Source organism: Nycticebus coucang, chromosome 6 (genome assembly GCF_027406575.1).
Source record: "Nycticebus coucang isolate mNycCou1 chromosome 6, mNycCou1.pri, whole genome shotgun sequence".
Classification (NCBI taxonomy): domain Eukaryota; kingdom Metazoa; phylum Chordata; class Mammalia; order Primates; family Lorisidae; genus Nycticebus; species Nycticebus coucang.
This window is the reverse complement of record NC_069785.1, coordinates 31,025,163-31,095,137: the sequence shown is the minus strand read 5'-3', so window position 1 is coordinate 31,095,137 and position 69,975 is coordinate 31,025,163. Positions and strand designations below refer to the sequence as shown.

At 46.1% G+C, this 69,975-nt stretch overlaps 3 protein-coding genes across 7 annotated transcripts; all 3 read right to left on the bottom strand.

Annotated features, from left to right (window-relative positions):
* Positions 1 to 157: 157 nt before the first annotated feature.
* Positions 158 to 10,374, bottom strand: AJUBA (ajuba LIM protein). The gene is made up of 8 exons (XM_053594763.1): positions 9,035 to 10,374; positions 5,998 to 6,099; positions 4,843 to 4,910; positions 4,650 to 4,712; positions 3,436 to 3,566; positions 3,301 to 3,352; positions 2,502 to 2,570; positions 158 to 2,034 (listed from the first exon to the last, which is right to left on the bottom strand). Exons 1-8 carry the CDS (start codon positions 10,038 to 10,040, stop codon positions 1,909 to 1,911), a joined length of 1,617 nt encoding a protein of 538 aa, XP_053450738.1. The 5' UTR covers positions 10,041 to 10,374; the 3' UTR covers positions 158 to 1,908.
* A 5,602-nt stretch (positions 10,375 to 15,976) lies between these two features.
* C6H14orf93 (chromosome 6 C14orf93 homolog) lies at positions 15,977 to 40,388 on the bottom strand. 5 transcript variants are annotated; one of them, XM_053594761.1, is made up of 7 exons: positions 40,371 to 40,388; positions 27,026 to 27,842; positions 24,670 to 24,990; positions 18,475 to 18,536; positions 18,134 to 18,237; positions 16,969 to 17,081; positions 15,977 to 16,415 (listed from the first exon to the last, which is right to left on the bottom strand). In XM_053594761.1, exons 2-7 carry the CDS (start codon positions 27,623 to 27,625, stop codon positions 15,996 to 15,998), a joined length of 1,620 nt encoding a protein of 539 aa, XP_053450736.1. In that variant the 5' UTR covers positions 27,626 to 27,842; positions 40,371 to 40,388; the 3' UTR covers positions 15,977 to 15,995. The 5 variants fall into 5 exon arrangements, with proteins under 5 accessions (XP_053450736.1, XP_053450735.1, XP_053450734.1 ...); XM_053594760.1 differs by having other exon boundaries at positions 27,026 to 27,847; positions 40,287 to 40,385; XM_053594759.1 differs by lacking the exon at positions 40,371 to 40,388 and adding an exon at positions 33,278 to 33,552 and having other exon boundaries at positions 27,026 to 27,847.
* An 18,514-nt stretch (positions 40,389 to 58,902) lies between these two features.
* PSMB5 (proteasome 20S subunit beta 5) lies at positions 58,903 to 65,755 on the bottom strand. The gene is made up of 3 exons (XM_053594769.1): positions 65,297 to 65,755; positions 64,330 to 64,636; positions 58,903 to 59,412 (listed from the first exon to the last, which is right to left on the bottom strand). The coding sequence occupies exons 1-3, from the start codon at positions 65,492 to 65,494 to the stop codon at positions 59,126 to 59,128; spliced, it is 792 nt and encodes a 263-aa protein (XP_053450744.1). The 5' UTR covers positions 65,495 to 65,755; the 3' UTR covers positions 58,903 to 59,125.
* Positions 65,756 to 69,975: the final 4,220 nt, after the last annotated feature.

Below are 69,975 nucleotides of genomic sequence, written 5' to 3'. Positions count from 1 at the left end.
TGCCTATTCATTTTTTTAAGAGATACTGACATTTTAACAGGACTATGGAAGTTAGACCAAAGCATCAAAATCATATTGAGCTCTGTTATATTTTTCAAGTCATCTAATTTGTAAAGGAATATTGGATTAAGAAGCACAAAAAATGATACACAAAGTGTCTGTATCAATTATATTTATTGCTAAAAACTTTAATTTTTTAAAAAATGTTTGAAAAGTAAATAACATAGAAAAAGACATCCATAAAGGTAGGAAGCAATCTCATCATTTACAAAGTGCTGCAAATTTGATAAATTTATGTTGCTTATAATAACTCTGAAGTACTCTTGGATGGATATGCATCCTTGAAATACCCTAAGCATGACAAAAAAAGGACACCTACACAGATATAAAAACACCGAAAAGGGAATTGAGCTTTTGGCAAATTGGTCATTATGTGAACTGAACTTCAAGGAAACACGTTTTCTGTGAATTGGTTTTAAAAGATTTAGCTTTAGGTGAACTAGTTTCAGCCCAACTGACTGGAACTAAATCTAAGTGTTCTGCTCCCTCCAGCTACCCCAAACGCTGGAATTTTGTAGTAGTTGATGTAATCTGGGATCCCTCGGAGGGGTACCAGGTTTGGAGTAGTGAGCTACTTACTGCTAGGGAACCAAATGTAAGCTCTTCAGTCTTTTGTGCCCTACACAATGGTGTCAGATTTGTGGTGAGCCAGGTGCTTACCATAGTATCCTATCTCTTTGTCTAGATAAAGAGGTAGAAACTCTGGACCTTATGGTTTTTTTGAGACAGTCTCACTATGTCTTGGTAGAGTGCTGTGGCGTTAACAGCTCACAGCAACCTCAAACTCTTGGGTTTAAGCAATTCTCCTGCCTCAGCCTCCTGAGTAACTGGGACTACAAGTGCCCACCACAACGCCCAGCTATTTTTGTTGTTGTTGTTGCAGTTGTCATTGTTTTAGCTGGTCCAAGCTGGGTTTGAACCCCACCCCCCTCTGTGTATGTGGCTGGCGCCCTGCTGACTGAGCTATGGGCACTGCCTGGACCTTATTACCGAGTTGTTTCTTGGTGTTCTTCTAAGAACTAGGAGAGCTCCTCATCTCTCTGCCAGGAATGGGGTCCAGCTGTGGATAAGCCTGCTGCCTATACTGTCTGGTTGCCAGGAACTCACATAGGCCTGAGAGGCTGGGTGGGTGCCTGTATTTGGTTTATCTTCTTCTCAGCTGGGAGAAGTAGTAAGTGGGTATGGAACTTACTAGGTAGGATGTTTAGGAAGCTTCAGGCTGGCCACATTCACAAGTTAGGTACACTGAGCCCTAGAGTCCTGTGTATGCACACAAGTGCATTCAAAAACACACACACACGCTCTCTCTCTCACTTTCTTTTCAGGTCACTCTTACACTTGGTTCCCTGGCAGTAGTTCAACACTGCCACCTCTCAGAGAGATCCCAGGTTATATCAACCCAAACTGTAAAACTCTGGAACTTGGGGTAGCTGGAGGGAGCAAAACACTCTGATTTAGTTCTAGTCAGTTTGGCTGAAACCAGTTCACCTAAAGGTAGGTCATTTCCTCTGGTAATCTAAAACATTGCTTAACTTATGCACAAACATACACTGAAGATATAAACCAGAATCAGATGTTCAGAAAGTATTGAAATTGGCCTGTGTGTGCCTGAGCACAGGCTGCATACAAAGAAAGAACTCCAGTTACCCCACCCTGGCAATTAGACAGTTCCTTCTCTGGAATCCATTTGGAATGTCATGATCTTTGGATCTCTGGACCTTGGGGCCCTCCCCAGAGAACTCTTCTGCCAGGCCTGTAGAGTGCATCCTTTGCCTCTGCTGGCCTCAGGGGGCCCACTGGCCAGAGAAGTTTGTCAATGGTTGTGATGGCAGCAGCTGTGACTGCAGTTCAGATATAGTTGGCAGGAGGCTGTCGGGCATTGAGCCGCTGCATGTGGCAGCCGTGGCAGAGCAAGTGCCCATCCAGAGGGAAGCAGCAGCAGCCTTCTTCATCACTCAGCTGCATCCGGCAGTCCTAGGGAAGAAGACACCTACTTCACCTCAGCCCAGGCACCTTGGACATTGAGGACATCTTGGGAGTCTGCCCTGCTTAATACCAGACTCCTAATAACTGGAAGAAAAGGTTGTGGGGGAAGGAGGGATGGAAGGGATGGACAAGAATCCTGAAAAAATATCTCAGCTGGACACCAGGTGTCGCTGCTGCAGTAGAAATAAGGAGACAAGCTGTATTTCCAACAGTTACCAGGAATCCCTACTTTCTTTAGTCTTGACTCTGGGGAGGTCAGATTCAGAAAGGACTAAACTTCTAGGACCAGAGAGAGTGGCTGGAGGAAAAGAAAGAGACTGGAGAGAGGTTATAGCACCTTTCTGGTTTCCCATGCCCTATACCTCTCCCATAGACACCTAGCTGTTCTAGGACTTCATTCCTCCCCTTTCCCTGGTTCTATTCCTTTTCTAGCAGCTCTATACCCCAGTACTTACCTCACAGTGGTAGCACTCAAAGTGATAATCCCGGTCCATGGATATTACCCTTACGATGTCCTCACAGCCCTGAAACATGCATACCCCCATGGGGATGAGAGAAGTACAATGCCCCCAAATTCCATCCTCCCTCAATACAGGAACCCTCTGGCCCCTAGGGGAAGATCACACAAAATCTCCAGAGCTCTGGAGATCATCTTATCATCTGTAGCTTTGAAATGCCTTTGTAAATCAGAACTCTCCTCATGTTCTGTCATGGGCTGCCCCAGGAGGCATGTCCCACATGGAACACTCCTTCTGAGGGGGTCCCATAGATCCTTCACTCACCAGAAGCAGAGAGAAGGGAAAAGGGCAGATGGCAAAAAAAAGTAGGCTAGGCTGGGGGATAGGAGATCCAACAGGGTCTTCTTCCTCATTGGCTTTTGGCTTCTCTCCTCAGGCGTACCCTCTGTACACACAACTTAAATCATTTCTGACTCCTTCCTACCAGCCCTGAGGATTCTCCCCACCTTCTTCCAGGCCCTATATCTGAAATCTAGTGAGCTTGACCTCAAAGAAAGTCTCCTCCTCTAGACTGGGACAGCAGAGATAGAGCCTGGGCCCAGTGAGGCTGTCAAACATGTCCAGGCCCGGATGTTAGGGTCAGGGTAGTGACCCCAAGAGCAGAGTCACACGGGAATCTTTGCAAAGTACATTCCTCAGCACTACCACTTCCCACAGGAGACCAAGCAGCATGTCTCCATCCCTTCCCCAGAGGCAGCGGCACTGGTGGCCCTGCATACCACCCAGACATACTGACCTCTGAAGGGAGGATGGGTTGACCACAGGCTGCACACTTAGGGGCATAATTTCTGAAAGACAGAGGGAAGAGATAAGTTGAGGTTGGAGAATCCATAGGCCCAGTTCCATACCACATTCCAAAGGAAGGACTCACTTGTGGTAGTCAGTAACACAGTACACTTGGTTGGAGAAGTCCACTGTGAAGGGGATGCCATCTAGGCACTTGTTGCAAACAATGCATCGGAAGCAGCCTGGGTGATAGGACTTCCCCATTGCCTGTAGGATCTGGCTCAGGGTGGGAAGAGAATCAGTTACCATCCAGTTGCAGCTCTCTAGCTACCCATTATGTTCCCTGCTACTCCCATTAACCTCATCCAACCCCCTGCAAAACTATTAGAATAATGCTATATAATTTGAGAAAACCAAAGTCTTAAAATGGAGGCAGAAACCATGAAAAAGGCCTTTAGACAACATTCAGGCCAATGGTTTTCAATCCTGGCTACATATTAGGATCACCTAGGGAGCTTTTTTTTTTTTTTTTGAGATAAGAGTCTTGCTATGTCAGCCTGGTTAGAGTGCTATGGTGTCACAGCTCACAGTAACCTCAAACTCTTGGGCTTAAGCAATTCTCTTGCCTCAGCCTCCCAAGTAGCTGAGACTACAGGCACCCGCCACAACACCTGGCTATTTTTTGTTGTCATTGTTGCAGTTGTCATTGTTGTTTTAGCTGGCCTGGGTGGAGTTTAAACCTGCCAGCCTTGGTGTATGTGGCTGGTGCCCTACCCACTGAGCTATGGACGCCACCATCTAGGGAGTTTTTAAAAAACATTAATGCCTGTGTAGTCCCAGCTACTTGGGACACCACTGCACTCTACCCAGGGAGACAGGTTGAGACTCTGTCTCAAAAACAAAACAAAACAAAACATTAATGCCTGGATCCCACCCAAGACTTATTATCACAATCTCTGGTTCTTTCCTAGTGATCTGTTATGCTGCTAGGATTGAGAATCACAGATTTAATTAAATCTCTCTTTTTTATAAGAAAGAAAATTGAGCTCTAACCAGTACCAGAAAGGGGATTATGACCCAGAACCCCACACTCCTAGCCCAGGCTAGAGGGCCTACAGAATTTAGGAGGGGCTGGGTCACAGAAGCCCAGGCTTAGGAGCCCACTCTTGATCCCAAAGGCAGAGGGAAGCCACTGTCAATAGTTCTTCCGGGGAAGAATAGGATTAAAATGATTCATCTGGTAATAGGTTCTTTTCCCTGACCTTCTACCAGTGTCCATTATTCCACTCCTCAGAGACTCTAATTCCACCCCTCAGCTTGAATCTCTCAGAGAGTCTCAGCCAAAGCCACTTTTGTTACCTTCTCCAAAATCAAGTGACCACAGACACAGCACTTCTCAGCTGCCTCCTGAAACCCTGAAAACTAGGGAGAAAGGAAAGACAAAGGGAGGATAATATTAAGCTGAGAATGATGGGTAGAACCCCAATGGGCCACCAAGAAAGGGGGTCCCAATGTAGGTGCCAACTCCAGGTGTAGGGGACCCCTCACTCACCAGATAATCTTCCTCACAGTACACAGAGCCATTGACGCTGTAGAAAGCTTTGCAACGCAAAGTTCGCCCTAGAAGCAGCAGAGAAGAGGCTGGAATTTATCCCACAGCCCAGGCACATGACTTCTCCTATTCTGGGATCCCTGCTCCCCAATGTTGCAAGATATATTTAAACCTGGACTTTAATGCTTTTCCTCCTAATTGCTGTCTATCCTCCCTCCCCACACTAAAATCCCACCTAATGTAATTCCAATTTGCTTTGGCCTTTTTCCAGCCAACTTCCCCTCTCCTCTGCTCACTGCTCTTCTAGTTCCTGCCTCCTTAACAGTTTAGAAACACTGGCTTAGAAACTCATGAGATGCAGGGGAGGAAAGAGAGAAAGAGAGACATAGCCAGAAAGGGCCTATAAACAGGACAGATAGACAGACAGATGACCTTAAAGAGAACTAGGCAGAAACTGGGGGAGTGAGAAAAAAAGCTAAGAGTACTAGAGTCAGATAGGCAGAGATAGATTAAAGGTTTAGCAAAGGAATCAGAATGGGTAAGCAGTGGGGAGAGGTAATGAGGGAGGTAAGGGGGGAAGTTAAGGCCGTGAGCACCCTCCCCCCAAAGCGGGCCTCCTGAGCTAACAGCAGCGGGCATTCCTGAAGCATGATGTCATCAGCTTGGCATGGCCTGGTGGCCTGCACTCTAGGGAGGTGGCTGAACTCTGACCAGCCAAGAGAAAACCCCCCTCTCTACCTCCCAAAGCTCCCCCCTCCTCGAGCCCACCCCCACCCTTCCCACATTCCAGTCTTTCACTATCACCCTGGGCAACTGGGCTGCCCAAGACCAAGCCCCACCAAGGAGAGGCTAGAGGGCTGGGCGGGAGTCCAGGCTGGGCAAGCAGGGAGGCATAAGAAAGAGGGAGGAACAGAGGAGAGGAAAGAGTTCTAAACAGAGGAAGGGAAGATGGTCTCCAAAAAGCAGATCTACCTCAGGGGAAGGAGAGCCAGGTAGAGCAAAGAGGGGAAGCAAGAGAGAAGGTGGGCCTCCAGATACTTGTGGGGTCCCAACAGATGCTCTGTGAGCAAGTGAAGACACAGAAGATCTCCTCCTGTCCCCCACAGCACTTTTAAGTGTGTATGGGGGGTGCTTACGTGGCACCGCTGCACTCACCACAGGAGCAGCAGACAAAGCACTGGGTGTGGTAAAGGCTGTCCAGGGCCTGGCAGGCATTGCTCTGCCCATAGATGCCTTTGTTGCACTTGATACAGGTGCCTGAGAAAAGAGAAAGATTGTTGGTGTCACACTCCACTCCCCTAGCTCAAATCAAGGATTCCCAAGCTTTTCTGATTGCTCCTTTCTGAGGTACCAGAGGACAAAGCCTCCTTCTGATGGGCTTCCTTCTGAGGATAACAAGCAATGGGATGCAGCAAGATCTTGCAGCACAGTACCCACTACTAAAGAAAATCGAAGAAAGTCAAAAATATGGTCCCATGCCTTCAGATGCCTTGGTTTTCTTAGGGAGAAAAGACTATAAGAGCAAGGTATGACCCCATTTGTCACAGCATGTAGGACAAATGGTCAGAGATGCTGATCCACAGAAGCTCAGGAGCATATAAAAAAACTTCCTAGAATTTTCAGTACTTTGGGAGGCCAAGGTGGGCGGATTGCCTAAGCTCACAAGTTCAAGACCAGCCTGAGCTAGAGCGAGACCCCACCTGTAGAAATAGCTGGGTGTTGTGGCAGGCGCCTGAAGTCCCTGCTACTTAGGAGTCTGAGGCCAGAGAATTGCTTGAGCCCAAGAGTTAGAGGTTGCTGTGAGCTATGATGCCAAAGCACTCTACTGGGGACAACAAAGTGAGACTCTGCTTCAAAAAAAAAACTTTTAGAGTAAGAAAGCCAGGCCCAGAAAACCTCTCTGGGACTTCAGTTTTTCTATCAGTAAAACAAGCTACTGTTCAGCTATAACATGATTTCTCTCTGCTGCAGGCTTCAAGGATGTAGAGAAGAATCTGGCTCAGCAGAGGGTCCTGTGCAGTGGGGACCATGTGAGCATGACTCCTGCAGGGAGGTGGCTGCTAAAAATGTAGGGTGTGTTCCAGGAATCAGAGTTGCATGGGGGGTGGGGGGACAGGGCATCAGAACCCCTAAACCCTCTATCATGTGAGGGACACAAAACTGAACTGCTCCTCCCCAACACATACCACCCTCCCACCCCCCACTAAGATACATACACCTGGGTCTGGCACCAGCCTTTCTTGGGTGTGTTCTTCCTCCCTCCACTCCCCAATTCCAGGCCTATGAGTGAGGGCTAGGGCCTGTCTTTGGGGAGCAGATCCCAACGGGCCTGCCCCACCTCTTCCCCTCGGCAGGCTGCCACACTCCCTGCCTGTTGGGGCCCATCCCAGGCTTTGCCCAGGGGCTTGGGAGCCTGTGCAGCAGCTGCAGCAACTGATGGGCCCAGGCCTGTCCTGCTCCCACCCTCTGGCAGCTGGGCAAGGCTGAAGCCAAAGAAGAGGGCCCCTAGTAGGGGCAGGAGTAGGAGAGTACAGTCAGGCTAGGGCTGGGGGTAGAAGGCATTTGTAGGGGTGCTGTCAAGGGGGGTAACTGGGGGTCCTGGCAGAGCCATTCTTGGGGAAACCTTGGACATTATGGGAAGACTGAGAGGAAAACTGCTTAGGCATGTCTTCCTCACCTCCTCTAACCCAGCATATTCACACCAATGTTCTTCCTGCCATTTTATTGCACTGTCTGAGTTCCTTTCTTCCTTTCAGTTTGCATAGTTCAGCCTAAGATTCCCAACCATGTCTCCTGGGCCTTAAAAGGAAACTGCTAACTGGGCCCTGTCACTCAGGCTCCCTTGATTAAAGTGGTTTAGTATCATATGCTCTGGGCTTTCCTCTCTCAGGGTGGGTTTGAGGGTGGGGAAACAGAATGGGGAGGAGTTGGGGTTGAACTATGAAGGGTCCTTCCAGCTTGCTACCTAACCCTGAACCTCCTCCCCAATCATCCCTCTCTGGCTATGAATGTGAATGTGAATAGGACCTCTCCTATTCAAATTTCTAGCCATAGAGTTCTACAGCATGGGGTCCAGGGCAGGAACATTGGTACTGAGAAAATGGGAAGGAGATGCTTAGAAAACTGAACAGGCCCAAAGCCCTGGGGGGGTGACCCTGCCACTTCTTCTCAGTCTCAGTCATAACAGTATTTCTTTATATAGTAAACATGCCTATGAGTTTCAGCAAAAAGAGCGTTCAAAACCTCAATAGCGCTATAACTGAAAGGTATAATCAATAATTTCTTGAATAGAGGGGGGTAGGGAAACATTGACCAGGTACCTTAACAGTAGCAAGAAGTAAGGGGCTACTTCTACCCTGAATTCTGAGCAAGTATTGCCAGAACTAAAGGCCAAGTTATTTGGGGTAGTTACCATCCATCCAGGAGTGATGGTGTTCCAATGGTCATGGCTTTTGCCCTAACTTCCGGAGGATGGGGAGAACAGAGGTTGGTACTACCCGGTCTCTGCCCAAATGCCCAGGCATGTACCTAGTGAGCAAGGACTGAGACAGCAGTTGAGTCCCTGATTTCCATCCCTGGACGTTCCATCCTCCCCCCTCGACTCCATTACCCCGACAGCGGCCACTGCACTGCGCACACTAGGAAGCACCCCTCCACCCCTGTACTCCACCCCTCGGTAGCGCGGCTGAGGCCGGCCCCGCCCGCGGGCACCTGGAGCGCCTGGGCAGGAGTCGGCACGCACGCGGCCCGCCTGCCCCGCCCCCCCACCCGCGCATTCCCCGAATTCCTGCGGGCGGAGCCTGAGCCCGGGTGGGGAGAGGCGCGCACAATCTTGCAGGGACACTGCGGTGAAGGGGGTAACAAATGGGGGGATACCCTTACTGCTCCACTTGGTCCCTTCCCTACGAGGCTTCGTCTGCAGAAAAGCGAGACTCAAATGCTCGAGAAACTGGGACTCATGAGACAATCGGGGGGGATTTGAAGTTACCAGGAATGAAGAGCCCCGGTTCATTTGAAACGCATTAGGAAGGAGAGAAAGCTCTGTAGTCCGCCCCCATCCCATCCCTCTTGTTTCTTTTCTACTCCCACATCTCTGTCTCGGACCCCGGGACACCGGCACTTTGGCTGTCGGGGTGTGTTGAACCGAATGCAATGACTGGTCCCTTCCCGTCCCTAAACAGTTCTCACTCACCGAAGTAGTCCTCTCTGGCCTCTGGCTCCCGTATCCGGGCCCGGGCAGCCTCCGGAACGAAAGGACCTGGCGGCTCCTCGAGACCCGACGGCTCAATCCCCAAGGGTTCCCCGCGGGCACCTGCTTCTCGCCCACCGGTGCCCACGGTCAGGCGCAGTAATGCTGTTAGCTCATCCTGGTATCGGGCGCCCGCGGCGCAGTCCCCGTAGCCGGTCACCGAGTGTCGTCCGGGTTGCGCCCCCCGTCTCTCCAGAGGCCCGGCCGCTCCCCCTCCGGCCCCGGCTAGAGCTCCAGGACTGCCCAGGGCTGGGGGATATGAATGGCGACTTTCCTGACAGCCGAACCCCGAGGGCCGATGAGCGCACAGTCGGTCCAGGGCGGCATGGAGCTCGGGGTAGGCGGACGGGACCCCTCCGGGGGAATAGCCTGCCGGTACCCCAGCCAGGGGTGGGCCAAACAGACACGGTCCCGCGGGCAAGGGGCTCCCGTGGCGCTGGTCGTAGCCCATGCTGATGCCGCTGGTACGATTGCTGCAGGGCCGGCTACCTCCGGCTCCGCCAGCCCCTGCCCCGTCCAGCAGCAGGCTGCCCCGGGGGCTGGACGGCTTGCTTGCGTCGCTGGCTGAGCTACTGGCGAAGCTGGAGCGGGGACTTAAGGTCGGGACCGTGGTCTCCAGCCGAAAATCGGGGGGCAGTGACTGAGGTAGAGGCAGGGCCCGGGTGGGCGGCGGCCCCCCGGGAAAGGACCCTTCGTAGCGCTGCGCCTCAAAGGAGCCGCGCGGATTCCGCTCAGCGTCCAGGGAGCCTTGCTCCCGGGCCGGCTCCAGTGGCTCATCCCCGGGTCCCCCATTTGCTCCTCGGGGCCCTGATTTTCTAGGTACCCCCAACCCACTCAGGCGCCCCTTGCCCGGCCCGGGGGTCCCATCAGTCCCAGAACGGCTAGATTCACCCTTTCTGCGGCCGAACTTCTCCAGCAGTCGACTGGCTTTCTCCCCTAACCGCTCCATGTCCTCGGGCCTGCGGCCTCCAGCCCCCTCCCCGCCCGGCACCCGGCAGCGTCTCGGCCACTTCTCTTTCCCTGCGGCTGGACTCCTGTTCCCCAGGGGCACAGGGTAGGCACAGAGGCTTAGCGGGCGGCCCGGATGCCCGGCGCCAGGAATCCCACAGCATCCCCCAGCGGGAGAGGCTGCTTCCCCCCGCGCATCTGGGATTAAGCGGGTCTAGAAGAGCCTGCAGCCGTGGCTGTCCCGTCCGCAGGTCTATGTGTTCACGCGTCGACTCTCCAGACAGTCCCACTCTCCCCGGCCCCCGCCCCCCTCGCTCTCACGCTCGCCTCAGACCGAACTTCTCTCCCAAACTTTTGTCTGCCTGGCCGGATCTACTTTCCTGGAGGGGCGGAGCGCGGTGTGGAAGAGAGCGACTGGGGTGTCTGCGCAGGGATCTCTGGTGCGTGCGTGTTGTGGGGCGGAGGGGTCACCAGTGCTAACTGCTCTGGAGGTGGAAATCCGCTAACTGGACGTGAGAGGAGGGCCAGGGGCAGTTGGGCAGCTGGCAGGAAGACACGCAAGAATTGGAACAGGCAAACATGGAGAGAAAGGGGGGGAACTCTTTGCAGTTGGAATGCGCGGAGGAGCACGGTGGAATGTCACGATCACGGACGGGGCGACCCGAGGCATGTTCTGCGCAATCACCGTGACTTTGTTCCTAGTGTGGAACTGTGGGAGAGATGGAGAGAGACGGGTGAAAAAGTGGTGAGGTAGGGAGAAACCCATAAAGAGGAAGACAGAAGGAAGAAAGGGAGGTTTGTAAAGAAGTTCAGAGACACGTACGTAAAGGTAGCGATGAAAGGGCAAGGAAGCCCACAGAGAGGTGGAAGACAGGTAGGGAAAGCAAGGGAGAGCCATAGCAAAGGAGAGTGTGGGTGGTGCAGAGACCAAAGGACACATAGACAGTGGGAACTGCAAGTTTGTCCGGAGAGCATATAAGCATATAGACTGAAAAGGAAAGACACCACTTTCTGGACCCAAAGTTTTGTGATGGTGGAGAGGGAGGGTAAGAGGAAGGGAGATATTGTATGTTAGTAAAAGCAGTGAAAAAGAGTGAGGAAAAGGTTTGGGACTAATCTCTACTTTTACAGGGAGGTATGTAACAGCAGCGAAAAAGAATGAGAAAAAGGTTTGGAACTAACTTCTACCTTAAGGGTAGGACTGATAGGATAGACAGACACCCCCTGGTGTTGGAAAATGAGTTAGCAAATATAATACTTCAGGTAACTAAGGGGATTGAAGACTTGGTTTCAAGGCTAGCGAATACCTTCCCCTGTTGGTTGGCCCACAGAGGACTGGTGATAAAGTTCTAACTTAAGAGGCAGAAATATCATTGAGAGGAACGTTAAATATTATTATAGCAATTGAAAATGGTAAAGCTGTGAGCGGCACCTGTGGCTCAGTCAGTAAGGCGCCGGCCCCATATACCGACGGTGGGGGTTCAAACCCGGTCCCGGCCGAACTGCAACAACAACAAAAATAGCCGGGTGTTGTGGTGGGTGCCTGTAGTCCCAGCTACTAGGGAGGCTGAGGCAAGAGAATCGCTTAAGCCCAGGAGTTGGAGGTTGCTGTGAGCTGTGTGATGCCACGGCACTCTACCGAGGGCCATAAAGTGAAACTATGTCTCTACAAAAAAAAAAAAAAAAGAAAGAAAATGGTAAAGCTGTAAAAGGAAGAGAAACTGATATTGACCATTATAGAATGATCAAGAATAAGGAAAAGAGGCTGGGCACGTGACTCAGGTCTAAAATCCCAGAAGGATTGCTTGAGCTCAGGAGTTGAAGACTAGCCTAAGCAAGAGTGAGACCCCATCTCTACTAAAAATAGGAAAACTAGCCAGGTGTTGAGGGGGCACCTGCAGCTACTGAGGAGGCTGAGGGAGGACCCCAGGTGTTTGAAGTTGCTGAGGCCATGGTACTCTAGCCAGGGCAACAGAATGAGACTCTGTCTCAAAAACAACAACAAAAAACTGGCTGAAGCTAAACATACCTAATTAAATACCAGCCAACTGATTTTTTTTTTTTTATTTTTGCCCAGACTAGCCCTTCAGGGGCAGGGGTGTAGGAAGTAGAATGGAGAAGGAAAGTGACTCCTTTGTATTTATTTAGATGGTAAAAGAGAATGAAAATTATATGCAAATAAGGTCTGGCAAGGTGAATCATGCCTGTAATCCTAGTACTTTGGGAGACAGAGGAGGGTGGATAGCTGGAGAGTTCCAGACCAGTCTGAGCAAGAACAAGACCCCATCTCTACAAAACAACCAGGCCTTTTGGGCTCCTGCAGTCCCAGTTACTTGGGGGAGGCTGTGGCAAGAGCATCTCTTGAGTCCAAGAGTTTTAAGTTGCTGTGAGCTACGATGCAACAGCACTCTACCCAGGGCAACAAAGTGAGACTCTGTCTCAAAAAAAAAGAAAAATTATATGCGAATAAATTATGTATATTATTTTCATCGCAACATTTTTGGATAACTTTTTTTTTTTGGCAGTTTTTGGCCAGGGCTGGGTTTGAACCCACCACCTCTGGCATATGGGGCTGGCGCCCTACTCCTTTGAGCCACAGGCGCTGCCCCATTTTTGAATGCCTTGTATAGTCTTAGTGTAGCTTTAGGCAATGGGGAAGGAAAGGAGATTAATATCTTTTGGGAAATTAAGGTGTGGCACAAACTATTTGGCTTCTTTGTCCTACCTGCATTGTCTCCTTGTCCTTCTCTCTCCTAAGAATCAGCCTCTCTGATTGCCTAGTCAAGCCTACAGCTTTTCTTTCTTTCTTTTTTGTTTTTGAGACTGAATCTTCCTATGTTGCCCTCAGTAGAGTACTGTGGCATCACAGCTCACAGCAACCTCAAACTTTTGGGCTTAAGTGATCCTCTTGCCTCAGCCTTCCAAGTAGCTGGGACAAGCACCCACTACAACGCCTGGTTATTTTTTGCTGTTGTTGCAGTTATCATTGTTTAGCAGGCCCTGGCTGGGTTCGAAACCCACCTGCCTTGGTGTATGTGGCCGGTGCCCTAACCACTGGGCAATGGGCGCCAAGCCAAGCCTACAGCTTTTCTCTGATCTTGAGGAGAGTTTATTATCCTAGTGGAAGCAGGGAGAACTGAAAGCACTCATAACAGAGGGACCTGTCAGGTTGCATTTAGAATCTACTATGACCAGCATCTTCAGAAGTAACCGTAATACCTTCCCTCCTTCCCTGTTACCAGATGGGAAAGAACCTAGATTCTGTCTTTCCATTACTCACATCCAGAATATCCACACAGCCCCTAATATTTGGAAACTTTGACTCTTTGGAGTGAGGATGAGAGAGTAAATCTTGAGAAAAGTTAAGAAGCCATTAAAGGAAGCCCATCCAAGAGTCAGTGATTGGCAATAAGTGACCTGGTTGGAATGAAGAGCCTGTGTTTTCAGGCCAAAACAGGAAGTAGGGAAGAATGAAGGGGAGGAGGTGTACAGTGACAGGGTGTACTCCAGCAGTGCTCACAACCCAAGGTAGCCACTCCACAATCTGAACTGTAGCTAGGAGCTCCACAGGCCCTCTTCATCCCCAATACTTTTAACAGATGACTGCCTAATCCATATCTCTAGCCCAGACTTTCTTGGACCTAAAAACTCAGCTGACTACCAGCATCTCCAGTTGGTTGGCTCAGAGGCACCCAACACTCTAAACTGATCTCATATTCTCTGCCTCCTGAAAATGGCTCCTCTAGCATTCTCCAAGTAAATGGTATCACTAACCACTTAACTGCTTAAACCAGAAACTTGAGTGTATCAACCCCGTCCTTCTCCCTTAACCTTAAATCCAACCAAGTGCTATCAATCAGCAAATTCTGTCAATTCTCCTTCCTAAATATCTTTCAAATCTGTTCCTTCGCCCTGCCCCTATCATCACAATATATGTCTTTTCTCTCCTAAACCAATGCAAAAGTCTCCCAGCCATTGCTTACTTCCTTCAATCCATCTTAAAACCTGAGGCTGTGTGATTCTTCTAATACAGATACTTCTCAAGTTATGATGGGATTACATCTGGATAAAGTTTATCTGATAAACTCATCATAAGTTGAAAATAGGGTAAGGTGAAAGTGCATTTTCAACTTAGAATATTTTTATTTTATTTTTTATTTATTTTTTGAGACAGAGTCTTACTATGTCACCCTCGGTAGTGCTATGCTGGCAAAGCTCACAGCAACCTCAAACTCTTGGGCTTAAGCTATTCTCTTGCCTCAGCCTCCCAATTAGCTGGGACTACAGGCACCTGCCACAACACCCGGCTTTTTTTTGTTGTTGTTTTTGGTCATTGTTGCTTAGCAGGCGTGGGCCAGGTTCAAACCTGCCAGCCCCGGTGTATGTGCCTGTTGCCTTAACCCCTGAGCTACGGACTCTGAGCCAGCTTAGAATATTTTTAATTTACAATGGGTTTATCTGGATGTAACCTAATAGTAAAACAAGGAGCATACTGGGTGCACATCACTTCTGCACCATCATAAAGTTGAGAAATCATTAAGTTGAACCATGCCGAGTGGAGACTGTCCAATATCCACAAAACTGATCATTTCATTTCCAAGCTTAAAACCTTTCAATGATTTCTCACTGCTCTTGAGCTAAAGTCTATTTTATAAGATGTTTTAGCACATCTCTACCTATCCAGCCTCTCCTCTCAGCATTATCCCTTCCCCAAACTGGCCCGCAGTCGAATCAGACCTTGGCTATAATCTCTTGCCTCTGGACTTTTGTACTTGCTATTTCCTGTGTTTGGAACACTTTCAGCCTCTCCCTTCTCCTGGTTAAAATTCCTCCCATCTTAGGTATCAGTTTAAACATTTCTTCCTCTGAGAAGCCTTTCTAGACTGCAAGAGTAGGTTAGGTACCCTTGCTGTATACTGCCATAGCACCCTGAATGGCCCCATAATCACCCTTCCCATCGTTCATTTCATTGCCTATTCAATTGCCTGGCTTCCTGACTAGCTAACAGAACCTCTGATCAGTATGTAACCTTTATCAACAGTGTATCCACAGCACCTAGCACAGTACCTCGACATTAGAAAGCAATCAATATTTGTTGCATGACTGAATAAACGAATATAAAGTCATTTTTACTTCTCAATCCACTCAAAATGCACATACGAGTGTGCGCATGCAAGCACACGCACACACACACACACCTCTTCCCTAAAATGCAGCCTGGATAAGAAATAGCTACAAAGAAGACTAAGAAATAGCTACAAGGCTATATATTCACCTTGGTTAGAGTGTGAAAGAAGTTGCCAGTGAGATATGAAAATTCCTTAAGCCGTAATTTGCTCATTTGTAAGATAGAAATAGTAAAATCTTCCTTATATAATTTAATAAAGAATAGCTATTATGTTTAGATCCCAGTTCCCCAACAGTGAACCCAGGTTCTCTTGCTCAGAGCAATAATCAATCCCGTGATTGAAACTGCCCACCAGGTGGCAGTATTTCCCTGGACTGGTCCGGTTCTGCTTCCACTGCAGAGCAAAACCAGTAGTCCTGGAGAAGCAAAAGGCACAACCTGGGCTGCTTCCCCATAGCTTTTAGCTGGAACTGGGCAGGAGCAGAAACAACTCAGAGACAGAACATATGTTAAGAAGGCCTCATGTTTCTTAGACTCATCCTCCTTTTCTCATCTCAGGCTCTGCCGAGACACTGTTTTATGCTAAGTAATAAGCATTTTCCAGCTTTCCATTCACAGTGGGGGGAGTTTCTCCCCTTCTAAATAAATTATTTTATCCCACAGGAGCTTCCTTCTCGCTTCCACTGCCAATGGAGACTGTGTTAAGAAGAGAGGCAAAACTGCTTTCTCAGACCGCAGAGGATATCTCTTACTCTGGGAAGCCCCGTGGCTGCCCATTTCTGGGATACTTGGAGCGGCAGAAGCCAAAGTTATTTGCTGCAACAGATTTCATTCATCCTTTTCCACCTTGATTTCAATGAAGGAGTTCAAGTCAGGACAACAGGTTTTGTGGGGTTGGTCAAAAGATGGGGACACAGGTGCATTCTCCTCACCTCCCTCATCTTCCTCTTCTTGGAAATTAGGATTGTAAAGTTCTGGTGGAAGGAGCTGGACTTCAGCAGAAGGTAGTCTGTCTGAGGGAGGCCCATACACACGGTTGGCTTTGGTGCCATGCTTAGAGTTAGCATCCAGGTGGTAGCAGAGCTCTGTGAGGCGCTGGGCCCGAAATCGGGGAGGGCGGGCCACCCAAACACCTGGCTCGTTAAGGCTGTCCTCTTCATCTGACATCAGCTCTTCTGTCACATCCTTCCACAGGTGTTGGTCCTCAGGTCCAAAATGCCTCATGATGCTGGATCGGTTGGCAAAAAGCTAAGGGAGCAAGCCAGAACAGAAATTAGGAAGAGAAACAGACTATGGATTAGAGTTGGAGAAAGGGTTTGAGAGAAGAAGGCTGTATAAGATCTGTGCCTAAGAGAACCTAGTCCCCAAGTCATATCTCAGAATTGGCTCATCCTTCTCCCCTATCTGCTTATATGCCTCACTCTCAACACTATTTGCAGATGCCATGTCATCTGGCCCTTCCCACTGTGATTTATGAGGATTTAGAGTTTAGCATCTTTTTTTTTTTTTTTTGAGGCAGAGTCTCACTGTTGCCCTGGGTAGACTGCCATGGCGTCACAACTCACAGCAACCTCAAACTCTTGGGCTTAAGCGATTCTCTTGCCTCAGCTTCCCGAGTAGCTGGGACTACAGGTGCCCGCCACAAGGCCCAGCTATTTTTTTGTTGTAGTTGTTGTTGTTTGGCAGGCCCGGACTGGGTTTGAACCTACCAGCCCCAGTGAATGTGTCTGGCGCCCTAGCCACTGAGCTACAGATGCAGAGCCTAGAATTTAGCATCTTGAAAGAAGGCCTAGAAACCTACCCGGTATCGGCGACTTCGAAGTTTCTTCTCCTCTTTTTCCTTCAGGCCTTTAAAGGGGTTCAGGGAGTTGCGGTACTCACGCCTCTTAGTAAGGAAGTATGCCACACAGGCTCCTGAGGGGAGGAGAAGAAGAAGCAAGAAGCAGGGTCTTCTAGAGCAGTGGTCTTCAGCCTGTTTTTCTGCCTTAACACTACTGAATGGGATGTTGGGAACCACCATTTAGACGACAAGCTTTCTTGGCATACGTGTCAGCATCTGTTCACTCCTCTTTGTCTGGATTTTTTTTTTTTTTTTGTAGAGACAGAGTCTCACTTTATGGCCCTCGGTAGAGTGCCTTGGCCTCACACAGCTCACAGCAACCTCAAACTCCTGGGCCTAAGCGATTCTCTTGCCTCAGCCTCCCGAGTAGCTGGGACTACAGGCGCCCGCCACAACACCCGGCCATTTTTTGGTTGCAGTTTGGCCGGGGCCGGGCTTGAACCCATCACCCTTGGTATATGGGGTCGGTGCCCCACCAACTGAGCCACAGGCGCCGCCCTGTTCACTCCTCTTTGGTTTAGCTCTCCTTATCCACCCCATCTCCAGCATTAACTCCTCTAGAATATCACCCACTGGAAAAAGGCAACTCCTATTGCTCCCCCACCCGCTACCAAGTAAACCTACACCTATTGCTCCTCTAATAGCAGATTACAAGTACTTTTTTAGTAGAACCTTTCATAATACTTAAGGTTAGCTCTCTTCAGTTATTATTTTTCTCTTTTTTTCTGATGGAAACCTTTCCAGAGATCTCTTCAGTTATTTTAACAGAGAGAGGAAAGAAAATAGAAAGCCAAGGATGTAATATTTAAGGACAAAAGGGCAGGCCTGGCTTCTGACTTGTTCATAACACCTGAGATTCAGGCCTCGCATAAACAGAATGCATGATGGTATTCTAGCCCTTCCTTCTCATTTTCATTTCAGACTGAGTAGGTGAATAAACAAGCAATTTGAAGTAATCCTGTGAATATATTATAGATGAGAAGAATAGCCCCCAAAAGTTTGTAAATTCACTGTTCTCACAACCACCCAAATCATCTCTATTATGCTCTTCCCCTCTGACCAAGATATGGGAGTATGAGGGGAGGAGGAGAAAGGACCAGCTGGGATTTAAATCCATTTTTCTCACCTTTAAGTTCCTTATCAGTGTAATTGTGGGGACTGGTGACCAGCTCCTGCTTGAGCTTTTCCAGAAGGAACTTTACTACTGAAATATTCCAAGAGGACTTGATGCTGCCACAAAAAAGAAGAGTGTGAATAAGGCAGTCAGCTTTTAAAGAACCAGACAACAGAAATATTGAGCCCTAACCAACTTTGTGGCTTATCCCTCCATGGCCTGAGATAGAGGAAAAGGGACGATAGTGAGGTCAAAGCCTTAGTACATATATCATTGTTGTTTGGAGCATCCCCCTCTACCTCTCTCTCCTTCACAAAGGACCTTGTGGTTCTTTTTCCTCAAGGGGACCATACCTTTCGGACCCATTGAATCTCTTGTCATTGGTGATGTGGTTATGCACATTGTGGACCAATTTCTAGGGGGGAAAAAAAACAACAGAATCAAGCCAGGAGTGGATATTATGAAAACTCTCCCCTGGTCCCTAGAGTAAAAAGGCATTGTCCCTCTGGGGTTCTCTCTCTGAATACTTTCCATAGTCTAGGTACCATTTTTGTAGATGGCCTTTCTAAGCCAGAGAGCCTATCCAAGTTAGCATTTCTAATATTCTAATGGAGAATCTTATAATTTGTGTCAAAGTTCCAGGATCATCTCTGGTCTTACTTCTGAGTACATGAGTAATGTTATCACTGAAGCACAGGGTCTCAAACATTTCTGTGAACATACCTCTAATGGCAACAGAGACCGGATATACACCAAAACTACTGCAAATGGACATTTCTTTTTTTTTTGTAGAGACAAGAGTCTCACTGTACCGCCCTCGGGTAGAGTGCCGTGGCGTCACACGACTCACAGCAACCTCTAACTCTTGGGCTTACGCGATTCTCTTGCTTCAGCCTCCCGAGCAGCTGGGACTACAGGTGCCCACCACAGTGCCTGGCTATTTTTTGCAGTTTGGCTGGGGCTGGGTTTGAACCCTCCACCCTTGGCATATGGGGCCGGCGCCCTACTCACTGAGCCACAGGCACCGCCCACAAATGGACATTTCTTCAAGTCCTCTACCATGGCAAATTTCAAATTTGTGTCAAAATAATCTGTATTATTTTCATATAAATTTTAATATCTGAAATATTCTAGTAAAACTGATGACTCAAGCTGGGCACAGTGGCTCAGACATCTGTAATCCTAGCACTCTGGGAGGCTGAGGCGAGTAGATTGCCTGAGCTCAGGAGTTTGAGAACACTCTGAGCAAGAGTGAAAGCCAATCTCTAAAAAATAGCCAGGCATTGTGGTGGGTGCCCATAGTCCCAGTCACTTGGGAAACTGAATCAGGAGGATCACCTGAGCCCAAGAGTTGGAGGCTGCTATGAGCTATGAAGCCACAGCACTCTGCCAAGGGCAAATGAGACTCTGTCTAAATAAATAAATAAAAAATAGGCCAGGCATGGTGGCTCACGCCTGTAATCCTAGCACTCTGGGAGGCCAAGGCAGGTGGTCTGCTTGAGCTCACGAGTTCAAAACCAACCTGAGTAAGAGTGAGACCCCTGTCTCTCCTAAAAATAGAAAAACTGAGACAAAAGGATTACTTGAGCCCACGTTGAAGGTTGCTGTGAGTTATAACACCATGGCACTCTACCCAGGGTGGCAGCTTGAGACTCTATCTCAAAAAATAATAATAATAATAATAAATAAAATAGGGGAGCACATGGAGCTCAGTGAGTAGGGTGCTGGCCCCATATACTGAGGGTGGTGAGTTTGAACTCAGCCCTGGCCAAACTGCAACAAAAAAAACAGCTGGGTGTTGGGCAGCACCTATGGCTCAAAGGAGTGGGCGCCGGCCCCATATACCAGAGGTGGCAGGTTCAAACCCAGCCCTGGCCAAAAACTGCAAAAAAAAAAAAAATAGCCGGACGTTGTGGCAAGCGCCTGTAGTCCCAGCTACTCGGGAGACTGAGGCAAGAGAATCGATCGCCTAAGCCCAGGAGATAGAGGTTGTTGTGAGCTGTGATGCCATAGGACTCTACCGAGGGCGACAAAGTGAGACTCTGTTTCTAAAAAAAAGGAAAACATAGGGCGGCGCCTATGGCTCAATGAGTAGGGCACTGGCCCCATATACCAAGTGTGGTGGGTTCAAACCTGGCCCAGGCCAAACTGCAACAAAAAAATAGCCAGGCATTGTGGCAGGCGCCTGTAGTCCCAGGTACTCAGGAGGCTGAGGCAAGAGAATTGCGTAAGCCCAGGAGCTGAAGGTTGCTGTGAGCTGTGATGCTACAGCACTCTACCGAGGGTGACAAAGTGAAACTCTGTTTCAAAAAGAAAAAAAATAATAATAATAATAAATAAATAAAATAAGGCTCAGTACCTGTAGCTCAAGCGGCTAGTGCGCAAGCCACATATACCAGAGCTGGTGTGTTCAAATCCAGCCGGGGCCAGCCAAAACAACAATGACGACTACAACCAAAAAATAGCCGGGCGTTGTGGTGGGCTACTTGGGAGGCTGAGGCAAGAGAATCCCTTGAGCCCAGGAGCTGGAGGTTGCCGTGAGCTGTGATGCCATGGCACTCTACCCAGGGCAACAGCCTGAGGCTCTATCTCAAAAAAAATAAAAAAAAAATATGGCTCTGTGCCTGTAGCTCAAGCAGCTAGAGCGCCAGCCACATACACCAGAGCTGGCAGGTTCAAATCTGCCCAGGCCTGCCAAACAATGACAACTACAACCAAAAAACAGCCGGGTGTTGTGGTGGGTTCCTGTAGTCCCAGCTACTCGGGAGGCTGAGGCAAGAGAATTGCTTAAGCCCAAGAGTCGGAGGTTGCTGACAGCTGTGACGCCACGGCACTCTACCCAGGGCAATAGCTTGAGGCTTTGTCTCAAAAATAAAAAATTAAAAAAAAACTCCTGTGGCTCAAGGAGTAGGGCGTGGGTCCAATATGCCAGAGGTGGCAGGTTCAAACCTAGCCCGAGCCAAAAAAAAAAAAAACAAACAAAAAAATAAAAATAAAAAATAAATAAAATAGATGACCCAGTAAAATGCCCCAGGTTTGTCCATAGCTTTATATATCCCTTTGCACATTACCACCAATCTCAGGGCTAAACATACCATGGTCTGAAAAGCAGAAATCTAAAATAACAGAAATGGGAATTAGAAAAGACTTAGGGAGGCTGTATTACCCAATCTCCCTTTCACATCATAAAATAGGCTATCTTTCGGCTAATGTCTTTCTCCTTTTTGAGTCAGCTTATTCTATTGTTGAACATTTCTATCATAACTGTTAAAAAGTTTGCCTTAGATACTTCAAAAATCTAAACCCAGTTTTGCCCATAATAGCACCTGAAATATTTGCATTTTTTTTATTAGCAAGAAAAAATGTTATTAACTCTACACAACTTTGAATCTTGTGGTGGGCGCCTGTAGTCCCAGGTACTCAGGAGGCTGAGGCAAGAGAATCACCTAAGGGTACCAGCTGTTTCAAGGCAGCTACCTCTCCTAAAATGTTGGGGTTACAAACAGCTGCCTTGGACCTTGGTTCTTGGAGTACTCTTGGTCAGAAAATGACCTGACACCCTAAAATAAGGCAAGCATGAAGCAAAGTTTATGGAGAAAGATAGGTTTACAGAGCAAGAGTAAGGTATAGGCTTACAGAGCCAGATGCATCTGCCATAAATAGCGAACAGCCCCCATTGTCACGACAAAGGCCTGAAATATTTGACTATAGCTTTCGTGCACTTCTCAAGTCTTCTCTTATCTGGCCTAAATACCCACAAGTCCTCAGGCATTCCTAACGACATAGTTTCCAGACAGACTCCTCATCAAACTATGAAGCTCTCTCATTTTCCAGTCTCCCTCTTACTAAGTGGCACCTGGAGCTGAATCCAATTCATCAGCTGAGGTCTGGCTAAAGGGAGCATTACTTCCCGAAGTGGCACTCTATATTTTGAAGAGTGAAACCTAAGATGGTGCTACCTTTCTCAGCAATATCGCCCCCACTCACAGTGCCACAGGGTTCGTTCATGGTGAGCTGACAGTCAACTCGAGTCCATGTTTCACATGGATACTTGTCTCCACCATTCTGCAGCTGGATTTTTGAACTCCAGTGCATTTTATCTTTCCTTCTATTTAATTTATTTTTGTTGTTTTTATTTATATTTTCTTTTCTTTATTTATTTTTATTATTATTTTTTTTTCTTTGCAGTTTCTGGCCGGGGCTGGGCTCAAACTCGCCACCTCCGGCATATGGGGCTGGCACCCTACCCCTTTGAGCCACAGGCGCGGCCCTCTTTATTTATTTATTTATTTATTTATTTATTTATTTATTTATTTTGAGACAGGGTCTTACTATGTCGCCCCTTGGTAGAGTGCTGTGGTGTCACAGCTCACAGCAACCTCAAACTCTTGGGCTTAAGCAATTCTCTTCCCTCAGTCTCCCAAGTAGCCGGGACTACAGGCACCTGCCACAATGTCTGGCTATTTTTTTGTTGCAGTTGTCATTGTTTAGCTGGCCGGGGCCGGGTTTAAACCTGCCAGCCTCGGTATATGTGGCCCACTGAGCTGTGAGCGCTGCCCAGAGAATATAAACTCATTACAGACAATACGAATATTATTTGGCTGAAAAAAGCTTTGGGGCACAGAGTTGATCCAAAAGGTTTCTCAAAAGTAACATATTGAGGTGAATACCTGTTTGTTATGGAGGTTGGTGTGTGTACCGTAGGGTGTTTAGCAGAAGACTTTTGGCCTCTACCAATTAGATGCCAGTAGTATTCTCATTCCCTCACTCCCACCTTCCCATAAGTAGTAACCAGAAATGTCTTCAGATGGGTCCAAATGTTCCCTGGGGGAAAAATCACCCCAGGTTGAGAACTACAGCCCTAGATTGCTAGTTCTGTGTCAACTGCCAGATGGGGGTTCCAGCTCAGCAGTGTGTTCCTAGGGCTCCCAGCCACTCCAGTGAAGTTTTAGTCAGGCCAGTCCCTTCCCTGCCAAGAGCTTTTGGAATGACTAGAATCTCTAAACCTTTATAACTGAGCTGTCCAGTGGCCCCCTTGCATCTTCAAGGTTTGGGAAGCACCTCAGGACAGCTTGGCTTTTCCACCCAAGGGGCCCTTTGCCACTTAACCCTGCACACTCGCTAAATTTGCAGGCAGTTCCCAGTGTTACCTTTTGGTGATCAGTCTTTTCAATCCCATAAAGGTCTTCCCATCAGGACTATTAGAACACTGGGAGATGTGATATACTTCCCTTTTATTTAAAAGGAAGATAGAGGCTTGGAGCCTGTAGCACAGTGGTTACGGTGCCAGCCACATTAACACTAAGGTCTGCGGGTTCAAACCCGGCATGGGCCAGCTAAACAATGACAACTGCAACAAAAAATAGCTGGGCATTGTGTCGGGTGCCTGTAGCCCCAGCTACTTGGGAGGCTGAGGCAAGAGAATCGCTTAAGCCCAAGAGTTTGAGGTTACTATGAACTGTGACGCCACGGCACTCTACCAAGGGCAGCATAGTGAGACTGTCTTAAAATTAACAAAAGGGCGGCGCCTGTGGCTCAGTGAGTAGGGCCCCGGCCCCATATACCGAGGGTGGTGGGTTCAAGCCCAGCCCCAGCCAAACTGCAACAAAAAAATAGCCGGGCATTGTGGCGGGTGCCTGTAGTCCCAGCTGCTCGGGAGGCTGAGGCAAGAGAATCACGTAAGCCCAAGAGTTAGAGGTTGCTGTGAGCTGTGTGACGCCACAGCACTCTACCCGAGGGCGGTACAGTGAGACTCTGTCTCTACAAAAAAAAAATAATAATAAATAAATAAATAAATAAAATAAAAGGCAGATAGAATTTTTTTTTTTTGTAGAGACAGAGTTTCACTTTATCGCCCGTGGTAGCGTGCCGTGGCGTCACACAGCTCACAGCAACCTCCAACTCCTGGGTTTAGGCAATTCTCCTGCCTCAGCCTCCCGAGCAGCTGGGACTACAGGCGCCCGCCACAACGCCCGGCTATTTTTTTGTTGCAGTTTGGCTGGGGCTGGGCTTGAACCCACCACCCTCGGTATATGGGGCCGGCGCCCTACTCACTGAGCCACAGGCGCCGCCCAGAATTTTTTTTTTTTTTTTTTGAAACACAGTCTCAAGCTGTCGCCCTGGGTAGAGTGCGGTGGCGTCATCATAGCTCACAGCAGCCTCCAACTCTTGGGCTCAGGTGAGCCTCTTGCCTCAGTTTTTTTCTATTTTTCTATTTTTAGTAGAAACAGGGTCTTGCTCTTGCTCAGGCTGGGCTTTAACCCCATGAGCTCAAGCAATCCACCTGCCTCAGCCTCCCAGAGTGCTACGACTACAGGTGTGAGCCACTGCACCCTGCCTAAGAGGAGGACATAATTTTTATCTGGAAAAGCTCAAAAGCACTTGTAGCAGGGGAACTGCCTATCCCGGATGTCTCTTCTTGTTCCTCCCACTCCAGTAAGATTCAGTATACCATTCATTCAATATGGAAAGGTTAAATCAACCCACCCTTCATTCTTCACCTATCTCTCAAGACTGATGAAGAATTTATAGGAATTGAGCTTACTCACAGAGAGTACCAGATCCCGCTTGCGCCTGGAATTCTTCTGCCCGCTCCCTTTGGTCCTGCATGGGGAAGCAGTAAATGCTAGAGAGTGTCTTAACTCCCCGGTGCTCCCAGGACCTGATTCTTCCAAGGCACCATCCAATGCAGCAGCAACATTGAGCATGTCCTCAGGGCGGGGTGGTGGCAGTTTGGTTCCATTTTCTGGCCCTGTCTCTGAGGTTGCCCGCTGGATAGCCAGTTGTGTGGCTGGTGAGAGCTGCTTGGCATAAGCAGGGACTAGCACTCGCTGTACTGTACCCTCAGAGGCCACAAAGTCATCCACCAGCTAAGAGTATAAAAAGGAATAGCCTATTAGCCAGCCAGGCTTAGCGGAACATGGTCAACCATCATTCTCTGGCCAAGACTAGTGAACAAAAGAGTGGAAAGAAGTGGGGAATCTAGCACGGTCTTTAATGGCTTGTTTCTCTGGGACTCCTATGGGAGTGTTGGGCAAATATTTCTTATGTGTATAGGGTCTCTCATGTCGGGTCATTACCACAGGACTGTTCAAATGTTTCTGACGCTCTATTTATGAGTAGTCATTTATGGTTTGCTGTTGGGTATAAGAAATGTAGCTAGCTAAGTTTTGTCTAAAAGGGATTGTGGGAGGAAGTGATGACAAGAAAGGGAAAGCAAGCAAGAGAAAGAACAAGAAAATAAAATAATAAAGAGGCAAAATAAAAGAAAAAGAGCAAAGGAGGGGATATAAAGTCAGAAATCCCTAGAGTTCCCTTCACCTACCTGCCAGCCGAAGGCCTATCTATGTCCTCGCCTTCATCCTGCCCCTGAACTGCCTGTGACCTCACTCAAGGACATACAGGGCAGGGAAAGGAAGGCAGGAGCAAGGGAGAGAGGGGAGAAAGGATGGAGGGGGATCTCTGCAGCCAAGAAAACAAAACAGTGAAAGTGGGGAAAAAAACTCACACAGACAGAAAGAAGTGGGGGAGGAGACTGAGATTTATAGACCTGTGAGCTGCTTTCTGCGCTGTGAAATCTAATTCCATCCTGTCAGCTTGGAAGCCTTCCCTACCTCAAAGAACCCACAGCTCAGAGCAATGCCTGGTGGGGTACCCTCCTGCCTCCTACCTCCAAGTTCCTCCTCCCTCAGGCCCAAACTACTCAGAGATCTAACCAGGCCCAAACTGGGCTAAACAGTACTGACCATTTCCCACATGGGATGCCTTCAGGAGAACAGTGACCAGTTGCAGTGTTACACTGGAGGGAGAGAGGGGAGCTTATGTATTCATTTCTCAGATCTAGCAGATGGGCTGGGAGTTTCATCGCTCCCATCTACCCTGTGTGTTCTGCTCCTTTACTCTTTATGGGGTATCTATGCCTTGTTGTAGGGGGAGGCAAGAGAGAGGGCAGATGGAGAGTAAGGTGGGAGAGAATGACAGACCTCCTGCCAGCTCTCAAGTGGCGCCACATCTGTTTCCCACCTCCATGGTCTCTATAGTTGCTCTATTTCCCTTTCATACTTCCATGTGTGACATTCTGCAGTTCTTACGCTACTCAGCCAGAATTTTCCTGCTCATATGGCCCTTGAGCAGTATAGAAAATGAAAAAGTACAACGTACTTATGTCTTTTCCTGCTCACAAAATATGCTCACTTGCGTCTTTCTTTTCTGTTACTCTCTTACTATTAACTCTCAATGTCCAGTTCTTTTTTGCATTTTATTTCATTTCCTCTACCTCCTTCCCACCTTACCTCATAAGTCTCTCTCCTATAAAGTCTCTTCTTTTCACATAGACTCACCTTTCTTCTATGCTCTTCCCTGACTCCCCTCCACTTCTCCTTCCTCAACTCTCCATCTCCATTTGTGCTGGGTTCCTTTCCTCCCTAAACCTGTCTTCTGTGATCTTTACCTTTGCCCTTGCACTTTTCCTCCTATCTCTCCGCCTCTGCCTCTCTTTCCTCATTCCCAATCTCTCTTTGAACTGAACTCCTCTTGGCAAGCAGAGGGCCCATGATAAAATATGAATGAGCCGTCTGTGCACGGCAGGCATTCTCGCCAGGAGAGGCAGAGCCCACGGAGTAGCCAAGACAGCTGTGGAGGAGAAGGTGCCATGAAGAGCAACAGAGAGGGAGGGACAGCTCCCCCCACCCCCGTTCCCCACACACCAAAAAATGACCTTCTGCCAAAGAGTCTCACGGTTCAGAAGAAAATAGGGTTGCTATCTGGGCAAAGGAAAATTGGTACTGTTTTGTTTTACCACAAAGAAAGGTTCAAAGATGGGGAAAAAGTACAAAGGAGAAAGGAAAAAAAAGAGGAAGAGGCTAAGAAAAGTACTAAGGAACAACAACCCTCTGCCGTACTCACGGGATTGAGCAGAGAGGCCCCCTCGCTGGCTGCCAGCGCACATCCCGGGAGCCGCACGTCTCTCTGAGTGGCTGGGAAGCCCAAAGGCCCAGGCCCCACGGCAGAGGCTGCTCCCAGCTGCCGCAGCTCCTCAATCACCACCTGCACACCGCTGCCCACGCTGTCACACTCTTCCTCCACAGCAGACAGAGCCTTGCAGACTTCCCCAGGACTCTCCTTGAGATGCCCAGGTTCCTCAGGTGGGGAACTATGTGCCCGGCTTTCCCCATCTTCATCATGGGTGGACACTTTCCCTTGCCTTAGCTCACCCACTTCCTCCTGGAGACGTTTTAACAACTCATTGTTGGCCCTGGCCAGACCCAGAGCAGCTTCAGCCAGACCTACTGCCTTATCCACCCGCTGGTAGATAATATGCAGGAGCTGCTCTGAGCTCTGAACGGCCAGGCCGTGTCCTGTCACTGTGATGGGGGTGCTGGGAGGAGGATTCCCGCCCTGAGAGCCTGCGGTGCCCCCACTAGTCTCACTCTTACAGGCACAGCAGCAGCATCTGGCCTCACTGCCACCGGGAGGGGAGAAGAGAATGGTGGCACTGAAGGACATAGCTGATGGGGCAGTCACAACTGTGCTCACACTGCTGGGCTGCTCCAAAAGGACTTCCAGTCAGCTGGACTTCACAAGCTTGGTGGAAAGCACCAGGTGCTTTGGATTCACTTTCCTTTCTCAATAATGGTGGTCAGAGGAGCCCGGGCACCAGGCGGTGGGTTCTGTGAAAGAGAAGCAGGCAAGCCCTGGAGGCGCACACACAGTCCATGGCTTCCTGTCCTGGGCAGAGGAGAGAAAGAGGCTGTCTTCTATTTGCAGATCCTGCAATCACTAAGCACAACACACTGGGTGATGCCTACAAAGGCCTTCCTGATGAACACAGTTTCAGCGGGTAAAGGGCATTCTTCCTGCACCCCAGAATGAAATACTTCCCCCACACACACACACTGCAATCTAATGAATAGAAAGAGGACTCAAAGGACCCACCAACATCTAGTAAGATTAGAATATAAAGGAAGAGAATGTACACCTATCTCTTTCTCCTCCTCTCCTCTACCTTGCCATTTTTACTGTAATAACAGCACTGCATTTCACTGCTTTGACATCATTTCTTAAGGAGTTCAGAAAACTTCATGTACATTACTTCATCTACATAACAGCACTAGAAAACACACATTACCCCAGGTCTCGAGAAGAAACATGCAGAGAAGTTATACATACATTTTTTTTTTTAAACAGTCTCACTCTGTTGCCCTGGGTACAGTACACTTACAACCACCTCAAACTTTTGGGCTCAAGCAATCCTCTTGCCTCAGCCTCCCGAGTAGCTGGGACCACAGGCATGCACCACCACAACCAGCTAATTTTTCTGTTTTTTGTAGAGACAGGGTCCAGCTCTTGCTCAAGCTGGTCTGGAATTCCTGAGTTCAGGCAATCCTCCTGCCTTGGCCTCTCAGCGTGCTAGGATTATAGGCGTGAGCCACCTCACCCAGCCTGTTATGTCTTTTTCAAGGTCAGAGGAAGATAGCAGAATCCAGTTATTGCTACTTTCAATCTAGTGTTGTATTATGTTTTAACTGATACCTCTTTTGGTTGACATAAAAATCATGATTCTACCTTCGTTATAATTTTCATAGAGATGCATTCAGGCTAAGACTCCAAAATGAGGAATACATGGATCACTGCAGCCCTCAGCAGCCTCTCACTATAATATTATTAATGCTTTGGGGATAGGGTAGGGAAATGAAACAAAAAGCTAGATCAGGGAATTGAGCTGGGGCAACCCAGTGCTGTGTAGCCCACTTGCTCTCAGTTGTATACCAGGGCCTCTAGCCTCTGCAATGAAAACTAGCTGTCCTGAGTCCTCTAGCCAGTCGTTCAGAAAAATCACCTCTGGGGCTCCTCCTCTCATGCCCCTGGAGGGAGGAGCCGAAGCTCAATAGAAATGTCTAAATACCCCTGCTGCCACTTTGCCCACATGACCAGCCTCATAAAAAGAGAAACCAGAATGTCAGTGATAAGCCAAACTGCTTCTCTTTTGAATGACTGTAGTTAAGCAACTGAACTACTCTAGGAGAAAAAAAAGAGGGTTTGATTTGTACCACTGAGAACACTCCAAGGAACTTAATAAATATTGCCATTTTCTAAATGATACTTGATTATATAAAAAGAATCCTTCTGCTTGAAGCTCCCTAAGTGACAAAACCTTAAGTGTGTTTACTGTTTCCTCAAGAGATACATTTCTCTTTTACCCTGTAAATTATATCATAGCATCACAATTAAATAGGAGAGAAGGGCGGTGCCTGTGGCTCAAGGAGTAGGGCACCGGTCCCATATGCCAGAGGTGGTGGGTTCAAACCCAGCCCCGGCCAAAAACCAAAAAAAAAAAAAAAAAAAACAGGAGAGAAAGAGGTTAGGAGAATTTCCTATATATTGAGGGCTTTTTTTCTTTTTTTTTGAATCAGCAATCTCATTTCAGAAATAGGCCATATTAATGCCTCTGAGGTACTAAAACATAAATCTGACAATGCATTTTAATTACATTTGGTTATTAAAGACTAGTTTTTCATTTGCTCTTTCCACCCTTTATACTGAAGATACGGCTTTTCTGTGCCAGAGATTCACTTCTTGCAGGAACTTAACTCAAATCCATTTATAACTTCCCTACCATTAGAGTCACTGGAAGGCACAGCTAAACCTGAAACTAAAGGTTAAACCAAAGTAAAATTAAAGGTTAAAGGAAAGCACTAAGCAATTCTATGTCAATTTCAAGATGAATCATTTATGTATTTTTTTCCTTCCTAAATGAAGGTCTACATTGCCCCTGCCAGATTTGTTTGGTTGTTTGGTTTTTGGTGTGTGCGTGTGTGCACACACACGTGTGTATGCATGTGTTTAACAAACATCATGCAAGGAGTTTAATCAGAACATGGATGCTGTGAGAAAAACAAAGTTATGTTTTACTGATAATAGATGATGATATACAAATGCTTGCACCAGTGAGTTTATTTGTAAAGTCAGAAATTAAGATACATCAGGTTAGGACATTGGGTTCTCTCATTCCTTTCTGGTACCAAACTGACAACTCAGTTCTCTTGCCTTACACATTTACTCTTTCTTGCAAGAGGCCTTCATACCTACCATGTTGTACCTGCCTCAAGCCCCTCCCTTTCCCCTTCCATGGTCTTTCTTTAGCCATCTTTCCAAAACAGCACTGCTCTGCGGCTAAAAAAAAATATAGTCTTTGGTTTTGCTACTGTTGATATGGTGAATAACGTTTATAGACTTGCACATATTAAACCAGCCTTGCATCCCTGGGATGAAACCTACTTGATCATGATGAATGACTTTTTGATGATAAGCTGTAACCTACTGGCTAAGATTTTGTTGAAAACTTTTGCATTTATATTCATTAGTGAAATTGGTCTAAAATTCTCCTTTTTTGTTGGGCCTTTTCCTGGTTTTGGTATCAGGGTGATGTTTGCTTCATAGAACATGTTGGGGAAGATTCCTTCCTCCTCAATTTTTTGGAATAATTTCTGCAGTACAGGAATAAGCTCTTCTTTGAAAGTCTGATAAAATTCTGGTGTAAAGCCATCCAGACCAGGGCATTTTTTAGTTGGAAGATTTTTTTATTGTTTCTTTGATCTCAGTGCTTGAAATTGGTCTGTTCAGGAGGTCTTTTCATCTGGGCTAAGTCTAGGGAAAGGGTGTGATTCCAAATATTGATCCATTTCCTTCACATTGTCAAATTTCTGGGCATAAAGCTTCTGGTAGTATTCAGAGATGATCTCTTATATCTCTGTGGCATCAGTTGTTATTTCCCCTTTGTCATTCCTGATTGAGGTTACTAGAGATTTTACTTTTTTATTTCTAATTAGTCTAGCCAAAGGTTTATGTATTTTATTTATTTTTTTAAAAAACCCAACTCATTTCATTAATTTTCTGAATGATTCTTTTGTTTTCAATTTCATTAATCTCTGATTTAATTTTGGATATTTCTTTTCTTCTGCTGGGTTTAGGCTTAGAATGTGCTTCTTTTTCCAATTCCATCAGATGGCGTGTGAATTTGTTGATATGCTCTCTTTCTGTTTTTCGAATGTAGGCTTCTAAAGCTATAAATAAAGACTATATGATCCTCTCAAGAGATGCAGAAAAAGCATTAGATAAAATCTAGCATCCTTTTCTAATTAGAACACTGAGGAGTATTCGATCAGCTTCTGAAACTGATTGAAGCTATCTATGACAAACCCACATCTAATATTTTACTGAATGGAGTAAAACTGAAAGCTTTTCCTCTTAGAACTGGAACCAGATGAGGTTGTCTTCTGTCACCTTTACTATTCAACATAGTGCTGGAAGTTCTTGTCTAATTAGACAAGACAAGAAAATAAAGGGCATCCAAATGGGAGCAGAGGAGGTCAAACTCTCCCTTTTTCCTGATGATATGATCTTATACCAAATTATGAAACCCTAAGAAAGGAAATAGCAGAGGACATTAACAAATGGAAGAACATACCATGCTCATGGCTGAATAATCAATATTGTTAAAATGTCTATAATTCCCAGAGCAATTTACCGATTCAATGCCATCCCTATTAAAATATCAACATCCTACTTTCGAATCTTGGAAAAAATGATTCTGCATTTTGTATGGAACCAGAAAAAACCCCACATAGCTAAGGCAGTTCTTAGTAATAAAAACAAAGCCGAGGTATCATCATATCAGATTTCAGGCTGTATTACAAGGCCCTAGTGGTCAAGACAGCATGGTACTGGCACAAAAATAGAGACATAGATATTTGGAACCGAATAGAAAACCAGGAAATGAAACCAACAACTTACAGCCACCCAATCTTCGATAAACCAAACAAGAACATACCTTGGGGGAAAGACTTCCTATTCAATAAATGGTGCTGGGAGAACTGGATATCAACATATAAAAGACTGAAACTGGACCCACACCTTTCTCCACTCACAAAAATTGATTCAAGATGGAGAAAGGACTTAAATTTAAGGCATGAAACAATAAAAATCCTCAAAGAAAGTATAGGAAAAACACTGGAGGATATCGGCCTGGGGAAAGACTTTATGAGGAAGACTGCCATGGCAATAGCAACAACAGCAATAATAAATAAATGGGATTTAATTAAACTGAAAAGCTTCTGTACAGCTAAGAAGACAACAACCAAAGCAAATAGACAACCTACCTAATGGGAAAGGATATTTGCATATTTTGAATCAGACAAACGCTTAATAACCAGGATCTACAAAGAACTTCAATTAATCCACAAGAAAAAAACCAACAATCCCGTACATCATTGGGGAAGGGAGATGAATAGAATCTTCTCTAAAGATGACAGATGAATGGCCAGCAAACACATGAAAAAATGCTCATCATCTCTAATTCTTAGAGAAATGCAAATGAAAAACACCCTGAGAGTGGGCAGCACCTGTGGCTCAGTGAGTAGGGTGCCGGCCCCATATGCCGAGGGTGGTGGGTTCAAACCCAGCCCCGGCCAAACTGCAAACAAAAATGGCTGGGCGCTGTGGCGGGCGCCTGTAGTCCCAGCTGCTCAGGAGGCTGAGGCAGGAGAATCGCATGAGCCCAGGAGTTGGATGTTGCTGTGAGCCGCGGTACAGTGAGACTCTGTCTCTAAAAAAAAAAAAAAACCACCCTGAGATATCTAACCCCAGAGAGAATGGCCTATATCACAAAATCTCAAAACTACAGATGCTGGTGTGGATGTGGAGAGAAAGGAACACTTTTATGCTGCTGGTGGGACTGCAAACTAATACAACAAAATACTCCAGGAAGTATGGAGAAACCTCAAAGAACTCAACCTAGACCTCCCGTTTGATCCTGCAATCCCATTACGAGGCATCTATCCAGGAAAAAAAAATCTTTTATTATAAAGACACTTGTACTAGGCTGTTTATCGCAGCCCAATTTACAATTGTTAAAATGTAGGAAACAAACTAAATGTCCTTCAACCCAGGAATGGATTGGTAAGCTGTGTATACATGTATATGTATACCATGGAATATTATTCAGCCATAAAAATATGGAGATTTTGGGCGGTGCCTGTGGCTCAAGGAGTAGGGCACCGGTCCCATATGCCAGAGGTGGTGGGTTCAAACCTAGCCCCGGCCAAAAAAAACCACAAAAAAAAAAAAAAAATATGGAGATTTTGCAGCATTTGTACTAACCTGGATGGAGGTGGAACACATTATTCTTAGTGAAGCATCACAGGAATGGAGAAGTATGAATCCTATGTATTCAATTTTGATATGAGGACAATTTATGACAATTAATGTCACAGTGGGGCATGGGGGAAGGGGAGACCAGACAGAGAAGGAGGGAGTGGGTGAGGGAAAGGAAAAGAAGAAAAAAAGAAAAGACAAGAAAATAGTGACTAATTCTCACATAAATTGGATTTAATTTTGACCGAAGTACATTACTTAAACATTAATTTTTAATTCAACTTGTTTTTTTTTTTTTTTTTTTGTAGAGACAGAGTCTCACTTTATGGCCCTCGGTAGTGCTGTGGCCTCACCCAGCTCACAGCTTAATTCAACTTGTTAATATGTTGTTTGGGATACTGCATCCTCATTTATTTATTATTATTATTTTTTTTTTTTGTAGAGACAGAGTCTCACTTTATGGCCCTCGGTAAAGTGCCGTGGCATCACACAGCTCACAGCAACCTCCAACTCCTGGCTTAAGTGATTCTCTTGCCTCAGCCTCCCGAGTAGCTGGGACTACAGGCGCCCGCCACAACGCCCGGCTATTTTTTGGTTGCAGTTCAGCCGGGGCCGGGTTTGAACCTGCCACCCTCTGTATATGGGGCTGGCGCCTTACCGACTGAGCCACAGGCACCACCCTGCATCCTCATTTATAAGTGAAATATGTTTGTAATTTCCCCTTTGTAATAATATATTCCCTCCAATTTTAATATTAGGTGTACCCAGATCAAGTAGAATGATTTTGAAGTATTTCTTCTTTTTCTATTGTCTATAAGATTTGGCATGATCGGGTGGTGCCTGTGGCTCAGTGAGTGGGGTGCTGGCCCCATATACTGAGGGTGGTGAGTTCAAACCCAACCCCGGCCAAACTGCAACAATAAAAAAAAAAAAACTTAATTAAAAAAAAAAAGGATTTGGCATGATCTGTTTTTTGAAATTATCTTTTACTTTTATTTATAAATATTAGTTGTCTATTTTTTGAGACTTAAAAAATAAATAATAAGTAACTGATGACTCCATACTGACTCTCAAAGAGTCAAAGCAATCTATAATAGACATACTCTTATTTGACAATGTGAATGTTACTTTCTTTGCATTATTATTATTGCTTAATATTTCAATGCAGCAATTCTCTGATTTCTTTTCTGAATGTATTGTATTCATTCATTCTTTACAAGGTCTTTGTTTCTAGTCCTTATCTTAAACATTGTTATTGTTATTAAATTTTAAGCCTCTTTAATTTTGTGAAGGCAAAAAATGTAAACCTAATAGACACATGTATATATAAAAAATAATAATAAATAAATAAAAAACAAAAAAAACCGAGGTTCTCATTTGACAGCACTACTTACGAGCTGGGTGAACTTGAGTAAATTATTTTTTTTTTTGGAGACAGAGTCTCACTATGTTGCCCTTGGTAGCGTCATAGCTCACAGCAACCTCAAACTCATGGGCTTATGCAATTCTCTTGCCTCAGCCTCCCAAGTAGCTGGGACTACAGGCGCCTGCCACAACATCCGATTGTAGTTGTTATTGTTGTTTGGCTTGAACCTGCCAGCTCCGTGTATGTGGCTGGTACCCTAGCCGCTGAGCTACAGGTCCCAAGCCTGAACAGGGAATGTTTTAAACGTGGAGTATCTAAACAACCAAGCAAAATACATACAAGTCCTAAAACTATAGTATAGAATGAAAAATTCCAGGAGTTCAAAATAATGAAAAGATCAAAAGGATGAAATTACACTGAGAAAGAATTCTTACATAAGACAAACCTCCAGGGCTTGGCTCCTGTAGCTAAGTGTTTAGGTTGCCAGCCACATACACTGGAGCTGGCGGGTTCAAATCCACCCCGGGCCCGTCAAACAACAATGACAAGGACAACCAAAAAATAGCCAGACCTTATGGCGGGCACCTGTAGTCCCAGCTACTAGGGAGCTGAGGCAAGAGAATCGCTTGAGCCCAAGAGTTTGAGGTTGCTATGAGTAATAACACTACAGCACTCAACTCCAGAATGACTGAGAGAGACTCTGGCTCAAAAAAGAAATACATGGAATGTTTGGCAAAGCAACAGTTAACACTAGTAAATTATCCAGGCAATAGGTATATCATTATTGTTAAATGTTAATACTGTCAACTTCCAGGTGGTGCCTGTGGCTCAAAGGGGTAGGGCACCGGCCCCATATGCCGGAGGTGGCGAGTTCAAACCTAGCCCTGGCCAAAAACTGCAAAAAAAAAAAAAAAAGCATATGTGTTTACAGTTCATTTCAGTATTGATCTAATTTAAACATATGTGAAATAGGCCTAGATAATATACTTTTCAATAATTTTGATATTTTTTCATAAATGTTTAGATAAAAAGAGAAAGAAAGTTCATCTACTTTAGCCAGTTCAGGGTGAGACTATCCATAATTTTAACTATCCCTTTCCTCCCAAGTCACATGTATTTTTGTCAGGACTAAATATATCACTCTCTTGGCAGTTCCTTTGCTTGTGTTCTCCCCATTCTGAGTTTGAATTTTCTGCTTGACTGAATTCACCTCCAAACTATGAAAAATAAGTTTCTCACTATTTAATAGATTATGTCTGATATGGTACCACTCGAATGATATATGTTCTTATAATGGGCTCTAGACTCATTCAGGGTCATGCTAGCAATGGACATCCTTAAATGTGATTACTGAAAGCATGCAATTCATATTGTAATCTTAATTTTAAGAAATAAATAAGGAGAATGGTCACTTAAAAGTTCCTGCTGTGTTGTTCAGCCCTGCTTCTCCACTTCAAGGGACAAAATGGCTCACCTGTGAAAAGGTCCTCTCAAAATCTACTTTTTTTTTCAGATTATTATGAGGGTACAAATATTCAGGTTACCTTGTTTATGTTTCTAAGGTAAACTTCCAGTTGTAGTTGAGCCCTTCACTTGTTTATTCTTTTTTTGAAAGTCTCACTCTGTGCCCTGAGTAGAGTACAGGGCATCATTAAGATGCTAACTGCAGGGCGGCACCTGTGGCTCAAAGGAGTAAGGCACTGGCCCCATACTCCAGAGGTGGCAGGTTCAAACCCAGCCCCGGCCCAAAAAAAAACGCAAAAAAAAAAGATGCTAACTGCAATTTCAAGCTCCTGGGTTAAAGGGATCCTCCTGCCTTTGCCTCCCCAAGTAACTGAGACTACAGGCACTCACACAATACCCAGCTAGTTTTTTCTCCTTTTAGAAGAGATGGGGTCTCCCAACTCCTGAGCTAAAGCAATCCACCAGCCCGGAGTTCGAGGCCAGCCTCAAAACCTATTTCTATCAGAAATTAACTTATCACACAAGGGCAGGTAAATAAATACCACAAAACACTGTTTTCCCATACCACAGATTCAGAGGTAAGAGACCTATAGACCCAGAGGCCAGAATTGGGTCTTAAAAAAAAAAAGTATTCAATGGAATCCAAGTATTACTTGTACAGTAAGACAAGAATTTGTAGCCCCACAACTGACAGTCCTTTTCCCTTATATTTGTTAAGAATTTTTTTTTTTTTTTTTTAGAGACAGTCTCATTTTATCACCCTCGGTAGAGTTCTGTGGCGTCACAGCTCACAGCAACCTCCAACTCCTGGGCTTAAGCGATTCTCTTGCCTCAGCCTCTCGAGTAGCTAGGACCACAGGTGCCCGCCACAACGCCCAGCTATTTGTTAAGAAATAAATTTCTGGGCAGCACCTGTGGCTCAAAGGAGTAGGGCACCGGCCCCATATGCCAGAGGTGGTGGGTTCAAACCCAGCCCTTGCCAAAAACTGCAAAAAAAAAAGAAAGAAAAAAATTTCTTAAATTTACTTATAACAATTTGCTAAAGCACAAGTTGTTAAGATTAAAATGTCCACTTTCGAGTTTTCATATAAATGTGCCTAACGTAAAGGTCCCTTACTACATTTAGGGAGATACTGAAAAAATGAAAAACGAGCTCCTGGAACTCTCTCTCACCAACGAGCCCTCGGTAAATGTTAGTTGATTAAATATTAGTCAAAGATGACAAGGTGGACAGTGGAACCATTTATGACGAGCGTGCGATTCACAGCGACGCAGTCAGCACAGAAATCTGCCATTGCTCTCTCCAGGCCGCAAAAGGCATAAACTGTACGCAACCACAGTGTGCCCTGGAGCTCCCGAGGAAAAGGGTAAAGCGGGGAGGGCAAAGGTCCAAGATGCAGTCAGGGATCTAGCTGGGTCCCCGCGTGGAAACTACGTAGGAACGAACGCTGAGGACTTGGGCTGAGCGCAGCGCTTGCCGCAGTAACTAGGGTAAGGGTGCCGCCTTAGCAGCGCTCCGAGCGTTCCACTGCGTGTGCCCTGCGCTACCGCGCCGGCTGACTCAGCGAAGCCAAGGAGAGCTCGCGAAAAGCCGAGGAATCCGCGGCGCCGGCCCGTGTACCCGGCTAGAGCGCGCACGCGGAAAGGCACCGCCCCACTCGCCCTTTGGCTCTGGGTGATTGGCGGCTGGACGTGGCGGAATAGCAGAACCAGCGACACTATTGGCTGCAATTCAGTCACTCTAGGAGCTACGGAGGGGAGGGGCTTCTTCAGGGAGGGACACGACCGCAAGGCTTTTTCCAACGCTGTTAGACGCCATTTTTAGTTTGTTTTTGTTTACTCTCTTTTGTGGTGTTATGCTGTTCACAAACCAGTGTGTACATGTTTATAATATGTACAGGGGCCACAAATTGGCTTCATATACTTCGTGGTGGCCGGCTTTTTGTTCCGGCTGGCCTTGATTACAGATCTGTCAGATCTTGCAAACTAGCAGTTCCTTAGTTCAAGGTTTTCATCCGTAGGGGCCCTGAGGATTCCCAGGCAAAATCTACAGAGCTTAGTTTTACTTTGCTTTGGTAAAAAGGCCAAGCCAAGGATATATTCTGATATTATTAGTGAAAGGAGTGCTCTTTCTTATAAAAAATAAGCAAGGACAGTGGGTATGTCCCTAGGTTCCTACATGATGAAATCAAATAGCCTAGGAAGCCAAGGGCACAGGCTGTGTACTGCGCCAGGAGAGCTCTCCCCTTTCTGACAAGCTAAAAACTGAAGTAAAAACTGTATGCGATGACCTGAAGATGCGGAAGCGTCAGGGTACAACTCCATTAAAAATTCCATCAATGCTAAGATAATCACAAAAGTCACTAGAACCTGACTAGATTTCAAAGAAATGCAGGTCTGAACTTGTGAAATGGTCCACCTTCGAGCCAGTATTTATTAAGCAATGATGTGACTTGCACTGAGAATAAAAGTACACTTAATTCAGGTAACAAACCTGAGAGCCTACACAGGGCCACTTTCATTATTATGAATTTAAAGAACTTGTACAATTTTATTACAATTGTTACTTAGGAGTCTTAAATACTGCTGGAAATAGAGTAACACACTAGCTGAGAAATAGAAATGCATTATCATCAGAGGTTTTGTTGTAATGAAATTTCAATTCTACAGTAGATCTCTTTTTATCTCCTGATTGCTTCTACACTTGTGACATTCCAGTTTCTCCCTTATCACCCCACAGATTTCCTATGCTTTCACTCCAGTCTGCAAATACAAATTTGGAGACAGGCATTTTCCATGATTCCTAATTGAGGAGATAATGGTTCTGTAAAAATTAAATTAGAATAGGGGTCCTCTAACTGGAGGCTCTGTGAGCTTGTCTTCTAATTAATACACTTTTCTCTCTGTGACTCTTAGACACAGGGAGGTTTTTCATTCCAAAAATGCAACATGATAGCCAAAATACACTTGTTATTCCTCCCATTATTTGCTTCTGCCTTCTCTTGGTTTCCCATCACCACCACCGCGAACAGTTGCTGAGAACTGGATTTGACTAGATTTTTTTTTCTGATACTTTGCCAGCTGTGAAGCTTTTCAAACAAATCCCAACCAATAAACGACCATTTTGTCAAAAAGCCAAGAGAGAACTTCCCTTCTGAACACATCAACCAAACCACACATAAAGGCCAAAATATACACGGCTATACATTTAAGAACGTGAGACAATAAAAAGCAAAACCACTTAGGCAAAAAAGCTTTGAACCACAGACTCAATACATTGCCTACTGTTCATTTGCCACATGGTCTACATACGCCTTGGGAACCATTTAATTATTCACTAATATGATGCTTTACAAGAGGAGCAGAAAAATAATAGTAAACGCACAAGAAAATGCCTAAGTATGCTAAACACAGGATTTCTTCTAAGCTCTAATTGCACATGAATTTCAGTCACATTTAGGAAGACAACAACAACGACAAAATTCACATCCTAGGGGCTACTTGGCACACATAAAACCAAATCACTTTTAAAAAATCACTTTTGAAAATAAAATCTGATATGGCACATATACACATACTGTACACATACACAAAAAATAACCCCAAGATAAATCTTTACGAAATTATTTGCTTCAAGAAATAAACACACACACAGAAATGTCCTAATGAAAATGTGTATGCAAGACAAACTGTAAGAAGGGATTCCCGCCTCCCCTCCAGGGAAATGAGTGTCCCAATTGTAATATACCAATATTTTCAACCTATTGGCCTTGGACAATTGCCACTTCCCAGCCACTTGGTTTTGTTTCTGGGGGAGGATGTGTAAAACGCGCACGCAAACGGCTTTGTGAGGGAGCCTCAAATCTCTCTCTGCTCCTTTAGACGTTGCCTGTGGCAGAAGTATTTACATTATCCCTTAAGCCCGTTTAAAAAAAAGAAATCTATACTTCCCAAACAGCTAAATCTTTAAAATCCCTCAACCACAAAAATTTACCAGTTCTTAAAATGTGATAACAAAAAGAAAAAAAAAAACTCTATACATTTGGCTGGAAACGGTAGTACACGGCCATCTTGCGTCTCAACTTCTTGGTATATTTAAATCCTTCACCAGGAAAAAGAAAGAGGAAGAGACAGAAAAAGAAATGGGGGGAAAGAGCAAATTCCCCTTAGCAACAGTTTCCTCACCCCAGCACTTCCACAGATCTCTATTTTTAAAAATGTTGAAAACACACACAAGATTAAGAGGGGAAAAAAATAGAAAAAGGATACCCGAAGGTCGTATGGTTCTTTGTATTCGTGTGTGTGCAAAAAAGGAGGACTCGCGGAGCCGGAGCCGGCAAGCCCCGCCCCTCCCCCGACGCCCGCCCGGATTGGCCGCCCGCGGCCGTGGGGCGCCCCGCCCGCGAGCACACGCGCCTTGCCGGAGGCGCCGGCACCCGCGGGGGCGGGGGATGGGCCCTAAGGGCCACCAGACCCCTGACCCCGACCTGGCAGCGTCACTGGCACCTGTCCTGTTACCCAGCTCTCTCCCTTCCTTTTACTTTCTCATTCTTGCCTTCCTTATTTTTCCTCCGTGAAACCAGGCCCAGTCACCAGCAGAACAATCCCAGTGAGGGAGCGCCCTGCCCTGACACTGCTAAATTTGGTTAACTAGACTGAGACTAAACATCAGGAGCTCTTAGTTTCCAGGTGCGATGTCTCTGGCAGTTGCTTAAGACCCCCATCTTTAAATAAACATTCACGTAAATATGTGACATCTTTCAGATGAAAAGACAAAATAGCCTTACACTTTGGAGATTGTTTTTGCACAGCCTGAGTTCCCAATTTCTTTTCTTGGCTAATACCACGTACTTGAGAAACTAAAATGGCTCTTCTTTATTCTTGCATGAAGACCAGTTGCTTATACCTGGATTTTAAGCTACCCATAATTTGGTCCCATGCCACCTATCTGTTCTTAGTTCCCACTATCCTCATTTTATCACCATCTATAATTCCTTTGCTGCAGTGGTCTTGTCGGCCTGAATAATGCCAGTACCACCCCCCACACATATACACACACATCTTTGATTAGACAATTTTTATCCATTCTTCAGCTATTTCAGTCCACACACACCACACTTCTTTCTGCTCTTAGCAGGAACTTCAGGCTTACGCAGCATTTAACTCTACCTTGACTGTCTCACATATGTGAGTAATTTAACCCCAGTACACTGAGATCAGAGATCATATCTTGAAAAACATTTTTTCTGAGCAGAGTCTCACTATGTCACCCTGGGTAGAGTGCTGTGGCACCATAGCTCACAGGAACCTCAAACTCTTGAGCTCAAGTGATCCTCTTGCCCAGTCCCGAGTAACTGGGACTCCTGGTACCCACCATAATGCCCATAATGCTATTTTTTTTTTTTTTTTTTTTGTGGTTTTTGGCTGGGCTGGCTTTGAACCTGCCACCTCTGGCATATGGGAACCGCGCCCTACTCACTGAGCCACAGGCGCCACCCAACCATAATGCTATTTTTAGAGACAGGGTCTGGCTCTGGCTCTTGGCTCAGGCTGGTCTGGAACTCCTCAGCTCAATCCACCCATCTCAGCTTTCCAGAGTGCTAGGATTACAAGTGTGAACCACCACACCTGGCCTTAGGTACTACTCTTACCTCCATTTTATTTATTTATTTATTTATTTTTGAGACAGAGCCTCAAGCTGTCGCCCTGGGTAGAGTGCTGTGGCATCACAGCTCACAGCAACCTCAAACTCCTGGGCTCAAGTGATTCTCTTGCCTCAGCCTTCCAAGTAGCTGGGACTACAGGCGCCCACCACAACACGCAGCTATTTTTTGTTTGCAGCCCTCATTGTTGTTTGGCAGGCCCAGGCTGGATTCGAACCCGCCAGCTCAGGTGTATGTGCTGGCGCCTTAGCTGCTTGAGCCACAGGCACTGAGCATATTATTTAGTTTTTGAGACAGAATCTCACCATGTCATCCTTGGTAGATTGCTGTGGTATCATAGCTCACAGCAACCTCAAACACTTGGGCTCAAGCAATTCTCTTGTCTCAGCCTCCCAAATAGCTGGGACTACATGTACCTGCCACAATACCCAACTATTTTTTAGACACAGGGTCTCACTCTTGCTGAGGCTGGTCTCGAACTCCTGAACTCAGGCAATCCACTGCCTTGGCCTCCCAGAGTGCTGGGTGAGCTATCATTTTTTTTTTTTTTTTTGTAGAGACAGAGTCTCACTTTATGGCCCTTGGTAGAGTGCCATGGCATCACACAGCTCACAGCAACCTCCAACTCCTGGGCTTAAGCGATTCTCTTACCTCAGCCTCCCAAGTAGCTGGGACTACAGGCGCCCGCCACAACACCCAGCTATTTTTTTTGGTTGCAGTTCAGCCGGGGCCAGGTTTGAACCCGCCACCCTCAGTATATGGGGCTGGCGCCTACCGACTGAGCCACAGGAGCCGCCCTGAGCTATCATTGTTAATGAAACCACACACAAAGGTGAGAGGACTGTTCTAAATTAAAGAACAATATAAAGTCGTGGCAACTATATGCACATTGCATGGGTCTGAAAAAAAAAGCCATCCTGGATGTTATCATGATAATTAGGGGAAACTGAATATATCCTGGATATTAGATAATGTGATTGTAACAGAATTATACAGGCAGGTAAATAGCATCCCCATTTTTTAAAATTTTTTATTTTATTTATTTTTATTTTTTTAGAGACAGAATCCTACTTTGTCACCCTTGGTGGAGTGCTGTGGTGTCACAGCTCACAGCAACCTCCAGCTTTTGGGTTTAGGCGATTCTCTTGCCTCAGCCTCCCGAGCAGCTGGGACTACAGGTGCCCGCCACAACGCCTGGCTATTTTTTGGTTGCAGTTTGGCCGGGGCCGGGTTTGAACCTACCACCCTTGCTATATGGGGCTGGTGCCCTACTCACTGAGCCACAGGCACCGCCCCAGCATCCCCATTTTACAAGAAATGAGATGCAGGCCAGGTGCTACGGCACACACCTGTAATTGACCCCAACACTCTGAGAAGCTGAGGCAGGAGGCTGGCTGGAACTCAGGCATTTGAGACCAGCCCGAGCAAGATCAAGACCCGGTCTCTACTAAAAATAGAAAATATCACCCAGGCATTGTGGCATGGGCCAGCTACTCAGGAGGCTGAGGCAGAAGGATTGCTTGAACCCAAGAGTTTGAGGTTGCTGTGAGCCAGGCTGGCACCATGGCACTCTAGCCAGGTCAACAGAGTGAGACTGTCTCAAAAAAAAAAAGGTTTAGGCTGGACATGGTGGCTCACACCTGTAATCCTAGCACTCTGAGAGCCCAAGGTGGGTGGATTGCTTGAGCTCAGGAGTTTGAGACCAGCCTGAACAAGAGCAAGACCCTGTCTCTACTAAAAATAGAAAAACCTATTTTTGACACCAGCCAGGTGTCATAGTAGCCTGTAGTCCCAGCTACTTGGGAAGCTGAGACAAGAGAATCACATGAGCCCAAGAGTTTGAGATTGCTGGGCAGTGCCTGTGGCTCAAAGGAGTAGGGTGCTGGCCCCATATGGCGGAGGTGGTGGGCTCAAACCCCAAACCCAGCCCCAGCCAAAAACTGCAAAAAAAAAAAGAGTTTGAGGTTGCTGTGAGTATGACACCAGGGCACACTACCAAGGGCGACAAAGCAAGACTCTGTCTCAAAAAAAAAAAAAGTGGCAGCACCCATAGCTCAGTGGGTAGGGTGCTGGTCACATACACTGAAGCTGGCGGGTTCAAGCCCAGCCCAGGCCTGCTAAACAACAATGACAAATGCAACCAAAAAATAACCAGGCGTCATGTCGGGCACCTGTAGTCCCAGCTACTTGTGATACCACGGGACACTCTACCTAGGGCGACATAGTGACATTCTGTCTCAAAAAAAATTGTTAAGAAAGAAACTGAGATTCAGAGAGTGATTATTACAAGGTCCCATAGTTAACAGATGACAGACTAAAAACCCAAGTCAGTTGTCTCATTCAGCCCCCTAACACGTATGCACACATTTTGGCACTGGCCATTCATCAGGCCTCATCCATGTAATTATTGGTTCCCCAAGTCGGAACCATTTTTGTTAGGATCTAGTTCTCAGCAGAAAGGCCGGTTGCCTTCAGTATTCTTTTATACCCTAGCAAGCACCCTACCTTACAAGTCAGCTTAGGCCATAGTTTTGCCTTTTACCCAGAAATGAAGTGCTAGTGTTTATGTTCTAAAGGCTTATAGACTTTCTGTGTTTCTGCCTTTCTTTTAATTTTGGAGTCAGGGTCTCAACATGTTGCCCAAGCTGGCCTCAAGGAATCCTACCATCTCATGCTCCAAGTAGCTGGGACTATAGGCACACACTACCACGTCCAGCTTGTGTTTCTTTTCATGTGCTTTACATTTACTTTTCTTTTCTTTTCTTTTTCTTTTTTTTGACACAGGATCTCACTTTGTTGCCCAGACTAGGGTGCAGTGGTGTCATCATTGTTCACTGCAACTTCAAACTCCTAGACTCAAGCCATGCTTTTGCCTTAGCCTCCTGAGTAGCTGGAACCAGGCATGTGTCACCACACCTGACTAATTTTTTATTTTTATTTTTTAACTTTTTTCTTTCTTTCTTTATTTTTTTTGGAGAGACAGAGTCTCACTTTACTGCCCTCGGTAGAGTGCTGTGGCGTCACAGCTCACAGCAACCTCCAGCTCTTGGGCTTATGTGATTCTCTTGCCTCAGCCTCCCGAGCAGCTGGGACTACAGGCGCCCGCCACAACTCCTGGCTATTTTTTTGTTGCAGTTTGGCCGGGGCTGGGTTTGAACCCACCACCCTTGGTATATGGGGCCGGCGCCCTACTCACTGAGCCACAGGTGCTGCCCTAACTTTTTAATTTTTTGTAGTTATAGGGTCTTGCTGTTGCACTGGCTGTTCTTGACCCTCTGGTCTCAAGTAATCTTCCCACCCTAGATTGCTAAAGTACTAACATTACAGAAATGAGCCACCATGCCTGGCCTGGCCCTCCATTAAAACATTGAAAATAACTCAAACCAGCCATGAAATCACTAGGAAAATATTAAGTTTTTTTTTTTTTTTTTTTTTTTGTAGAGACAGAGTCTCACTGTACCGCCCTTGGGTAGAGTGCCGTGGCGTCACACGGCTCACAGCAACCTCTTACTCTTGGGCTTACACGATTCTCTTGCCTCAGCCTCCCGAGCAGCTGGGACTACAGGTGCCTCAGCCTCCCGAGCAGCTGGGACTACAGGTGCCCGCCACAACGCCTGGCTATTTTTTGGTTGCAGTTTGGCCGGGGCCGGGTTTGAACCCGCCACCCTCAGCATATGGGGCCGGTGCCCTACTCACTGAGCCACAGGCGCTGCCGGAAAATATTAACTTTTGATAGGAGTATAGTAGGACATTTCATGTTCCCTAATATACAGGTGATAAGTTTCATAAGGATTAAGATGAAGGGAAAATAGAAATGTTATTAACTATAATCAACAGTCATTGAGGGCTTTGTTGGTGCCAGACACTGTATTTTTTTTTTTTTTTTTTTTTTGTAGAGACAGAGTCTCACTTTATGGCCCTCGGTAGAATGCCGTGGCATCACACAGCTCACAGCAACCTCCAACTCCTGGGCTTAAGCGATTCTCTTGCCTCAGCCTCCCGAGTAGCTGGGACTACAGGCGCCCGCCACAACGCCCGGCTATTTTTTGGTTGCAGTTTGGCCGGGGCCGGGTTTGAACCCGTCACCCTCGTTATATGGGGCCTGTGCCTTACCAACTGAGCCACAGGCGCCGCCCCCAGACACTGTATTTTATTCAATCAATTCTACATGGTAAATACTATTATGCTTCCTCTTTTGCTGATGAGGAAAGTGAGACTCAAGAGAGAGACTGGTAACTTACCTCAAGGTCTCTGAGCTCATTAACTCAATGGTAGTCAGTAGTGGAGTCAGAACTTGAATACAGGTGTGCTGACTGCAGAACCTGTGCTCTTGACTATTCATCATGTGCAAATTGACCCACTCTGTCTTGTTATTACTCTTTTGTTCACTTGTTCTGAGTCTGTGAAAGACAACCTGTCTTCACTGATGATCAATGGCATGTTCATAACCCTCCTGCAAAGTCTCCTGGGATATATTTTTATGTCCATTTCCACAAAGGTCAGAGTTAAGTTGGAAAAGCCATTTCTTTTTTTTAAATGTCCTTTTTTTCCTATGGTCATAGGGTAATCTTTGAGTAAAAACTTTGAGTAATGCACTTTTATGCTAGTAGGTAATGAGAATAGGGAGAAAATGCACTTTTTTCAACTAAAAAGTTACAATTTTCAACTCTAAAACATTTGTGATTTCAGATATTAGATTTTACAGATGAGTTGTCAGTTGAGAAGAAACTTCTTATTTGGCTTTGAATCAAGCAGATCCTTTCTTTTAAGCTGTTTCTGTTCAGTGAGATCCCAAAGGGGCCTCCCATACAGTGAAATGTAACTTTCCCTGGAATGAGGCCAGGAAGCTGGTTCTGACAGTCATTCATTAACACACCCGAAAGCATTTTAGAAGGGATCTGGAAGGAAAGCCTAGAGCCACTGAGAATATGTCCTAAGAGACACTGGAGAGGAAAGTGTGAGACAGCTGAGATTCAGAGATGAGAGAGGTTACAGAAAGCAAAGGAAAAGACAGGAAAGGAAGAGAGGTAGGTGGTAGAGAATATGAGGGCCACTCAGAAAGTATCCAGTCATGATACTTTGAAATGTACTGATATAACGGGTGGTGCCAGTAGCTCCGTGGGTAGGGCGCCAGCCACATAAACCAAGGCTGGAGGGTTCGAACCTGGCCTGGGACAGCTAAAAACAACAATGACAACTGCAACAACAAAAAAAAATAGCTGGGTGTTGTGGCAGATGCCTGTAGTCCCAGCTACTTGGGAGGCTGAAGCAAGAGAATCGCTTAAGCCCAAGAGTTGGAGGTTGCTGTGAGCTGTGACACTATGGCACTCTAAGGAGGGCGACATAGTGAGACTCTGTCTCACAAAATAATAATAAAGTAAAAAATAAATAAAATAAAATAAAGAAATGTACTGATATGAAAAGTAGTATTAACAATGACTGCATACTTTCCAGGCAGCCCTTGTAGTACTCAAAAAAGAGTAGAGAAGGGGTTTGTGTTGTAGTAGGACCAAAGTAGATTAGACTTCAAAGAAAAAAGGTCTGAATTTGACTGATCATTAAATGCAAAAGGAAATGCTGGAAAGTCTTTCTTAATGATCAGTAAAAAATAACAAATGTCCAGTGGCACCTGTGGCTGAAAGTGGTAGGGCGCCGGCCCCATATGCTGGAGGTGGCGGGTTCAAACCCAGCTCTGGCCAAAAAAAAAAACTGCAAAAAAAAAATAATAATAACAAATGTCAAAAAATAAAACAAAAATTAAAATGCAATACCATAAAAAATTAAAAGTAGATAAATGCAAAGAATAAAAGGAGAAAGAAAAGAGGGGAGAAGAAAAATGGACTAGTAGATATTGAAAAGTAGTATTATATGTAGAAGCTATTATATGTAGAAGAGATGACAGAACTTGAAAAGCCACCATTTGGCAAACCCAGCACAAAAATTAAACTGCAGAAAGTTTCAAGATTGTGAGAGAATGGGATATACACATGGTCTCAGTTAATCACTTTACTAGTATGCTAGGACTGCCATGACAAAATACCACAATCTGAGTGGCTTAAACAACTGATATCTATTTTCTCACAGTTCTGGAAGTAGGATATCCAAGATCAAAATGTTAGCAGGGTTGTTTTTTTTTTTTTTTGCAGAGACAGAGTCTCACGGTACTGCCCTAGGGTAGAGTGCCATGACGTCACACAGCTCACAGCAACCTCTAACTCTTGGGCTTACGCGATTCTCTTGCCTCAGCCTCCCGAGCAGCTGGGACTACAGGCGCCCGCCACAACGCCCGGCTATTTTTTGGTTGCAATTTGGCTGGGGCTGGGTTTGAACCCGCCACCCTTGGAATATGGGGCTGGTGCCCTACTCACTGAGCCACAGGCGCCAGCAGCAGGGTTGTTTTCTTCTGAAGCCTCTTTCCTTGGCTTGCAGAGGGCCCTCTTCTCACTATGTCCTCCCATCGGGTTTTTCCTCTGCACGTGCATCACTGGTGTCTCTTTGTATGTCCAAATTGCCTCTTATAAATACAAGAGTCAGACCAGGTTAGGGCCTACCCCAAAGGTCTCATTTTAACATAATCACTGCTTTTTTTTTTGGTTGCAGTTTGGCTGGGGCCGAGTTTGAACCCGCCACCCTCGGTATATGGGGCCGATGCCCTATGGACTGAGCCACAGGCGCCGCCCGTTTGTTTTTTTTTTTTTTTTTTTTTGAGGTAAGAGTCTCACTTTGTTGCCCCTGATAGAGTGTCAGGGCAAAGAGCTCACAGCAACCTCAGATTCCTGGGCTCAAGCTATTCTTTTGCCTCAGCCTCCCGAGTAGCTAGGATTACAGGCGCTGGACACAATGACCAGCAATTTTTTTAAGAGTTGGGGTCTTGCTGTAGCTCAGGCTGGTCTTGAACTTGTGAGCTCAGGTGATCTACCTACCTCGGCCTCCCAGAGTGCTAGGATTACAGGTGTGTGCCCAGTCAAAATCATTTATAGTTAAAAAAAAAAAAAGGGGGGGGCTCACACACAAATTTGGTGCCTGTTCTAAATTAAAGGAAATGGGCCAGGCACAGTAGCTCACACATGTAATCCTAGCACTCTGGGAGGCTGAGGCAGGTGGATTGGAGTCTTTCACAGGTTGGAGACCAGCCTGAGCAAGAGCAAGACCCCCGTCTCTAAATATAGCCGGGCGTTGTGGTGGGTGCCTATAGTCTCAGCTACTCTGGAGGCTGAGGCAAGAGAATTGCGTGAGCCCAAGAGTTTGAGGTTGAGCTATGATGCCATGGCACTCTGCTGAGGTTGACAAAGTGAGACTCTGTCTCAAATAAATAAATACCATGGTCATACAAAAAAGCTTTTTTTTCTTTTTTGAAACAGAGCCTCAAGCTGTTGCCTTGGGTAGAGTGATGTGACATCATAGCTCACAGCAACCTCCAACTCCTGAGCTCAAGCGATTCTCTTGCCTCTGCCTCCCAAGTAGCTGGGACTACAGGTTCCCGCCACAATGCCCAGCTATTTTTTGGTTGCAGCCGTCATTGTTGTTTGGCAGGCCCGGGCTGGATTCGAACCGCCAGCTCAGGTGTATGTAGCTGGTGCCTTAGCCATATGAGCCACAGGCGCCAACCCAAAAAAGCTTTTTTTTTTTGGTCGGTGCCCTACTCCTTTGAGCCACAGGCACTGCTTTATAAGAGAATACTTTAGTTCTTTTTTTTTTTGACAAAGTCTGACTTTGTCACCATCGGTAGAGTGCTGTGTTGTCACAGCTCACAGCAACCTCTAGCTCTTGGGCTTAGGTGATTCTCTTGCCTCAGCCTCCCGAGTAGCTGGGACTATAGGTGCCTGCCGCAACACCTGGCTATTTTTTTGTTGCAGTTTGGCTGGGCGGGTAAGAACTGGCCACCCCTGTGTATGGGGCCGGCGCCCTACTCACTAAGCCACAGGTGCCGCCCCAAGAGTATTTTAGTTCTTAGGAGACGCCTTTAGTGGTAACTTACTTTCAAATGGTTCAGTGAAATAAATAAATAAATAAATACATGGACATGGCTCGGTGCCTGTAGCATGGTGGTTGCGGTGCCGGCCACATGCACTGGAGCTGGCAGGTTCTAATCCAGCCCGGGCCAGCTGAACAGCAATGACAACTGCAACAACAACAACAACAAAAATAGCTGGGCGTTGTAGCGGGCACCTGTGGTCCCAGCTACTTGGGAGGCTGAGGCAAGAGAATCGTTTAAGCCCAAGAGTTGCAGGTTGCTGTGAGCTGTGACGCTACAGCACTCTATTGAGAACAACATAATGAAACTATGTCTCAAAAAATAATAATAATAATAAATGGACATATAGAGATAAACACATGCAGTAAAAACATTTGTTGTGCTGTTTTTCAATTTTTCTGAAATTTTGAAACATTTTAAAATGTGAAAAAATTAAAATAGATAATATGTTTGCTTTAGATATTTATTAATTTTCTTTTTTTTTTTTGAGACATTGTCTCAGTTTATCAGCCTTGGTAGAGTGCTGTGACATCACAGCTCACAGCAACCTCAAACTCTTGGGCTTTAGCAATCCTCTTGCCTCAGCCTCACAAGCAGCTGGGACTACAGGCATCCACTACAATGCTGGGCTCTCTCTCTCTCTCTCTCTCTCTCTCTCTCTCTCTCTCTCTATATATATATATATATATATTTTTTTTTTTTTTTTTTTTTTTTTAATGTAGGTCTCAGTTTTGCTCAGGCTGATCTTGAACTCCTGAACTCAACTCAGGTGATCCACCTTGGCCTCCCAGAGTGCTAGGATTATAGGCACCTCACCTGTAATCCTGCTAGGAGTCACCTCACCTGGCTTCTTTAGATGTTTAGATTCAACCCTTTCTAGAGGCAAGGAAATAGTCTCATGGACGCTAGGGCTCTCTGATTTATTTTAGGAGTCCACTGTAATGCTTCAGATAATTCCAAAGTGCACATAAATGAATAACACGGAGGCTGTCAAAGCATTTTTTTTTAAATAGATGGAAGAAAAACAAGTGATGATAATTTTAGGTTGTGAGGAAAACTAAAACACAAAGAAAAAGGGCTTGTCTACTTTTTGAGGGCATGAGACTAGGTGAGATAACTTCCTCTCTTTCACCATCAGGGATTAGTCCTGCCCTTATGAAGAGCAATGCACTTAAACACTCAGTCATCCAGGGACCAAGGTATTGGCTAAGGCTCTGTCCATGAGTCTAAAATAAACAAAACAAAATATGCTAAGGGATATAACCTATGGAGCTACACCTGGAGCTCAATTCTCCAGGGGCTGACCATATTTTGTATGAGACTAATCCTGTCTTTTGAATAAAAGGGTAGCAGGGCTGGCCAGGCCTGGTGGTTCATGCCTGTAATCCTAGCACTCTGGGAAGCTGAGACAGGCAGACCACTTGAGGTCAGGAGTTCAAGACCAGCCTGAGCAAGAAGGAAACTGTCTCTACTAAAAATAGAAAAAAATTAGCTGAGTGTTGTGGTGGATGCCTGTAGTCCCACCTACTTGAAAAGCTGAGGCATGAGGCTCTCTTGAGCCCAAGAGTTTGAGGTTGCTATGAACTATGATGCCATGGCACTCAATTCCAGGGAGGCAGAGCGAGAATCTGTCTCAAATATAAATAAATAAATAAATAATGTAAGTAGCAGGGCTGTAGAATCTGGAAAAGATGGGAATGCATGGGCGGTGCCTGTGGCTCAGTGAGTAGGGTGCCGGCCCCATATACCGAGGGTGGTGGGTTCAAACCCAGCCCCGGCCAAACTGCAACAACAACAACAACAACAACAAAAAATAGCCGGGCGTTGTGGCAGGCGCCTGTAGTCCCAGCTGCTCAGGAGGCTGAGGCAAGAGAATCACATAAGCCCAAGAGCTGGAGGTTGCTGTGAGCCGTGTGACGCCACGGCACTCTACCAAGAGCAGTAAAGTGAGACTGTCTCTACAAGAAAAAAAAAAGATGGGAATGCCTAGCATTGCTACGCACTCTTGCCTGGGCTAGAGGGCTAGAGTGCAGTGGCATCATTATATTTCACTGCAAACTCCAGCATCTGGGCTCAAGCAATTCTGCCTCAGCTTTCTGAATAGCTAGGACTATAGGCATATGCTACCATACACAGCTAATTTTCTTTTCTTTTTTTTTTTTGTAGAGACAGAGTATCACTTTATTGCCTTCATTAGAGTGCCATGATGTCACAGGACTCACAGCAACCTCTAGCTCTTGAGCTTCAGTGATTCTCTTGCCTCAGCCTCCCGAGCAGCTGGGACTACAGGCGCCCACCACAACGCCTGGCTATTTTTTGGTTGCAGTTCAGCAGGGGCTGGGTTTGAACCCGCCACCCTCGGTATATGGGGCCGGTGCCCTACTCACTGAGCCACAGGCGCCACCCCACAGCTAATTTTCAAACTGTTTTGTAGAGATGGGAGTCTCACTATGCTGCTCAGGTTTTGAACTCCTGGTCTTTTTTTTTTTTTTGTAGAGACAGAGTTTTACTTTATGGCCCTCGGTAGAGTGCCGTGGCCTCACACAGCTCACAGCAACCTCCAACTCCTGGCCTTAAGCGATTCTCTTGCCTTAGTCTCCCAAGTAGCTGGGACTACAGGCACCCGCCACAACGCCTGGCTATTTTTTGGTTGCAGTTTGGCCGGGGCTGGGTTTGAACCCGTCACCCTCGGTATATGGGGCCGGTGCCTTACCGACTGAGCCACAGGCGCCGCCCTGAACTCCTGGTCTTGAACTCCTCTCAAGCAGTCCTCCTTCCTTGGCCTCCCAAAATGTTAGGATTATAGGTGTGAGCCACTACGCCCGGCCTATAGTAAGTGTTTAACCAAAAAGGAAGGCAGTTAGATGGCCCATAGATGCCCTTTGTTTTAGCACATGCCTAAGATGTTTAAATTCGAGGTAGAACACTGCTGACTCACAGCCCAGGACCATGCTTGGGCTCTATTGACTCATAGTTGATCCCCCCCCTTTTTTTTTTGCAGTTTTTGGCCAGGGCCAGGTTTGAACCCGCCACCTCTGGTATATCGGGCCAGTGCCCTACTCCTTTGAGCCACAGGCTCCACCTTTGATCCACCTTCATGTACATTTTTTTCCTTTAGGATATTCTTGGAAATACGGGACTATGCTGAATCTGTCGTGCTGGTTTAAAATGTTCTACTGCTTTCTTTTTCTTTTTGTGCTTTTTTTCTTAATTGTCTTCTTGCCACTGCTTTCTTTTTTTTTTTTAATTGTTGGGGATTCATTGAGGGTACAATAAGCCAGGTTACACTGATTGCAATTGTTAGGTAAAGTCCCTCTTGCAATCATGTCTTGCCCCCATAAAGTGTGACACCCACCAAGGCCCCACCCCCCCCTCCGTCCCTCTTTCTGCTTCCCCCCCCATAACCTTAATTGTCATTAATTGTCCTCATATCAAAATTGAGTACATAGGATGCATGCTTCTCCATTCTTGTGATGCTTTACTAAGAATAATGTCTTCCACTTCCATCCAGTGCTTTCTTTTTTTTGAGAGAGTCTCAAGCTGTCACTCTGGGTGGAGTGCCAGGGCGTCATAGCTCACAGCAACCTCTAATTCTTGGGCTCAAGCGATCCTCTTCTCTCAGTTTTTCTATTTTTAGTACAGACGGAGGTCTCACTTTTGCTCAGGCTGGTCTCAAACTCGTGAGTTCAAGCAATTCACCCTCCTCAGCCTCCCAGAGGGCTAGGATTATAGGCATGAGCCACCACTCCTGGCCCCTGCTTTCTTTTCTCAAGATTAAGCCATGAGTGCAAACTCAAGGCTAATATGGTGATTATGAGCCCTCTCACATAACCCCGGTGTTGAGAGAATTCCCTCTAATCAGACAACATTGAGTATCATTGCTAGAGATAAGCTGCAGAGGAGCTGTGGAAAAGGTATTGTGTGAACCTTTGTAGGCATGGGGGATCTTAGAGTGCACGGATGTCATAGGATAGTAGGATAGAGGTGGTACTGAGGCTAGGTTGAGAAAGTAGCTGTAGGAGTTGCAAAAAGTCTCCCCTCCACTTTAGTCCCTTCTTGTCTACACACATTCCTACTTAAGACCTACTTATTTCCTTTGTTGAAGCATGTCTTCAGTCTTCCTGGGAGGTTGTGGCTCCCTCCTCCCCAGTTGACCAGCCTTGGCCCTGACCTGTGGGCATGTATGAAAAAAGGAGTGAGTCAGGTGTGTGACTATAGAGGTGAGGGGAGAGAAAGCCTCTTAGTGAACCTAAAAATGAAATTTTCAAAGGAACAGAACCTGTGATCCTGCTTCATTTATGCTGTTACTCTTACGCAGAGGTTTCTACTTTTCTGCCTTTGGCCTGGCTGGATTGAGAAAGGGGTTATGAGAGAGCTCAGACCTTCTTTCCAACCTCGCATAAATGGTATAGACATGGAGAGATCTTTGTGGAATGTAAGTGACTGTGACAGTACAGGGGCAACACACAGAAAGGCACGTGTTCATTATGTATAGCTGGAGAAATTATCTGTCTCCAGGGGGACATGCTTCACTGTGCATTAGCTTTGAACTGCTTCCTTCCTCCATTTCTCTGCTCGCTCCATCACTGTCCTTCTCAGTCTCCTCTCCCACCCTGTATCCCCCGACTCACAGTCCAACTCTGCCAGTCTGAGTCTCCATCTATCTTTCTCTGTCACGTCCACATTTCACTCTGTTCCTTGCTCAATCTCATGCTTGCTGTCTGCAAGTCGCTTTTCTGTTCTTGTCTCTTATTCTCTCTAGCTGACTTTCCATCTATGTTTTCCTCGTAACACCAGCTTTCTGGGTACCCTGCAGCTAGTGATAACCTTTTCTTCTTACATTAAAGTCCATAAGCAGCATTTGGGTTATTGATTGATTGTTTTTTTATTTAAACTCTGTGGAGGAAAGAGAATTTTTAAAAAATGAGAGAGCAGAGAAAAAAATTGAAATAAGGCAAAGGGAGGAACAGCTTGAGGAGGTGGGGAGGAGTGAGGAGGGAGAGGCATCAGAAGAGGCTGAATCCATGGTATCTTACTTCTTGTCAAATAAACGAGGTCTGATATTTACAGCTGAGGACAGCTTAATATGAACTGTGTTAGGTGCCAAGTTAAGATCGGCACCTAACACAGAGGCAACAGCTTCCAGGAGAAATGAGTTGGGTTAAATAAATCCAAGAATCTGACATGGGTAGAATTTCTTCTGCTTGACCCACTAACAACTGTGAAAGGGACATTTTAGAAATGACTTTTATAAAAATAAAAAAAATGACTTTTATTGAAATGCTTCAATGGGGCATAGCCCCTGGAAACCAGAACTGGGCTCTGAGGCCAGGCCTGGGGAGCACTGCAGGCTGACAGGGGTGGCTGCTCAGGCAGCAGCTGCTGATAGGGCAGTTTTGGTTGCTGTGTTCGCTCTCTCCTCTTGCCCGCTGTAATTAAAGCCTTCCCAATATGAGTCTAGCTTCCTGAAGAGAAACTAGAATTTATAAAAACAAACACAGACAAGAGATGCTTGGTTGCAATATATGTGTATTTTAAATCACAAATCATAAAACATTTAATCATGTCTGGAGGTTACCGCTGCTGGTCAGTTTCAACGTATATACCTCTGTCTTGTGATACAGCCCTGGTAGGGGGGTCTTCTAACAAAACAAACAGAAATAAGAAAACAAAAAAACCTAAAATGTACACAACAAATTACTTGGTCATGTATTCTCTAGTGAGCTAATCATCGCATCCTCATTACTCCTGACACAGGGAAATGGTCCCCTCTTAATTTCCCTCCACCTTTTTTTCTTTTCCTTCCTTACTCCCTTTTCATCCCACGGATCCTTCCTTCCCCCAACAGACAATTTAGAATCCTGGTCCAGAATAAATCAGTTGTTTTATTTCCCTTCAGAGGATGTGACCTTCCACTCCCCAAAAAGCTTTGACAGTTTCCTCATTTGTTTTTTTTTTTTTTTTTTTTTTTTTTTCAGTTTCCTCATTTGTTAGCTGAAGAGGATATCAAGGGACATTGACCTTCTGGTTTTGCCTAAAGAGGGAACACTCAGTAACTATTACGCTTTAGTCTCTGGTTTGCTTCAACTGTGTCCTTCCTCCCTCCTCCCTCACATCATCCCCTATGTTTTCACCTTCCTTCATGAGCATTCTACTCACCCTGCAGTGCACCACTACTCCCCACAGCCCTCCCTTGCCTGGTGTGCAAATGCTAGAAGGCACATCTGCCTTCAATCCCACAGCATTCCCTGCTAGCAAGAGAAAGAGCGGTCTTCTAGGAGTGGTTGCTCCCCATTTAATCAGATTAATCCCATCACCTACCCCGAGGAGCCCGATTTTGGTGTTACTGAGCTATTTGTGGAGGGAGGAGAAATTGTCAGATATCATTTAAAGAGCCCAGTCCCTTGGACGCCTGGGAACTGCCGAGAGAAATTAATCTTCCACCTATTTAAGGCAATTTCTTTTCCATCATCCTTTGTCAAGAGGATTGTACTGGGAAATGAATCTGATGGGAGTCCCTGAATTGGTACACTCCACACAACAGCATCTCTCCAATGCCATGCGGCATCCATCATCCTCACACAAGCGGAGACGTACAATATCACTGCAAAGCCAACTCCCCACCAGTACCCAGCAGCAAGAAATCATAAATGCAGAGGGTGGGTATTGGTAGTCTAGAGACTTGCAATTTTTACCTGTGTTCTATTTCTTTCCAGAAAACCTACCACAAATCGAGCTCTTTCATTACATGGGTCTTTATCCAAGACCCAGGAAAGCAGATAAACAGGGATGTGCTAAAACAGAATGTAGGACTGTAGGTTATTCATTTTCTCTCCTGAATACAAGGACTCCACCAGTGCAGAGTAGGTGTTTCCATTACGCAGACCACTGCCAAAGCAAAGTGTGAGACAGAAATAGGGCAAAAGGTTGCTTTCCAGACCATCTTTTCTCCACACTGAATTTTGTTTATAGGCTGAAGAAAAGCTCAGGAGTCTTATGTCTCTGGGCCTATATAAGGGAAATCCAATCTTCAACTCTTCTACCCTCAAGCCTATTTCCCAGGGCAATGGTTTTTAAGCTATGTTCCTTGGGGTTCCAAGAAGTGCCAGGGAGTATGTGTCTGTATAGGAGGAACACAGGGGTGTCATGGAGAATAGCTGGATTGGGAAGTTCAATGGCTGTGGCTTGGGACCTCTCAAATCTACTTACTGCCTAAATGAGGCAGTAAGTCCCCCATAACTTGTCATGTAGATCAGCTACATTGCCAGTGGAGACTTGGATCCTGGTAGAGGCTGACTGAACCTCCTGAGTAGGCATCTCTGTAGGTGGCTTGGTAGATGGCTCAACAGGCCAGAAATTCTTGGAATTTCTCATGACAGTTCAGATTTTAAAAAGGTTCCAGGGCGGCGCCTGTGGCTCAGTGAGTAGGGCGCCGGCCCCATATGCTGAGGGTGGCGGGTTCAAACCCAGCCCCGGCCAAACTGCAACAAAAAATAGCCGGGCGTTGTGGCGGGCGCCTGTAGTCCCAGCTGCTCGGGAGGCTGAGGCAAGAGAATCATGTAAGCCCAAGAGCTGGAGGTTGCTGTGAGCCGTGTGACGCCACAGCACTCTACCGAGGGTGGTACAATGAGACTCTGTCTCTACAAAAAAAAAAAAAAAGGTTCTAATTGTTTAAAAGATCTGCAAACCAATGTTTTTTTTTTTTTTTAATACAGAGCCTCTAGCTGTCACCCCAGGTAGAGTGCCATAGCATCACAGCTCACAGCAACCTCCAGCTCCTGTGCTTAAGCGATTCTCTTGCCTCAGCCTCCCAAGTAGCTGGGACTACAGGTGCCCGCCACAACGCCCAGCTATTTTTTGGTTGTAGTTGTCACTGTTGTTTGGCAGGCCCAGGCTGGATTCAAACTTGCCAGCTCCGGTGTATGTGGCTGGTGCCTTAGGCACTTGAGCGACAGGCCACCAAGCCCAAACCAATGTTATAAATGAGAGGAAGATGTTTGTACCTGTGCTTCTCACACACCTAGCCACTTCAAGAGTTGGTCTACATAGAAGATGTGTGGCTCCTGCCTGTTTCCACTGTGAGTAGGTCTGGGTCCATGCTAGCAGCTCTCTGATTCTGAACAAAAAAATTCCCTTAGGCATGAATCATTTGTTTTCAAACTTCCTTCTAGGATCTCACTAATTCCCAATTTCCCTGCATTTGACAAATACAATTAACAAGCCTCCATCAGTTCCTGGCAGACAGCCCTCATCAATCAATACAAAGACTGCATAAGGCTGAGGGGGAGAGGAAGGTAGCCATTGTACAGGGGCGAACAGGCCTCACCCCCTCTATCTCTATAAACGACTTCTCCCAATCTCTCAGTCTCATAACACGATACTGGGTTATTGCCTTTATCAACCATTCTGCCGTCAGGCTAATTAAATACAAGGTGCTATTGTTTGTGTTCCCCTCTCCCATCAACCTTTCTCTCTCTCTCTCCTATGTCCTCTTTAACAGAAGGCCTTGCAATCTGCTGCCCCACAGCTAGGGAACCTCAGTGCTGGGTGTGATAGATCAGCTGTTCTGCTCTTGCAGGGCCTTTTCCTCACCCACATATTCCAGTGACAAGTTCGTGCCGTTTCCTGCCCAGGAGGATATAAGCCCACCATCACCGCCTTCTACCTCCCATACATATACATGCATTAGAGGACCAAAAGGACAAAGATCACCAAGCTCGCAGTCACTATTGCTTTCACATTCACTTTTTTGTCCTCTCCTTCCTAGGGTCCAAGCCTTCTGATTCCAGTTGGTTTAAAATTCAAGATTTACCCTCTTGTCCCTTCTGCTCTGCATGTACCATCGGACTTCCCTCCCCCACCACAGGGTAAGAGCTTTTTCCTCTGCAGTCCTGCCTGGTGTAACCCTGAGCATCTTTCCACCTCATCAACTTTTCATCTCTTCGCAAACTGAATCGGGAAGTCTCTCCCTCCTCGCTGTTCTCTCCTTCTCCTTTGTTATTAGCTTCATGAGCGGGGACATTAATGTATTCATTAGACAATGCCTTCACACTACTGTTTCCTGTAATTACAGTCACTTCCCTCCCACTGACCTGGCTTATTTGACTGTAAAGTGCTTGAAGGAAGGACAGCGTGGACAAAAGACTCAACACAGGGTGAGGTCGAGTAGTGAGTAGTGTAATGTTAACATCCAGGAAAGTAAAATGAATAGTCACCTCTGTAGCAGCTCACCAACAACTGCTACCACACAGAGGCCAATGTTCCAGAGCTTAAAAATAAGTATCAACACAAGTGAGGACCTTCCACTATAGACAGGATGGGGTGCTGTATACATATTACCAATGACAGTCACCCCTCAAAATGCAAGCAGCCATATCCATCCTCCTTCAGGGATTAAGTCCCCTATACTTGTCATGTAGCTCAGCTACATTGTCACTAGAGACACGGATCCAGCCATCCTCCCGCACGTGGTAGAGGTTGACTGAACCTCCTGAGTAGGCATCTCTGTAGGTAGCTTGGTAGATGGCTCGACGGGCCAGATCATAGGCCTGCTCCACTTCCAGGTTATAGGAGTAGCCCCGATCCATGACTCCATAAGCATACACAGAGCCAGAACCTACAGAGAAGGTGGCCCCTGAGATCCGATTCCCTTCACTATCCACATAGTAGAGGCCTAGAAAAGAACACGATGTTAGCAGGAAAAAAAAATTACCAATCTTTATAATATCTAATTCACATTCCAGGGCCGTAGTTCTCTACCCCACTTAAAACTCAGGAGAAACCAAGTTAAATATATGAAAACAATAATTATATAAAATTATTTTTTAAAAAAGCTAAAGGAGGCTCAGTGTCTGTAGCACAGTGGTTACAGCGCCAGCCACATACATCGAGGCTGGTGGGTTTGAACCTGGCCTGGGCCAGATAAACAACAACAAAAATAGCTAGGGGCCTGAAGTCCCAGCTACTTGGGAGGCTGAGGCAAGGTAATTGCTTAAGCCCAAGACTTTGAGGTTGCTGTGAGCTGTGATGCCACGGCACTCTACTGAGGGTGATATAGTAAAACTGTCTCAAAAAAAAAAATAGAGCTAAAGGAGTCTGAGTGTAGTGGCTCATGCCTATAATCCTAGCACTCTCACTCAAATACTTGAGTTCCAGACCAGTCTGAGTGAAAGCACAACCCCACCTCTACTAAAAATAGAAAAAATTTAGCTGGGTATGGTAGAGAATGCCTGTAGTCCCAGCTACTTGGAGGCTAAGGCAGCAGCATCTCTTCAACCCAGGAGTTTAGGTTGCTGTGAGGCTGACACCAGGGCACTCTAGCTTGCGACAACAGAGTGAGACTCTGTCTAAAAAAAAAGGGCAGCGCCTGTGGCTAAGTGGGTAGGGTGCCGGCCCCAAATACTGAGGGTAGTGGGTTTGAACCCAGCCCCAGCCAAACTGCAATAAAAAGTAGCCAGGCGTTGTGGCGGGTGCCTGTAGACCCAGCTACTCAGGAGGCTGAGGCAAGAGAATCGCCTAAGCCCAGGAATTGAAGGTTGCTGTGAGCTATGATGCCATAGCACTCTACTGAGGGCGAGACCTCTTCTGCCTTAAAACGCCTTCAGAATTTGACTGGTTCTTTTCTTTTTTTTTTTTTTTTTTTTTGAGACAGCGACTTTGGTGTATATGGCTGGCACCCTACCCACTGAGCTATGGGTACCAAGCCCTTCTTTTTTTTTTTTTTTTGAGACAGTCTCACTATGTCACCCTTGGTAGAATGCCACAGAGTCACAGTTCACAGCAACCTCAGACTCTTGGGCTTAAGAGATTCTCTTGCCTCAGCCTCCCAAATAGTTGGGATTATAGGTGCCTGCCACAATGCCTGGCTATTTTTTGTTGCAGTTGGGCCAGGGCTGGGTTCAAACCCGCTACCCTCAGTATTTGGGGCCGGCGTCCTACCCACTTAGCCACAGGGACGCTGAGGCAAGAGAATCACCTAAGCCCAAGAGCTAGAGGTTGCTGTGAGTTATGACGCCACGGGGGGATGGAAGTAGGTTGGGGTGACAAAGTGAGACTCTGTCTCTTAAAAAAAAAAGAAAAGACTGTAGTCCCAGCTGCTCGGGAGGCTGAGGCAAGAGAATCGGGTAAGCCCAAGAGTTAGAGGTTGCTGTGAGCTGTGTGACGCCATGGCACTCTACCCGAGGGCAGTACAGTGAGACTCTGTCTCTACAAAAAAAAAAAAAAGAGAGAGAAAAGAAAATGCAATTTAGGTTACACCCTAGCTTCTGGGATTCCCTTGCCATCTAGTCCCTGTATTCTCTTCCATTGTTTCCATTACCTGGCACAAAACCAATAGCTAGGGGTTCCAAGCAACATTTCCAAAACGCTTCCCAGGGCTACACAAAATGAATGGAATTGTTCTTTTATGCCTTTCAAAGACAAAAGTCTCAGTTTCCAAAGTACCCTGGGCTCCTCCCTCATATCTACTTTTTTTTTTTTTTTTTCCTGGAGTGAGCAAAGGATCAGGATTTAATGTCCCAGTCCTCAAGGCCATGGCCCTGTCGCTAAATTCAGGTGAAGGCCGGCCTGATTTGTCTGGGCCTCCTGCGCACCACATCCAGCTTGAGCTGGACCAGGTAGAGGCCAACCGCACAGGCCCAGAGCAGGCTGGCAGCCAGCATGCGACCCATCAGCTGCATGGGTTCCCACAACGCTACCCCACACCATGCACAGGCTGCCCAGCAGGAAGAAGCCATAGGCAGCTTCCTGACCTATGTCACTCTCTCTGCATGAAGGAGAGGATCCCGATGCTAGGAGGCCATTTCGGAACCAAGAGAGGAAGGCTGTCATATGCGCCTTCCGGAGGAGGCAAGCATCAGTGCAATCTAGCTTGGACACCCAGGGGCAAAGCACAGGGCAGGGATGTCGCTGCAGGGGAGGACACCCAGGTGCCACCTCATAGCCACTTCTTAATCTCATTCACCTTCATTGGGTAGTCAACAAATACTGTCTACATTTCTTTCTATCCTTATTCCAAAGCCAAGTAAAAAAGTGTAGTATCTGGGCGGCACCTGTGGCTCAGTGAGTAGGGCACCAGCCCCATATGCCGAGGGTGGCGAGTTCAAACCCAGCCCCAGCCAAACTGCAACAACAACAACAAAAAAAAAGTGTAGTATCCTGGCTTGGCGCCTGTAGTACAGTGGTTACTGCACCAGCCACATACACCAACGCTGCTGTGAGTTATGATGCCACGGAACCTTACTGAGGGCAATGTAGTGAGACTCGGTCTCAAAAAAAAAATTGTAGTATCCTGTAATTGTTCTACAGAATAACCAAGCACTTAGTAAGAAGGTAAATGAATAAAGCAAAAACAATGGGAGGAAAGAAAACTATTTTCAGCATACAGAGGGAAAAATTACACAGAAAGTGACTAGCTGTAGTCCAGCTTTACTAAAAAGATAAAAGACTTTCTAGAAGAAAAAGAAAATAGTTAACCTTTGAGTGACAACCATGTATTACATCATTACTGTCCCATACAGTAGCCACTAGCCATGTGGCTACTGAGCACTGGAAATAGTGCTATTGCCACATATTGGATTCCATGATTTTTAAAATTAATTTTACCTGCTTCTTTTTACTTTTTAAATATATTCATGAGAATTTTTTCTTTTTTTTGTTTTAAGAGACAAGGTCTATTTCTTCAGGGGCCTGGAATTCCTGGGCTCAAATGACAGAAGAGCTGGGACACAGATGCATACCACCACACTCAGCTACAAGAAAATGTTATTTTGGCTCTGTGCCTGTAGCTCAGTGAGTAGGGCACCAGCCACATATACCGAGGCTGGCCTGTTGGAACCTGCCTGGGCATGCTAAAACAATGACAACTGCAACCAAAAAATAGCTGGCCATTGTGGCGGGTGCCTGTGGTCCCAGCTACTTGGGAGGCTGAGGCAAGAGAATTGCTTAAGCCCATGAGTTGGAGGTTGCGGTGAGCTGTGACGCCACAACACTCTACCAAGGGCGACATAATGAGACTATTTCTCAAAAAAAAAAAAAAAAGAAAGAAAGAAAATTGTATATTTTCTTGAGAAAAGAAATTATTCTGAGAAAAAAAATTTTATTTTTATTTATTTATTTTTATTTTTTGCAGTTTTTGGCTGGGGCTGGGTTTGAACCCACCACCTCTGGCATATGGGGCCGGCGCCCTACTCCTTTCAGCCAAAGACGCCACCTTTATTTTTATTTTTTGAGACAGGGTCTCACTATGTCACCATAGGTAGAGTGCTGTGGTGTCACAGCTCACAGCAACCTCAAACTCCTGGGCTCAAATGATTCTGTTGCCTCATCCTCCCAAGTTACTGGACAGGCGCCACCACAACACCTGGCTATTTTTTTTTGTAGAGACAGAGTCTCACTTTATGGCCCTCGGTAGAGTGCCATGGCATCACACAGCTCACAGCAACCTCCAACTTCTGGGCTTAAGCGATTCTCCTGCCTCAGCCTCCCGAGTAGCTGGGACTATAGGCGCCTGCCACAACGCCCAGCTATTTTTTGGTTGCAGTTCAGCCGGGGCCGGGTTTGAACCCGCCACCCTCGGTATATGGGGCCGGCGCCTTACCGACTGAGCCACAAGCACCACCCAGCACCTGGCTATTTTTAGTTGTTATTGTTGTCTAGCAGGCCTGGGCCAGGTTTGAACCTTCCAGCCATGGTGTATGTGGCCGGCCGGAACTCTAACCACTAAACTATGGGTGCTGAGCGTATTTTTATTTTTTTGAGACAGAGTCTCACTCTGTGGCCTTGGACTTGAGTGCTGTGGTGTCAGGTTAGCCCACAGCAACCTCAAACTCTTGGGCTCAAGTGATCTTCTTGCCTCATCCTCCCAAGTGGCTGGGACTACAGTTGTACTCCACAATACGCAGCTAATTTTTCAATTTTTGGTAGACACAGGGTCTTGCTTAGGCTGGTCTTGAACTCCTGAGCTCAAGCATCTGCCCGGAGTGCCAAAGCTACAAGAAAATTTTACATTACATGTGTGGCTCACATATATTTCTATTAGGGCTAGCTAGAGTTTTTATGTCTATTGTCTAATTTAATTCTCAAATACAATTCTTTCTAGGTCTTATCATTTTATGGAAGACAGAAAGAAAAATATGTGCTAGGGGTGGCACCTGTGGCTCAAAGTGGTAGGGCGCCGATCCCATATGCTGGAGGTGGTGGGTTCAAACCCAGCCCTGGCCAAAAACCACACACACACTAAATAAATAAATAAATAATCAATTCTATTAAAAAAAAAAAGTATAAAAAAAGAGAAAAATATGTGCTAGATATTGCAATAATTGCTTTACATTTACCTCACTTAATCAATGTAGCAGATGAAGAACAGGCTGAGAAAATAAGCACCTAAGGTCATAGAGGTAGTCAGTGACACAGCTGGTCTAACTTCATGCCTTTTCCTACACTAGAGGGCCTTCCTTGAACAAAAAGAAGGGGCTAAGAACCTAATCAACATATCCTCAGCACTGATGTAAGCCCTTTCATTTATCTCTCCATCCAACCCTTCCTCTCTGTAGCGTCAGCCAAAGGATTATGTGATTGTAGCTTAACTTACCAGGGCCTCTCTTATCCCAGCCACAGATCATGGTGCCCATGGACAGCCCCATGCCTTTGTACTGATACACCATATTGGCAAGCAGTTTAGAGGCAGCTGCTACAGAGATGCGCTCCTTGTTTCGGAGCTCATAGATTCGACATTGCCGAGCCAAAAGCCGCTCCCAGAAGCTGCAATCTGCTGCACCCCCAGCCATGGTGCCCAACAGGTAGGGGTTGATCTCTATCACCTTCTTCACCGTCTGGGAGGCAATGTAAGCACCCGCTGTAGCTCTGGAGTCAGCTGCAACTATGACTCCGTGGCGGAACTGTTAAGATCAAAGGAAAACACAAAACAGGACACATCGGATCACAAAAACATTGACGTTTCTTTTTGCACCTACGCGAACTCGGCACATCTCTTTCTCTGCCCTTTCATACCCTGAAATAGCTATAACTAGTACTAAATTAATTTTATAGATGAGGAAAACAAGTTCAGTGAGAATGAATGACCTGTCCCAAATCTGCAGCTGGTTATTGCACAGCTGAGCCAGAACCCCAATTGTTTGGCTTTTAGTACAATGTTCCCCAACTACATAAAGAGCTCACTGAACATTCTCCCCGCCCAAAGCCACAGAACTTCGGTTGCCTTTGCCTAGAAGAGCCGCCCAGTGAATATTTTCAACAGCCTTTCCTCTTCCAAGGCTCATCTTTATGACCAGGTTACACCAAGCTGTCTCGGGTTCCTTCCCCCAATTACCTCCATCCCCACTGCCCCGCTCTCCGACCAGAGCGAGGACCAAGGCCTCCTGGGGTAAAGAAACTGCGAAATCACTAGGGTCCAGACAAGAGGACTGAGCCTCTGTGCTCAGTCCAGACGAGAGGACTAGGCTTAGTGGCTGCAGCCATCGCGGACTCCATTCCGACTGGGAAGCCAGAAAAGGCGCGGGGGTTTGGGACTCAGCCTGCTAAGGCTGCTGGATCCGCACCTTGAAGGCCAGGGTGGTGGTTCCATGAAGCATTTCGATTCCTGGCTCCTCTGGGACACCCCAGCTGGGCGCGACCAGGCTCAGCCCATCACTGGGACTCTCTGGACCCAGATCTAGCAGATCTGCACGACCCCCGAGTCCGAAAAACCCGCGCTTGTTCACCGGTAGCGGTCTCTCCAACACGCTGGCCAGCGCCATGTCTAGTGAGGGCAAGAGGAACTAATTCCAAGAACACTACGCAAGATAGGCCGGGCAACGCCTCGCCGTCGCAGCTTCACATCCTATTAAATCTATTTCCAGGAGGAGCCATTTTGACTGCTGGCAACCACGCCTCCAAATATTAGAGCCAGACGCAAAGGACCATTTTCACCAAGAGGGCAAAAAAAAAAAGTAAACGGCTTCACTACTCTTAAATTCTAAAAGGATGTGGCTGCCACCTTGACTTTGGTCATGCAAGCAGTACTGGCTCAGATTAACCTCAAGTTCATAGGAAGCGATTGGAAACTTCCTTGTTGCGTGACAAAAGCGGATTCGGCCATCTTTGAGAAGGGCGTGACTGGTTGAAAATCGTTTCTGAATCTTTAGCGGTAAGTCGTCCCCGCCCAGCTTGGTGTCCAAGCAACACATTACATCTCTACTGCTTCGTCACCCTGTTAATACACCTGGGGTTGCCATTTTGTATAAGGGCGCCCTCTCAGTTACGGTGAAATAATCATCTACTCTGAGACCTTTCCCTAGTTAAACCACAGTAATTTGTGGTAAAAAGCACAAGTAAGGTGCTGTACGTCTTAGTTAGTTGCCACACCACAACTGTTCTTTAGTGAACCAATCTTTTAGATTCAGTATTCATTCTCTTTTCTCCTATTGCCTGGTGGAAATTATAAGTAATGAATTGCCTACAAGGCAGATAGAAGAATAAAGAAGGAAAAACAAAGGGCCCAGTTAATCCACAAACTAGATTCTCAGTTCAGCAGCTGAATAATTGAGTCAGTAGTAATTTACCAGCTCAGAGCCTAGAGGAGAGTTGAAGCTTCATAAAGATATACCAAGAGATTCTCTAACTTCAGCTTGCTAAGATGATGCTCTTTATTCAGGAAAGTGCTATATTTCATTGCCTCTTCCTCCCTCCACCCACCTTCATTTTTCAACTCTTTTGGGAACTATAACAAGTCAGGAAGTGGGCATATGTATGAAATGTTGCCTCTTCTTTATGGTTCTATGAAGTCAGTGTCTGGCCTTCCTTGTTGGATTCCAGCAGCAACATCTATCAATATCAGATACCCTTTCCTCTGATACCCAACTCAGCCCCTCCTCTGCTTCAGCAGACTCTGCATATGCTGTATTTTTGACACTGAAATTTGACCACTATTTCTAAGACTAGTCATCAGAATGTAGTGAAGCAGGAGATCTTTATCTATGTCTCACACTTGGATGGTGTGGAAATGCAGAGTGCCTCTGTTTACTGAGCAGGAGTTATTTTGCATTCACCCTACAATGCAATTACTTCTGACTTCTTTTCACTCTGCCACTGATAGCATTTGCACCTCCTTAAGGCCTTTTCACATTTTATCTGGTTAGAAGTGTATATTTATCTCCTACTGGACTGTGAGCTTTTACAAGACCAATGCTCCTGGAACTATGGAGCCAGAATTGTGACCTTTCTTTTATTTATTTATTTATTTATTTATTTACTTATGACAGAATCTCACTTTGTTGCCCTTGCTAGAGTGCCATGTTGTCATAGCTCACAGCAAACTTAAACTCTTGGGCTCAAGTGATTCTCTTGCCTTAGCCTCCCAAGTAGCTGGGATTACAGGCACCTGCCACAACGCCTGGCCAGTTTTAGAGATGGGGTCTTGGTCTTGCTCAGGCTGGTCTCAAACTCCAGAGCTGCTAGGATTACAGGCATGAGCCACTGTGGCACCTGGCAGGATTGTGAGCTTTTAAAGACAGGTATTTCTCTACTGTTCATCTCTGTGGTCACTGCATGCGTAATACGTGTCTGCCAAATGAACATGTGAAAGAATGACAGCAATGTTCTTCCAGGCACAGAGGCTTGAAGCCCTAGATTATGTTTTACAATTTCTCTTTTTCATCCACATCTCGTGGGTTGCCAAGTCCTGTTTCTTCTTCCTTCCTGTGCTATTTCTCACATTCTTTTTCAGTGCAACTGATACCACCTTTGGCTTCTTATTTCTTCTTTTTTGAATGACTGAAATATTCTCCTAACTGATTTTCTGGGCCTTAACTACCACTCTTTAATTCATTATGCAAGCATCAGATTTTCCTAAAGTACTATTTTATTTTATTTTAATTATTATTATTATTTTTTGAGGCAGTCTTACTATGTCGCCCTTGGTAGAATGCCATGGTGTCACAGCTCACAGCAACCTTAAACTCTTGGGCTTAAGCTAGTCTCTTGCCTCAGCCTCCCAAGTAGCTGGTACTACAGGTGCCCGCCACAATGCCTGGCTATTTTTTTTGTTGTTGCAGTTGTCATTGTTGTTTAGCTGACCCGGGCCGGGTTCGAACCTGTCAGCTTCGGTGCATGTGGCCAGCGCCATAACCACTGTGCTACAGGTGCCAATCCCTAAAGTACTATTTTAATGTTAACACTTACCTGCTTAAAAATGTTCTGTAAAGTTGAAGCTACTCAGCAAGTATGATATTCAGGACCTTCCCTGACCCATTCCTGACGTACCTGACATTAGTTCTTTGCTTCAAGGTCCCTACTCATGGGAGTCTTCACAAAGGAGAAGTACAAGGCTGGGTACGGTGGCTCATGCCTGTAATCCTTGCATTCTGGCAGACTGAGGTGGGTGGATTGCTGGAGCTCAGGAGTTCAAGACCAGCCTGAGCAAGAGTGAGACCCCGTCTCTGCTAAAAATAGAAAAACTAGCAGGGGAATGGTGGTGGGTGCCTGTAGTTCCAGCTACTTGGGGGTGGGGGGTAAGGCAAGAGGATGACTTGAGCCAAGAGAAAGGAGAAGTATGAAAGATAAGTGCTATAGGCTGAGCGCAGTGGCTCGCACCTGTAATCCTAACACTCTGGAAGGCTGAGTCTAGAGGATCACTTGAGCCCAGGAGTTTGAGATTGCTTTGAGCTAGGTTGACACCACAATACTCTAGCCTGGGCAACAAAGTGAGACGCCACCTCAAAAAAAAAAAAAAAAAAAGATTAAGTGCTGTAGTTCAGAGGTGGGGGAATAAGTTAGTATAGACTGGGAAGAAGTTGAAGGTCCAGGATGGCTTTGTCAAGGAGGTCTGGATTCACTTCTCTAAATACTACTTAGGTCCCATTGCTTCCCAAACCCACAGCCTCTCTCCTGTCTCAGCCTGTACTCGGTCGGGAAGGAATATCACAATAGGCAATACTTAAGAGAGACTTTGTGGCATAAGGTTCAAATAGGTGAGAGGGAGGTGGGAAATGTGTTAGGAATAGAGTGAAATGAGATTATGATGGATGGATTTGGGCCTTAAACACCAGCTTGAGGCAGAAGAGGTAGTTTTTGATTTTATCTTGTAGCCCTTCAAGGTTTCTTTTTTTTTGAGACAGAGCCTCAAGCTGTTGCCCTGGATAGAGTGTTGTGGCATCACAGCTCACAGCAACCTCCAACTTCTGGGCTCAAGCGATTCTCCTGCCTTCATCTCCCAAGTAGCTGGGACTACAGGCGCCCACCACAATGCCTAGCTATTTTTTGTTGGAGCTGTCATTGTTGTTTGGTGGGCCCAGGCTGGATTCAAACCCACCAGCTCAGGTGTATGTGGCTGGCGCCTTAGCCGCTTGAGCCACAGGCACCGAGCCATCCCTTCAGGGTTTCTTAGCAGAAGAGATGGAGCATTTGAGTGATACCTAAGGAAAACACATCCATACAGAGGATGAGATTAGAGTGGGAGACTGGATGGTATTCAAGTAGAAGGACGTTCAACTGTCCAGACCTGACTTGATAATAGCCTGGCCCAGGGGTGGCAATCCATATCTACATAGAGTCTAAGATTAAGTCTTTAGAAAGAGGACATATTCTGTTCTCTTCAGTAATATTCCCAGATGGTCTTAAGCAAAGGAAGGGAGAAGGATGGGTTGGACCTCGGCATGCCCTCCTGGTTTCTCCAGTCTTCCTGTGACATGTTTACACTTGCCCTTGCTGCTGAGATCTCAGCAGACTTTGATGTCACATACACACCATCATAATGTCTGGAGGACCCAGGTTCTTTCCTTTGTGTGTGGGTGTGATAGCACCACCTTGAACTGCAATACTTAATAAAATATATATATTCCATATGGTGCTAGAAGTAGTTGCAGCTTATCTCTCTGCCTCAGTATACATTAGCTTTCTGAAGGGCCAGCTGTCAGGGTCCTCCGGCCCCACCCTTGGACCACACCCAGTTGGTCTAAGACTTTGACTCAAAATGGGGTCAAGGTCAGCTGTTTCTCTTACCCTGGAACTACAAACAGCTCTCTTGCCACTGTTAACTATTGGGCAGAAGAGAGACCAGGAGAGAGAGGGCTGCTAGATCCTTTCAGCTACATCCTCAGAACTTTAACACAAGTTAAAGAAGCTATGCTGCCAGAGAGCTGTCAGGAACATCATCTCTGTGTGCAGGTAGAAGGACCTATTTAAAAGCAGAGGAGATAACAAATGCAATCAGTGTAACCTGGTTTCTTGTACCCTCAATGAA

Bases quoted from the DNA above. Each gene is read 5' to 3' on its own strand.
- PSMB5 (XM_053594769.1), bottom strand. From the start codon at position 65,494: ATGGCGCTGGCCAGCGTGTTGGAGAGACCGCTACCGGTGAACAAGCGC. The intron at 64,637-65,296 runs GTGCGGATCCAG...TGATCTTAACAG, and splicing joins CCACCACCCTGGCCTTCAAG to TTCCGCCACGGAGTCATAGT. The intron at 59,413-64,329 runs GTAAGTTAAGCT...GTTCTTTTCTAG, and splicing joins CTGGGATAAGAGAGGCCCTG to GCCTCTACTATGTGGATAGT.
- AJUBA (XM_053594763.1), bottom strand. From the start codon at position 10,040: ATGGAGCGGTTAGGGGAGAAAGCCAGTCGACTGCTGGAGAAGTTCGGC. The intron at 4,713-4,842 runs GTGAGTGAGGGG...CTTTCTCCCTAG, and splicing joins ACTGTGAGGAAGATTATCTG to TTTTCAGGGTTTCAGGAGGC. The intron at 3,353-3,435 runs GTGAGTCCTTCC...TCTGTCTTTCAG, and splicing joins TGTGTTACTGACTACCACAA to AAATTATGCCCCTAAGTGTG.
- C6H14orf93 (XM_053594761.1), bottom strand. From the start codon at position 27,625: ATGTCCTTCAGTGCCACCATTCTCTTCTCCCCTCCCGGTGGCAGTGAG. The intron at 17,082-18,133 runs GTGAGAAAAATG...TCCTCCCCTCAG, and splicing joins CACTGATAAGGAACTTAAAG to GAGCCTGTGTGGCATACTTC. The intron at 16,416-16,968 runs GTAGGTTTCTAG...TTGCTCCCTTAG, and splicing joins TTCGAAGTCGCCGATACCGG to CTTTTTGCCAACCGATCCAG.